This window comes from Helobdella robusta (assembly GCF_000326865.2).
Source record: "Helobdella robusta unplaced genomic scaffold HELROscaffold_41, whole genome shotgun sequence".
Taxonomy (NCBI): domain Eukaryota; kingdom Metazoa; phylum Annelida; class Clitellata; order Rhynchobdellida; family Glossiphoniidae; genus Helobdella; species Helobdella robusta.
This window is the reverse complement of record NW_008704941.1, coordinates 1194342-1266430: the sequence shown is the minus strand read 5'-3', so window position 1 is coordinate 1266430 and position 72089 is coordinate 1194342. Positions and strand designations below refer to the sequence as shown.

The window sequence follows — 72089 nt, the reverse complement described above, 5'->3', positions numbered from 1 at the left end:
AATATTTTACTGCAGGAAGTTCTAATGTCGACGTCTGCCACAATAACGTTAAATTATTTTGCTCTTCATCAATCTTTCTGACGCAATGACGTCATCCGTGACGCCAGAGATGACGATCGTCCAATCAAATTGTCATGTAGTAATGTGTAATATTGCGCTATTTTTGTCAGCAAAGGTATATTTTATGTCAGAGTTTTATTATTATCACCATCATTGTTGGTTCTATTGTTATTATTGTTATTATTGTTCATATTAATTTTATTGTTTTTTTTGATGTAGCTGGAATAGATTTCGTGTTCATTTCAGTCTGACTGGTTAATCATTGAGTATTATTATTTTCAACGTTTAAACTTTTTGCAATTTTGGAAATGAAGTATTTTAATCGTTTTTTTTGTTGTTTTTTTTGTTGTCTTGTGCTACCTGCTAGAAAAAATTGTTTTGTTTTGTTTTTGCAAAGAGATTCAGAACGATGACCATAAATTCACCACCTGACTCCCTGACACCAGTGTACCGCACGCATCTGGACAGAGCATACCCCATTCCTTCCACGCCAAGCAAAAATACCAAACTCAGACATTTTAAAATTATTGGACTCAAAAAATGCAGAACTATAAACACTTTAACCATCTTTGCTTTCATTTACTTAGTTTTTTAATGTAAAAAAATAATATTTTATATTATGATGTGATATTTTACTTTGTGGCTAGAATCTAGGCTTTAACGCATGTTATATTAACGTTGGTGGTGTTTAATTTTAAAATATCATATCAGGCATGTAATAGTAATATTACAGATAATAGTTTTGTGATGTTAAGTTTATGTCATGTTGATGTCACGTTGATGTCATGTTGATGTCATAAGTTTCAATGCGATTTGTTTTCTGTCTCTCAGACGCTGGTCTATATAAACGTGTTAGGATTGTTTGATGCGGAGAACTATAATGAATTGTTGGAGTTGAGACAATTTATAAAGAGGGGGAGCAGCACAGCACTTGCCTAGCAACCACAAAACGATCACATCCAATTTTTTTGTTTTGTTATTCACAACAAATTTGAAAAAAAATCTTTGTCATATAATATTTCTCTTTAATCGACCCATCCATCTTGCAACAGTGCCTTGCAAAACTGCTTACAAATATTAGAATGGGAAATAGTTTAGCATACACGCACATACAGGCACACACACATACATACATACATACATACATACATACATACATACATACATACATACATATACACATACATATAAACATACATGCACACAAGCAAACACGTTACACTGCGTTATGTATGTACTTTAGATTTACAACAGACCAAGTTGGAAACCCTAGGGACGCATACAAACAACATACGGAAATTATCCAACAAAATGAGACCATACTGATGCACACGTGCGTGCCTGTCTTGTCTGTGTGCGTGCGTGTGTGAGCGTGTGTATGTGTGCGTGCGTGTATGTGTTTGTGGGACAACTTCACACACCTGAGTATGTGTATGTGTGCATGTATGTTGTGTGCGTATGTGAAAGGGAGAAAAAAACAGAGAGAGAGAAAGAAGGAGAGAGAGAGAGAAGAGACGGAGAAAGAAAGAGTTAATGAGTGAACGCGAGAAAAAAGTAAGAAGCGTGAACTTATTAGATGTGCCACAAGCCACAAACCACATGGACTTGTTATTTCATAAAGTTCGCCGAATGTAAGATTGACTTCCTCGTCTGCGAATCTTTCCACCCAAACAGACGAATGTCATGCTTGCAAACTTGGTGTATATAAATCTCTTCATGCTCATATAAAAACATTTGTTGGAGAGTCACTCCGCTATTTTACCATTGTACATTAATATACAACATTAATTGAATGATGCATATCAACATGTGTCTTGTATTTTTCTGGTTCTTTTCTTTTTTTGCAATTCGGATACAGTTACATGTTTTGATACTCTCTGCTTTCATGTTGCTCCTTTCATCACCTAGTTTGGAGTAGTTTTATAACTGGGGTTATATAATTTTCAACTACCCTACCGCACACATTCAAATTTCTGTATTGGCGTACGTGTGTGATTTGTGTGGATGTGTGTATGGATCTGTGTGTGGATGTGTGTGTGGAAATGTGTGTGTATGGATCTGTGTGTGGAAGTGTGTGTGGAAGTGTGTGTGGATGTTTGTGTGGATGTTTGTGTGTGTGTATGCAGAGATTTATGAATGTACAGACGGGTGTTTTATATAAGATGGTCCAACCTTATTAGCATAGTTGCGTTGGATGCTTCGTAAGGGTCCCATGCTTTGGCTCCTTCGCTGAGTAATTGTATGATCGAATGAACGAACGAACGAACGAACAAACGAACGAACAAACGAACGAACGAACGAACAAATGAATGAATGAACAAGAGGATGAATAAATAACACATGTGTGAACGATAAACAAGCCAAAAAAATTTTAAGTCAGCAAGTTTATGAATGGAATTCTCGTCAGGTTTGATTTGCCAGCGAAAAATATTATTTATTATTTCAATGTTCTTTAAACAGAAAAAATTAATTACAAACTTAACCACACAAAAGATAAACTAATTGAATCATTTATTTTGTTATTAGCCTTCTTGCTTCTACCGTAATGCAATTCAATACCAAACTTATCTTCGTCATTCATCTCGGTCATGAGGACGTTTTATGAATACACACTAGGGTGGGTCAAAAAAAATTTTTTTTAGTAAATGAATTCTAATAGCGAAATTATGTTGTAATAAGACATCATATTGAACCATCTAAAATATTATTGAATTATTTTGAGTGGAAGAGCCCGCGCAAAGCCGATGAAGTTTTATGGAAAAAATGGAAAAATGAAAATACAGCCATTCAAAAAGCGTTTATATAAAAACAACGTGCCGTCACATTAAAAAAAAAACAACGCTTTGTTGCTATGGTATCTTGGTCGTTGCTTAGTATTCGTTCAAAAACAAGCAAATTTTGTCATTTAAATTATATCATTTATCCTAAAAACCAGTTTTTGGCGAGAAATGCATCTAGAAATTTTTTTTGAAAATTCCGTTAATTGTTGTTTTTTTCTAAAATATTTAATTAACGTTAAACAAAGCATGAAAATCGATGGTATTGATCACAATCGGACTAAAAATTTTTGAAAAAGTTAGCTCGGAAATACGCATCAACAATTAACCGCCAATTAACACAATTTAAAATGTTAGAAAAGTGTTAATTTCATCAATAAATGGTAATTCAGATACAAGTATTTCATCTGCCGGAAAGTTGCACAAAATCAAAAAAAAGCCCTTAACTTCTACCTCAAAAACTATGGAAAAAAAGAAGTGCATACAAAGTTTACCGTTGTTGTCGCAATTATGTGGCCGTTATGGGGTGTCTGATAGAAGCGGTGTTGCAATTGCTTCAGCAGTTTTACACAAACTTTCGTCGGTTGTCGTGACTGATAAATCGTGACTGCGAAGAGTGAGAAAGAGAACACGCCAAGTGAAATGCACCTGAATCTACCTGCTTTATATTTGATGAACAAAAAGATAAAACACTGAAAACAGTCGCAAACGGAATCAATAGGTACAGGCAAGTAGTTATTGAAGAATACGTATCTATCATTGAAGAACCGGATTCCATTTACTAAAAAAAACTTTAGAGGCCCTTGAAATGGATTATTTGCATGCTTCATTTGAATGAACTGCCTTTCAGGCATTAGTTTGATCACGTCGACGGTAAAACGTCTGGTCCCTCTTCATACAATGGTCCTATTGGTATGTTGCTGGATGAATGTGAAACGGAAGCTGTAACCAATACCATGTCAATTATTGACACTAAAAACTGATGACAGACCAAAAAGATTTATATGAAATTACATTACCAATAATTACTGGAAGATGCTCAGATGATTTGGCATAATAGTCATCACAAGCTCGTTGATTAACAAAAGCTAACCGTCTTTACATTTCTACACCCGCACCATCAAATAATTTATTCGATTTGGCTCAATACGTTGTAAAAGTAAATGCCCCCGTGTGGTTCCAAAAAAGGACACACCCATCATGTAAGGTCGGATCACAGCATGTTTGGAAATTAATTAAAAACTCGTGATATTTACCAAATGCCTTAAAAGCAGTTGAAGATTCTGTTATTCAGCGGAACGCGTTTTTTGCTCATCCTAAAAACTTGCTGTTGGCGATGTTAACAAATGAAGAAAAGCTAGAAGAAATTTAAAGGGTCTTGTTTACTTGTTACTGTAAAACAACCACCTGTTTTTCAAATACTTGAACTGAATTTTGATGTTAAATGTTACATTGAACTTATAAATTGGCTAGCTGTTGAAAGATGTGTTAAAATAGTTACAAAAGCTGTGATGCCAGCATGTGACAAAAAATCAAGGGATGGTATCATTCATGTGAAACTTGCTTCCAGAAAAATTATGCCAAAATTTGACAGCAAGCAGGATTTCTTGTATAAAAAAAACCAATTTATTTGATAACTTATGTTAATTTTGTTAAAGTTTTGACTTTTAATATTACTGAGTCCTTACAAAATCATTTGTCTTCTAAAAATGGCATTTTGTCGAGCTTTCAATAAATAGCTTATGACTATAACAAATAGGACTTTTTTGGAAAAGTTTGCCGCGCATGTGCGGGCTGAAGATATGCGTTTTTTTTATTTGATTTTTCACTAAAACTATTTGTTATGATGCACTACAATAAAAAAATGCTATTAGAATATGATTGGTCGACTTTTTTTCATACAAAAGTGACCCACCCTAATACACACACATTATAGTTCATTCATTTCGTATGTTATCTTTATTTCACATATCAATCAGTTCTTACATTATAAATACCATCTGACATGTTATAAGTACCCGTAAAAAAACGTATCATTCTACAAAGAGAACATTGGAAAATATGTAAACTACAAATTGTAAGCACGTGAAGAACAGATCAACAATAAAATGTAGAAACTGACGCAGAACAAGAAAAACTTAACTAAAGCAACACAACAATAACAATTCAACCACATCAACATGAAAAACAAGAATAACAAACAACAAACACAACAATAACATCTACATGGACAACAACATTAACATAGACAACAAAATTCAACAACAACAACAATTCAGCTACTACCAAGATGAACAACAGCATCTTCTCGCGTGGAAGGCAGTCCCGCGCTGTGGGAAGGCTCAGATGTGGAAATTTAAAAGAACTGAAAAATATAAGAACGTGAGATTAAAAATGGAAAAATGGAAAATTAAACTGAAAGAAAAAAAATAAATAAAAAGTTGTAAAAGAAAGTAATTAAAAAGGAAAAAGAAATACAGGATGAAGAACAAAAAGTGCAAAATAAAATGGCGTATTTTAAAGGATAGGAGAGAGTGAGCGAAGATGGCATTTTACTCATCCAGTTTGTGGTTGGTGCAAGCATGCAGGGTAGGTTGTAAATTAATATTTATATAAAAGAAGTGCCAGAATAAAATTTTAATTAAATGTTTATGTCATACAGTATCGTCGTCACCAGCAACGTTCCAACGATGTCCATATGAATGCGTTCGTATGAATGTAATTAGTGTGTGGACTTATATGTCTGCCTAAAACTGTGTAAATATTTATATGTATGGCTGTGAAGATTTGAAGTGTAGAAAGAAAAAGAGAAAAAAAGAGTAAATAGAAAGAGAGAGAGAGAGAAAGAGAGAAAAATACGTTTATCTTTAAGTGAATTGTTTTTATCTGGGTTCGTCCATTGCAAAGTGTTTGTGTTGATTAACTTTGAACTGGAGTAAATCTCGATTCGTTAATTTTTCAAGCGTTTACCACAATAAAATTAGGTTTGTGATGATTATTTGCTAGAGCAACTATGAGAAATTGAACATCTTTAGCTATGTAATATGCTTTGTTAACTTTTTGTTGGATTAATATGTGTTCATTTGCAGCATGTTTCTGTTTGGTTCAAAGATATTGAGCGTAGGTTATATAACAATTACATTATGTAGTTATTTATTTAAAAGCCTTTTTTGGAAGCCTTTTAAATTCGGAGGTCCATGCCAAACGACCCACTCCTTCCCACAGGGCTTGCAGTAGAAATAAAAATAGTGAAAATAAAATTTTGCTTGATATATAGCATGAAATTTTAAGTTTCAATCGGTTAATTCGAATGCTAAAAGATTGCACGCTATATGTGGGCCATGTGTGTAAGGGCAGCCATTATCGCAGGTGTTGGCACATGTGTTTTTCTGCACGTAGAAATGCAGGAAGATATGCAGCAGAGCTTTCGCCGTGATCATGTTAATGCCTTCCTTGAATAATTATAAAATTTATTTCAAATGTTTTCAATTTCATTCATGTCATGATACACGTTGAAAATATACTTGAGTCGACTTTTTAAAAAAATTGAAAAAAATTTGTATATATTTATAAAAACAGATGGTCACCCATTGCTAATATTATATTAGGAGCAACAAAGTCAAAACATAAGGAAAACAAGCTGATTTAAAATTTCGTTGTTCAAAATCTTTACAACTTACTTTTAACACCACACAAGAACAATTAAAACATGAAATAATAAACTTATCGGTGAATGGTGTGACGTTTAGACATTTTGTAGCGTATGTTGACATTTTCGGACTTTTAGTAGGCAGGGTGATCCGCCTGTGCTTACGTTGCATGGTGTTGCATTGCACGGTTTTGTCTATGAATATCTTACGTGGTTGGTCTACATGGTTGGTCTACTGTGGTTGGTCTACGTGATTGGTCTACCCTGGATGGTCTACCCTGGATGGTCATCGTAATTGGTTTACCGTGGTGGTCTACCGTGGTGGTCTACTGTATTTGGTCTACTGTGATTGGTCTAGCACACGCTAGATGTGACTCGCGAAAAAACGTTCAAAAAATTTGGTAAACCTTTTATAATTTGTTAATAACAGCCAAACAAATTGACAAAAACTGTTTTCAGAACAATTTAATTGCCCCAGTTCAGATTAAATTTTGTTTGACTCCATCAGATATGTACATTTGAAAACTATAATTTCAAAGTAAAACAAAACAAATTGTTCAATTAAACATTCATTTAAAGAAAAATATCAAAATATTTCATTTACAAAACGATAATGTTTCATATTTGTAATCCTTGCAAACAGTTTAATTTATTTTTAACAAAATAATTAATCTTCATAAATAAATTAAATAATTTGGCGCCATCATTCTACTTGCAAACAATTTAATAATCATTGGCTAATTCTGTGTAGAATTGTTAGTGACTTGTTCCATCAAAATTTGATAGATGGTATTTCAAGTCTCTCAACTCTTCATTCGATTTCGCTTGCGTATTTAAAATTCTTTGCAGTGTAAATCAGCTTTTTGATAAATGTTTCAAATAATTTCTCATTTAAATTAGAATATTTTTCTTATTTAAAATTTATTTCTGAGTATTTATTCCTAAAATTATCTTGATTAATCTGTCTTTCCATTTCATGTGTGTACACGAAGACATTTCATACAAATGATTTCTGCGATTATAAACATGTGAGCGTACATTAATTTCTTTGTATCTCTGCTGTAAATAAACATGCATTAGTTTTTAAAAAAATGATTCGTTATTTTTTTCAATTCATTGTTCGACATCGTGCAGTTTTATTCTGTTGTTGTTGCGTTGTAGTGTTGTTGTTGTTGTTGTGTTGTTGTTGCGTTGTTGTTGTGTTGTTGTTATTGTGTTGTTGTTCTGCTGTTTTTGTGTTGTGCTGTGTTGTTTTTGTGTTGTTGTTGTGTTTTTGTGTTCTTGTGCTGTTGTTGTTGTGTTGGGTTTGGTTGTTTTCCTTTGTTTTATTTTGCAGGAATTTTTTCTAATTTGTTCATAGAAGGGTATGCTTAAATAATTTCAGTGAAATCAAAATGTTTTCACTTCGTTTCGTGAGCTGTTACTGCATTTGCATTTATTCGCCATGAATTGAAATCCAACAACGTGTCCACAAAGTTTTATTCAGCCTCCAGTTATTATCACGTCCCTCTCACATGAGAATGATTAATCAAAATTTCATATGTTCCATCATCATATGGAGTTTAATTGACATCGATTGGATGAAACTCGTTGTTCTTCGGGACCATTGACACTAAAACTTAATATATTAATACCAGAAATTAATAAATTAATACCAGAAATTAATTAATTAGTACCAGAATCTAATTGAATAAGTAATTGAATGAATTGAACGAGCAACTGAATAAAGCAGCAAACATTCATCACGTTAATTAACGAATGAGCGGAACGCAAAGAACGTTTTTTTCTACCATCAGTGCACAACAATACAGCTGCCTTATTTTATTTACAACCGTGACGACGAAATCAAAACGAACAAAACGAGAACAAAACTCCGTCACACGGAAAAATAGGAAGAAAAGCTTTCCGTTCAGAGCAAAATTAGCGGTGTAAATTGATGCGCCCATGCACTAAATGCTAATTTAAGGACGTTCGTCCTTTGAAAGTACAGGCGAACTATAAACTAACAAGTGCATAAATAAATTAGGAAAAATGTAGTTTAGAGTTTAGTAGGAATTGTTGGAAAGTGTAAAGTGCGACATTTTTGAAAATGTGAATTTATATTGGAAATAATTTTCAGCCGCACCGAATGTTGCTTGATTGTTATTTATTAACATTCTCTAGAGTAATTTTTCGTAGATCAATTATGAATCAGGAAGAAAGGACTGAGCCAGCTAGTTGTACTGAAAATTTAAAATCTTTCTTTAAAAACTGAATGGCTAAAAATTTAATGAAAGTTGATGATGGTGCAAACTTGAAAAGTGGAAAGAGTCGTTTGGTTTTTGGTTCAATTTCAATATGTGTTTGTGTGTGCATGTGTGTATGTGGTGTGTGTGTTTGTGTGTGTGTATGTGTGTGTGTGTGTGTGTGTGTGTATGCGTGTGTGGTGTGTGTGGTGTGTGTGGGTGTATCCGTTTTATCTGTCCAGTCGTACTTTTCATTAATTTGCTTCCTTATGCATGAGTTTGTGTGCAAACATCGTTAATAAGATGTTTGTATGCAAATGTTTACTCAATAAAAAATTTTATGTATACGTAGATTGATGTATTAATGAACTTTTACCATTTTATTTTTATCTTCCGATGGAAAATGTGTTTTTCTTGCCGAGAAAAAAAATTATTTTTTGAAATGTTTCTAATTATTTCGTTATTTTTCATTTATAATGTTATATTGTCAGCGATGTAAACATTAGTTTGTGTGCAGTTTAACACCATTAGGACATTTATCTATCTATCTGTAAGATTGTTTTTCTTCACATGTGTGTGTGTGTGTGAGTATGTGTGTTTGTGTGTGTTTATGAAATTGTCTTGAGTTGTTAGTTCAGTTATGTGCTTCTTTATCTTCTGCTTCATATTTTAATGTAAATAAATTGATGATAGCTCATAAGTTCTCGTTTCAACGTACAAATACTTAAGTGACAGCTACAGACCGTGAAATAATTCAAAACAAATGCAGAAACACGAGACATGAGTGTAATATCTTCCATCAAAAACTCTATGCTACACACTTTTTTTCAAAACAACTCCTGGAAAATGTGCACGTTGACAAACACGTGTGAGGATGACATGGAAAACACGGATGCCAAAACGATGCCACCTAATTTAGCCACGCCTAAACAAAACACACACGCACACAAGTACAAACAAATGCTCAAAAATTTAGAACATGAAATTTTTTCCCCTTCAAATCCTTCAAAAAATCTCCAAAGAATTTGGAGAAAATAAAATAAGAATGGCTACATGCGTTTACGAATTGGAAACAATACTGCCTGGTTGCTTGCTTACGATGCTTAGGTATATGCTTGCTCCCCTACCTACATATGCATATGATGGATTTCATGTGCAAGTGTGCTTCATAAATCATCCACAATACAAAAAACTGCCCCATACAAATTTATGAAGTCTCATGAAATTATGGAATAAACGAGTATTAAAATTTAGTATACGCACAGTTATTCCTTTCTCTCTCTCTCTCTCTCTCTCTCTGTTTTATATTTTATCTCTCTTTTTTCTCTAATGTAGATATATTGTGTGTATCTGTATTTCATTGTGTGCGTGTACTTACGCTTGCGCGCGTGTTTATTATCACATTCAATTACTCGCATTATGTACAATGATTAAAACCTATAGAGTTTGTATAGGAATGTAATGTAAGTATAGTATTCACGTTATTTCCAAATTTGCATCATTTGAATTTGCCTTTACGTACAGAGGTTCAGAAATTTATTTTTAATTATTTCAAATGTTCATTTATGTCTAACTCTCTTTTAGTGTGTGAAGTATTTGGTATTTAATGTTTTTATTTACTAGGTAGATACCTAGATACCTAGATATCTGTCTGTGTAGTGTTTGTGTGGTGCTTGTGAGGTGTTAGGGTTAGGGTTAGAGTGTGATAGAGTGTGCGCTTGTAAAAAAAAACAATATGGTTATTTGTTTTATAAAAGATTGCTACATAACAACATAATACAAAAGTACTCACACACACACACACACACACACACATCACACACACACACAATTCTACCATCTTGATTTTTTTTAATCATTCATAATTTTTTCCTTCCATTTCCTTTACTCTCTCTCAATCACTTTTTTCTCTATTACTTGTTTTTTTTTCTTCTTTCATTCATACATTTTTTAAACTATCCATCAAAATATCAATTTATCCTCCTCCATCTCCACCCCTCCTTCGATTCGTTTAACTTCTCCGGCGCGCACTGACGGATTTGTGAAAGTCGGTGCACAACAACTGCCAATCAAAATTATTCAGCCACCAGGAAAATTAAAAAAAAATTTAAAAACCTTTATTTTCTTTGAAATATTATAATTTATTATAAATAATTATAAATGGTTTCGATGTTATTATTTTTAAAATGTCCATAATTGGTGATAACGTGATTTTGAAAATAAATTTCGAAACAAAGGGGCTAATTGTTTGGATGTAATAAGAAAATTACTTAATGCGTTTCTCGGTTTTATTGATTTTTATATTATAAACATTAAAAAATTGTGCACAAAGTTTTTTATACTAAAAAAGAATGATGTCTGTCTGAAAAATATGATGTTGGATTCGAAATAGTTGTTTTTGAAGGAAAAAATTTGCGAAAGTAAAAAAAAATGAATCAGATTTTGGTCGCTGTGAAGTCTTCACATTAGCTGGAGAGGAATGGAGTTCGTTTCGAAGAGAGCAAGGAAAAGATTGATTGGACCTTCTTACAAGTATTGCCTCAGTGCAATTTAAATGCATACGAATGAACACATCTATGCTCCTCTCTCTCTCTCTCTCTCTCTTTCTCTCTCTCTCTCTCTTTCTCTCTCTCTCTCTCTCTCTCTCTCTCTTTCTCTCTTCGGATCTCTACGACATTAAAATGTTCGTTCACTGTTTTTGTGTTCGTTCATTGTTTTCATGATGTTTGTTCATTGCTCTCGTGTTCGTTCATTGTTGTTATGTTAAGAAACAATAGACAACACAAACAAATGAATGCTCGGGCAAACTCTGTATTAGGCAATAAAGACCAAATTCAGAAGCATGAATGGTGTAATGAAAAAAATAAAATACACACACACACAAACGCACATACACGCACACATACAAACGTACATATGCACACCCACACACCCACACACACGTACATACACGCACGTACACACACATACGCACACGTACCAAGTAGCATAATCAAAGAGTATTCATAATATTTATGGAAAGGAAAGCTTTCCAGCATTTATAAAAGTGGATTCAATGAGAGAACCAATAATGTGAAACAATGGATCCCATCTCAACTAATTAGATGAGGCACCTTTTAAACGAACCTACACGAATGTAGAGGTACGTGTTTCTAGATGCATACACAAACAAACATACATAAATCCATACATACATGCATACATTCATACATACATACATACATGCATACATTCATACATACATACATACATGCATACATACATACATACATAATTATACATACATGCATACATGCATACATTCATACATACATACAAACATACATAAATACATACACACACACACACACAAACATACATACAAACATACAGACAAACAAACAAACGTTCATAACAAAACAAGGCATATATACACAAACACACACATTTATGCAACAACATTTTTGTTGTGTCACTCAACAATTTCAGACTTAGTGCGGTATATATTTATACATGGCTTGCTTAAAATTTTTACGAGTTTCAAAAATGAAGTAGCGTAATATTCAACATCCATTAATCAATAACGTTTCATGCGTTAAAACAATGAGAAAAATACATGCAAATGAGTAGAAAACTTTGAAGCTCAAGAGCGAGTACAAATGCGATGTTCTCATTAGAAATTCCAGTACAAGTACCACTGTTTACATTTCAATTAGGACGAAGTAGCTTAAATGCTGCACCAAAGTGCAAGTCAATCTTCGTCAGGAGACATAAAATCATACGTACATTGTAGATGGAAGGCAACAAACACATTTAAACACACACAGACACTTGAAATATAAATAAACTCTGACAGAGATTATATTATTTGTATGGTATATTAGGATAATATTTACATTTTGAACCATTGTTTCCAAACCATCCATGAGGCAAACCTCCAAACAATTTTTTTTTAAATATCCTTTCTCTATAAGAAATAATATAATAAAATTTTTGTTTGGTGTTCCAGTTATTCGATCAGGGATGTGCGATGAACCTAAATACCGATACATACGCAGATAGCAGCATACAAACAATCGCTCAAGCAAATACATTCAAATAAACAAAAAGCAAACAAACAAGAAGCAAATTCATACAAATTCATGCCTTCACTTGTTTGTTTGAGTGGAAGCAGAGTGAGGGGAAGTGAAGATGACGATCGATGACGTCAACAATGGAATCATTTCACATGTCGCCGTACTTCAACTATAGCATTATATGCTATATCAAGTTCATGTTCCATCATTCAAATGTGTACAATTTTAGTTATTTATATATAGACCGGATGAATAAATGATTAATATAAAATGATGGAGGAAAAATAGGGATGAAACATCGTCATAGGCGGAGAATAAAAGTATTCAAATGGAATGAATGGCTCGGTAATGTTGCAATTTGGTGGCGGTTCAATGCTTAATGTGAACAATGAGGACCCATTAACATTTCTAAACAAACTCCAGCAGAATGCATGTGACTTTGTTTTCAAAAAAATATTGTTATCGTCTGTTCCACCCTGATTGTGCACCGTTGTTTTAAACACTCAGACACGTGATTGTTATCAATATTGCTCGCTTACTTATCATTTTTTTTAAGTAGTAGCATACTTTTTAAAAAGAAACAACAACTCAGCATAACTGAATCTAAATATTTCGTATTCTTAATTGCACTATCTCAATTGTAAAATTTATTTCAATAATTTTTCATCCCATTCAACCAACAGACCTAACCAGGTGGAATTCAAACGAATCAATTAATTAACACGATCAACTGCTTGTAAACAAATTGGTTCAAGAACGATGCTAACTATGTTTCATGCGATCATAAACAACTAGTACCAACTTCAGCGATAACATCATCGTGAACAAGTTTTTACTGATTTTGTGCTGCATCACAACATTAACACGATTGTCACAAATCATACGTTCATATTTCAGCAGACTAACATCTCATCCAGTTCGTCAATCACTTGCTCGTCATTCTCACAGCGTATAATACCTCATTCTATAAATTTAATTGTATCATATCTTGTTCTCTTGCACATGTTACCTATAAAATATAGAATAATTTTTAAAATTTGCACATTTATGTAAAGGTCTCAACTAAATTATTTCCTAAGTACAAACTAATCGATCGACTGATTGATTGATTAATTGAATTTAGATTAAAATTTCATTAAATTAAATTTTAATTAAGTTCAGTCCCAATTTCATAGTTACAGCTAACTCCGATGTGTCTTATTACATGTTGAAGTGGAGCGAAACTTCGAGTTAAAAGGAGTGAAAAAACTTGCAAAATAACCAGCAACTCGAATCACAAGTTGAAGCATTTATTTACAATCAAATACTAAGAACAATAATTATTATTAATAATTAATTAATGATTAATTATAATTGAAAGCTCTAAAGTAACAAATTTGTCGAGAATTCCATTATACCTACTGGTAAAACCACTGGTGAATAAATTAGAAAAATAATTAGCACTGAAGAACAATTAAAACAACATTTCGTAATAATAACAACGATAATGATGTTGGTGAGTGAGAAGTGAGTAGATCATTTATTTCATCATGATGAAAAATGATGTCGGCAACTAATCTACTGGTTATTATTATAAAATTATGGATTGTGATTTCGGAGTGTTGACGCGTATTTTTGTTGTGATCTGTTGATAGTGCTGTTGTTGTTTGGAATATGTTGTTGTTGATGTTATTGTTATTAATGTTGTTGTTGACGTTGTTGTTGATAATGATGTTGTTGATGTTGTTGTTGTTGTTTTTGGTATTGATTTTGTTGTGTTTGGTGTTGATGTTGTTGGCGGTGATGTGGTTGTTGCTGTGGTCACGTGACGTTTTCATGAATATCGTGAAAAGAGGATTCGTTCGATGGTTCCTTCATTCAGCTGAGATTCTAAAAAATCGAGTGAGAGAGTGAATTAATGATTGTTAAGAAAAAAGAGACGGATCGACAAGAAACGAAAGAATGAATGATTGAGTGAATGAGTGAATGAACAGATGAACTTATCAATCAATTGACTAACCAACCAATTAACCAATCAACCAACCAACCATCCAACCAACCAACCAACCATCCAACCATCCAACCAACCAACCAACCAACCAACCAACCAACCAACCAACCAACCAACCAACCAACCAATGAAGTTATTTTTGCAGAGAGGGCATGTTTGTCGCATAAGGAGCCACCTGTCGACGCACTTGCTGTGGAACTCGTGACTGCATGGTAGCACCCTGATCAGCTGATTGTTTGATTGATTGGTTGGTTGATTGATTGATTTATTGATTGGTTGGCTGATTGATGAATGAACGATCAATCAATCAACCAATGGATTTCTAAATACATAAATCAATCAATCAATCAATCAATCAATCAATCAATCAATCAATCAATCAATCAATCAATCAATCAATCAATCAATCAATCAATCAATCAATCAATCAATCAATCAATCAATCAATCAATCAATCAATTAACCAACCAATCAATCAACCAACCAACCAATCAATCAATAAATCCACGAAACACTTCAACCAATTAGTCAACGACTTCAATCAAACTAGCCAACCAGTCAAAAAACACACCATCCTCATCATCTTCATCCATCCTCAAAATCACCTGTCTACGATAAAACACATCAAGACAGATGGCGCAAAATTCTTCTCCATTGTCAACACCACCACCACCACAACCGCAGCCTCTACAACTACTGCTACTACTGCAGCCACTACTACCAATACTACACCGAATAACTGGATCGTTGCAATGACTTCCGGTGAGGTAGGACGACTTTGTTGGATTTTTGTAGCGCTTAGTTTTTAGTAAGGACAACGCCATCTTGGTTATGGTGTTTACCATCTGAGGAGGGCGGGAAATAATAAAATGTGAAACGTGAGAGTGTTTATTTCTCAGATACGGCGAATTTGAAATGCAACTAAAATTAACCAAGTCAAATTAGATTAGCATCTTCCTCTTCATCATCATCATCGTCATCATCATCATCATCATCATCATCATCATCATCATCTGACTACCTCCACTCACACCATCACTACCATTACCGCCCTCATCAACACGATCACCTGATTATCATCATCAGCACCCATTGTCATCACGGTGTTGGTGGTAGTGGTGGTAGCTGCTGCATCGTTCCTGTAGCTCGTCTTCAGCATCAGCAGCAGCATGACGACCGCAAGCGACCAGTAGAAGTAGCTCCAGAACTGACCTGGATCGGCCTGTCATTATGACGACGATGATGATGACGACGATGATGATGATGTGGTGATTGAAATGACGATGATGATGGTGTGGTGACGATTATGATGATGATGATGACGATAATTCCGTTAATCATGAAGTAAAAGAATGATGATTATGGTGACGGTGCATCTACAAGCGGGCGAAGATAATGGTGATGATGATGACGATGATGATGATGATGGTGGTGATGATAATGGTGATGACGATGATGAGCAAAACCAATTTCACTGAATAAAAGAAATGAACCATGCAACCTTGCTGAGCTTGTTGTCTGATTTGCAGACCACACCACTACCTTTCGATGAAAACATTTCAATGATGGAAAAATAAAAATAAATAAAAGTATGGAAAAATAAAAACCAACACACAGAATGAGAGAAAGAAAGGGAGAGAGAGAGAAAGAAAGAAGGATAAAGAGAGAAAAAGAGAGATGCTTAACATACACAGCATACAGCTTTCAAAATATGAGTAAAATGTAAATTTCAATCATCACATGCAGTGAAAATGTAAAAATGAATTTAAAAGTTGAGCAATAAAAAACTATGGCAGTATCTAGTATCACTAATGAATAAATGAATAAATTATGCAAAAAACCTGGCCTGGACCGCCAACAGACTGACCACGTTGTGAAAGTCTGCACGAATATTGAAAGTAAATCATCATTATCGATATCACATTGAAAAGCATCACCATTATCATTACCATTGTTATCATCATCATAATCAATATCATTATTATTATTATTATTGCTACCAACCTGCATATCGTATAAAGTGTTAGAACCATGCGACAGTCGCATTCTCAATCTCAACTTGCTGAAAAATATTTATATTATTATTATTATTATCATTATTATTACTATTATTATTATTAGAAAATTTATATAGCGCCCTTTGATGCAACTCAAAGACGCTGCTTTCGTCTGGTGAAATCACCAGAAAAAAAGATACTTCTTCAAATCTATATATATATATATATATATATATATTACAATTATAAAAATTATAAAATGAAATAATACAACACGGCACATAAACAGACATCTTACCTTCTCAGTGCATTCAAAAGTACAGTTATATTATCAGCATCTTCAACTAAGACCATTGGCCTGCTCAAAATCTGTGCTACGTCTAACTACATTTTTATTGAAAAATAAAATTTTTTAAATTTTTATTAAATTACTAAAAATGTTTTTTGAGGTATAATATGATAAGGTGATAAACTAAAATTACTGTTACGTTAACTAATGAATAACATTGGTGACATGACAAACAAGTGATAATAAAAACTTTATTGAACTCTACCAAATAAAAACTAAACCGTCGAAGTTTAGTTTAGTTGTATGGAATAATTAATAATGTTGTAGAGTCTGGTGAAATAAGAAGAGAAGCATGCAAGTGAGTATAAAGTGTGTAAAGTAATGAATTAACATGGGTGGTTACAGACAAAAAATTTATTGCAAGTAAAAATTGATAACCTCTTGTAGTATTTTAGGATTGAGAGATAGTAAGATAACAGCTGATGCACCGAGAAGCATTATGTTCTTCAACTGGGAGGTAATTAAATTAAATTAAATCATTTAAATCATACATAATCAATTAATTAATTAATTAATGGATCAATTAATTAAGTGATCAATTAATCAAGCAAACTCAAAAACAATTACATAAACCAATCCTCATTCAAATCATTTTTTCAGTTAGGATGTTATTCAATCACCTATTTAACCAATCAACAATCATCATCAATATTTTATCTGTCAATCAATTGCTTAACTATCAAAAGCTGAATAATCAATAAATAAAAATGAAGTTGAGTTGAGTAGCTAGCTCGCTGTAAAATAAAATTAAGTAAAAATTTCAGAATATAATAAATTTAACTGACTCTGTCAAGGAAGCTGAAACATTCTGTGTTATTATTTGAAGATGACGACGACGACGACGACGATGATGGGAGTAATGATGGTGATTCCAGGTGAATGACTGCAATCCAACCAGCTGAATGATGTTGCTTGATGAGACCTTCATCTCTGTTGCCACAATTTTCATTTCCTGGTAACTAATTTTTTTTTGATAAGGTAGAATTGAACGAAATTCATGTTATTTTTTAAATTTATTTTTAATGAAAAAGATAATTAGAAAAAACTAAAAAAGCTTTTCACAAAAAACTTTTTTATTTTTTACTACCAACTTAAAACGCATAATTATAAGGAAAAAACCTGTCTGCATAATTTGAAAAAAAAGGTTTTTCAAATAAATAATCAAACGAAACTCACCTCAATGAGCTGCCCATCAGCTTGCTTTTGCATATTGCCACCACGACCACCCCGGCCACTGAAGTAACGTCCATTCAGCAGAAGGGCCACAACTTCTTTATCTGCGCCATCAACGCTGTTTTGCTGTCTAACTTCTAAAATAGCAGAGTTCGTTTTAAATTCTTCATTACTCCTAACTTGCTCCGTATTAGCACTGACCGCAGATGATTCGTGCAAGACGACGATGAGAATTATTAAGAAGATGCAAGTCAAGCAGCTTTGCCTTTGATGGGCTTTCTTTGAAATCATCAAACAAGGTAATAATAACTTATTAAGTCTGAAAAGCATGTTTAAACTCATGGAATTAATTAAACAAATAATAAATAAATATTTATTGAATTTTTTGATGCACTGCCTCCATAATTAAAATTAAGCCACGTAAAAAAACAGATTCACTCCAATAACCGACACTCTCCCACCAATATCAGCTGTTGTTTTTACAGCTTGCAAACATCGAGTAAGATTAAATAGTAATTTAAGTTTTGAAGTTAACGTACGAGTTAATATATCAATTGAATACTGTCCTGAAGCCTCTTCATTCCGAAAATATAATTTGGCAATCAATTTAACATAACGCGTTGATAAGCTTCACATTTTTAACTTTGTGCGGTTTAAGCTCACTGAGTCACAAATATAAAGCTAGGTTATGAAATCTTAATACAGGAATTGAAGCCATAGCTTTTGAACCTAAAGTTGGGCTGAAAAAGTTTAAGTCATTTTACATGCAACCACAAACTCACGTAATACTAAATTCTCTTCATAGGATATATTAAACGTGTCACATTCAATTTAGCTTATGATGATCAGAACAGAATAGAACGATTGCAGTTAAAAATTTTTGTAGAAATGCACCACAACCTCATCCTTTCAGTAAAAAAATTGAAAGCAACAGGCTAGCGTAAAAACGCAACAACGAAACAGGCGCAAGACTTAAATCATAATTCGTTTCTTTTATTTATAAAAGAAAAGACTGAAGCATTCATGTACATTTTTCAACATATTTAATTACATAAATAACAATTCTTTATTATCATCAAATAATCTCCTAATATTTTCCGATTAGGCAGCTTGTTTGATCAATTCAGTGTACGTTTTAATCTTGGTGGACATTGACATGTCAATGTACTTGTCTCCAATGTTGACAACCATGCCTCCAATGATGCTAGGATCGACCTACACACAATTTAGAGTTAAAAAAAATAGTAAATAAAGAAATGAAGAAATAAAGAAAAGAATTAAAAAATGAAATAATATAACAATTTTGGCATTTGAGATAAGCATGATACTCTAAATTATGACTAAGAATATGAGAAAACAAACGAATCTCTAAACCATTCATTAACATATCTCAAAAAAAAAACATAAAAAATAATAACAACGATAAAGTAATAAATAAGAAACATCAACATATTATAAAAAAATCTTTCAATCAGATGATCACTAAGCATCTCAATCTAGCAACCTTAGTTTCCAGCTGAATGACCTGACCCTTCTCGACAAATGAATCGAGTGCTGTCTTCAAATCTTTCAAGTGAGCTGCCTCTAATGCCTAGGTTGTTGTACATTTATAAAAGATTAACGGTGAAGGATGTTGAAGAAAAAACTGAGATGCTGTCATATACAGTTGACAAATTTGTTAATACGATTTATAAATTTAATTTAATTATGCTTTCAAAATTAAATAACAATATACAATAAACTAAATAAAAGTACACATTAGATGAAAACTGGATCATATTGCATTATAAAATGAATGCAATAAATGATGAACTGAACAAGTTTAAGAAAGCAATCTGCAGCTGAAAAACAACACAACAACGGGAATGACAATTTTATAGTAGACATCATCACACATCAAAAGATATCATGAAATCAAAAAGTAAGTATAATGATCATTGAATATAAACTAGATACAAAAAAACTAAAAAGCTTCTGAAGCACAATTCACAACTGAAAATACATACAATACAAACAAAAAACTAGACCACAAACATAAACGACAAACAAAAAAACACGAAGAACCATCTTAAAACACCTTTGCAGTAGTAACAGTGCAGACGACCTCACCACGATGGGCACTCATGATCTTGGCGTAGGTGGCAAACAGAGCGGGGAGAATCTTAAAGCGACCATTGTCTGCCAGTGCAACTGAAAATTTTGAATAGAGGCCAATGTGGATTATGCAACTCAATCATTTCATTTAAGATTGCAACAAGCTCATATTAAATTATGCTCTTGGTTAGTAAATATCAACAGGGACTATGAATCCTTGTTAAGACATGTTTGTAGCCAAAATGTTTCAAGTTATGAAAGTGTTTAAACATTCTAAGTTGATTAAATTAATTTTTATAATTTAAAAAAATAACAAGTTGATCAAATTAATTTTTATAATTTAAAAAAATAATAATAATAATAATATATATATGTAAGAATAACTCCATTAAAAGGCTGCTAACATGTAAAAACAGAGCCAATCTTTGTCATAATAATTAAAAGAAAGAAAAATTTTTAAACATAAACCGAAGAGATTTGTGGTAAGAGGTGAGTAATTCTTCTTCTTCATGACATTCACCAAGACATCTGCGTGTGGTTGGCCAGTATGAGAGTAATAAAATCATCATCAACTACATATTTTCGAAATTTTTAATATAACCTCTTGTAAATTATACAAACCTTATGTTTATTATTTAACGTACTAACTGACATAAAAATAATATTTAACATTCAAAAGCAAAGTTCAACAACCTTTCTTATCAAATTTCCTTACAGTTGGGTTAAGCACAAATTCATTCAATTTAACATCAGTTTTCAAAAGAGCCTGTTTGTTTGTAATATAAATTAAATTAATTAATCAATTAATTAATTAACTAACTAATTAATTAATTAATTGAAATTAAAAACCGATTGCAAAATCTGATATTCAAAAATTCAGTACAGCTGTGCAATAAAGAAATGATTAACCAAATAAAAAAAAATAAATGATCAAAAAGCAAACAAGGTTTTATAATAATTATCCTTTTAATATTTTATTATATATTTTGTATTAATTATTATCATTAAATAATATAATCTGATGATGATTATGGGTTGATTTACAATTACAAGTTGTCATTTTAACAAAGATTTAATGAATGAGTGATCTAATAAAAAAAAAACACTAAAAGTTAAACAAAAATGTTAGCGAAATTAAAAAGTATTACATAAAATTTTTGAAAAAAAAATGACAACCTGAAAATCCTTCAACTCCTTCTCAACAGCATCCAGTTTGTTTTGCTTGGTGGCAGCAGAGTACAGTGCATGCGCATATCTCCCTTCTATGCCGTAAACACCAATGGGACTCTTGGTAAATAGTTATTGCAATTGCATACATTAATGTTAATGTTTGTAGTAGCAGTAGTAGCACAAATCAATGTTACTGTAATATAATGTTACCGAAATGAAATAACGTGTTACCATAATGTAATAACTTGTTACAGTAATGAAATAATGTGTTATTGTAATGTATTAACATGTTACTGTAATTGTAATAAAAAACTAACAATTTTGAATGATTGGATATTTAAATAATATTGATCATTAAGCATTATTAGCCTAATTCTCAATCTGTTTTTTATTAACTAATTTAATAATAATTATAAATGGTTTAATGAATTTATTTAATTAAACACTGACATTGAATATGAATAGTTAATAATACACTTTATTTACTTTACAGTTTTACACACAGTTTTATATTTATTTATAATTTTATAGTTGAAGAAACACAAAGTACATAAAAAAGCAATGAAGATACATATTTGCTAGCTTCTACTAAAATTTAAGTCTTTGAAAAATTAGAAAAAATTCTACTTTTTCCCAATTAGAATAAAAATTCAAAATTGGAAAAAAACTAACAGCCACTAGTTTGCTTTTGAGGGTAACTGAAGTGCTGAAAGATCTGGCCTGATGATTAAAAAATGATCTAATAAATTAATATAATATACAACTAATAATCATAAATATAAATACTAGATAAATGTTTATTTATTATAAAATAGTAAAATGAATGGATTACTTAAAATTAAATTTAGTTAAAAATAAAACAGTGAAATTTTTTTAAAAATCTATGGTTCATGAGAATCAAACTTGAAAACCACTAAACAAAAATCAAAATTTAATCAACTAAATTATTAAATAGGCACGGTGGTGCTTTCAATAATTAAATTAACCAAAACAATAAAAAAATCATACAAGCAAACTCAGCCTGTTGGACGCCATGTTTCAAGGTTACACCATAGATGGCGAAATTAAACCACAGATTCGAAACATTTTTTTAAAAGTGAACTTAGCTTCTAAACTTTGTAAAATAGGAGTCAAGAATGGATATATATAGAAAATGGACTTATGGAAGAATTTTGAATTTATGGAAAAATTTTAATTATTTGGAGTTTCAAACCAATACATAAATTAGTTGTTATAAACTCATCAAATTTTGTCTGAAATGACAGATGATTTTTATATAGGAATGAAATTAAAACTTTCTAATATAATAAATACCATTATTAGTCCATCAGAATTTTTTGATGAAACTATTCATAAGAATGAATATTCATTGAATTTAAAATTATTTTTGTTTTCTCAAGAATCAAGTTAAAAAAAACTACATTTTTATCAATTCAATGAAACAGAAATTCACGATAAGAAAAATAAATTCCAGTTAATATCACATTGCACGATCCTAGCACAAACAAATGCCGTTTAAGATCTGAAAATTGAAATGAAATTTAATCCAGTAGGTAGGGCCCATCAGTATTCAGGTGCAGTTGCTGAAATCATCGTGTCAAGTCAACTAACGGCTATGTGGATAGACATTAAAAAAGATTTAAACCTGCATACATTCACTGAATGATGGTTCTTTTACTATGTGATGATGTCTGTAATGATCTGTGTGTGGTGTGGTGATGTGCGTGGTGATGTGTATGGTGATGGGTGTGGTGTGGTGTGGTGTGGTGATGTGTGTGATGATGTGATCAAGGTCGGATTTTAAGCAGGACAGGCCTTTATGAAAGAAGGGACCTCCACAAGAATGTTAAAGCTAACTTAAGCATATTTTTCCTTAGAATATTTATTAACAACAATGTTTCAGACAAAACTGAAAAAAATTGTGAAAAAAGCAAACAATAAAAGTCACAAACATTTGTTGAAATGATGATAGATATTTGTTAATGATGCTTGGTGTTATCATTATCTACTCATTTCAGCCGTTACAATCATTATTTAAATTAATAATCGTCAACTTCATATGTAATTCTCATCGTCATCCTCATCGTCATCATCACCTTCATCATCATCATCATCATCGTTATCGTCCTCATCATGTTGTCATCATCGTCCGAATCAGGCTGAACTTGTGCAGTAGGCTGCATGGAAGACCACGTCACAGTTGAAGCATTGTCCACAATATCGGTCAACAACATTATTGGGGTATGTTATTGATCATGGTCAGTTTGTCTGTGTGTGTGTGTGTTCGTGTGTGTGTGTGTGTCTTCTTTGAGTGTGTGTGTCTGCGTAACCGTGTGCGTGTGTGTGTGTTTGTGTGTGTGTTTGTGTGTGTGTGGTGTGTGTGTGTGACTGCGTTTTTTACTTGCGTGTATGTGTACCTTTATTTGTAGATGTATGTGTGAGCATTTTATTTTTAGCCATTTGCAGATCTGATATTTTTCTACTTTTGAATTGTTAATAATAATTATAATCATAATAACTATAATTATAATTTTTATAATTATAATATTAATATCATTTTATAAAATGATATTAATATTGAAATCAATGTTATCAGGGTGGGTGAATATTTATTCTACGAGTGTCCCTGGGTTCTTCTGAGTTTGTGTCTTTACGAGGTCTTTAAGATTCATTATGACGGTAATGGTGATTGTGTGTGACGACGATGATGTTATGATGGTAAATATCCTGATGAATGATGTCATTATGACGTCACGATGAGGTTATGGTAACAGATGAGATGATGGTTAATGTCATTATGCTGTTATGGCAATGTTATGCCAACAAATGAGATGATGAATGACGTCATTATGATGTCATTGTTGATGTTGTTGGTGTGATGATGACATTGGTTGTTTGAGGCAAGTGTAGTGTTTCGTCTTTTTCGCTGAGGCAGACAAAAACGGAATAGCTTACACTAATTATTGCTAATTACTAGCAATTATTTCAAATTGCATTGTATGACTAATGCTTTTTTATCCTCCACAAATGCGTTTCATCGCGAGGTTTATCTAAATAAATGGCATTTGCTTCTTTTAAAACCGGTAACACAATTAAAATTTGCCTTTTACATATTAAAGCACTATAAAAATTTTGGCTTTTAGTTTTGGTAACATTTTTGCATAGTTTTGGGCCTTTTTTCCGGCAGAGCATGATCTTTCTGAAACATCTAACGTGTTTTTTATGCATGGTTCACATGGAGGGATTTAAATCCCCTTCGTGATATGTATGTGTGTGTTGTGCGCGTGCGTTCGTGTAGCTATGTGTGTGTATGTGTGTGTGTGTGTGAGTGTGCATGTGTGTGTGTGAATTTGTGTGTGTAGTTGTGTGTGTGTGTATGTGTGCGCGCGCGTGAGAGTGTATATGTGTATGTGTGTGTGTATGTGTGAGTGTGTGGTTATTTATTTTTGTCCATGCTATTCCTATTGCCCATTCCTGTTGTTAGGATGTTACGTGTTTGTTCACGCACGTTCATATGGAGCGCGTGTGAAGTACGTTTGTGTTTCATATTTTGAATTTTTAAACGTATGAACATTCATGTGTTAGTGGATGCTTCGGTACGTTCGCGGAATATTTACTGAATAAACTTGATTAAAATATATTCATTAACATATTGACGAATATTGAAATATTTTAAATCATCAGTTAGTATAGTTAAAATTTTTTTTAATTATTTTCCTTGCTTATTCAGATTATCCTAATATGTTATTATACGGTAATATGTTATGCATTATATTTTCGGTATATGTTTTATTCGTTTATTCTGATTATTTAGTTCATTTGTTTTGCGCACAACAATATTTATACAACGTCTTTACGAATGTTTCATGTACTGTTGTACTGTACATGTATTGAGTGTTGTTATCGTGTTTTTGGAGGTAGTTTTGTTTGCATTCGTTTGTCGAAAGTAGCACGCACTGTTGCCTGTCAGCAGATCGTAAAAAAATCAAACGCCACCATCTTCATAATTACAAAGTCATTCATGTAGACGGTGAACAAAATCATTCAATTAATTAATTGATTTGATTAATTGTTAATTAATTGATTGGCCTATTGATGAGGAAAAAGACTATTAATTAATTAATTGACTAATTAATTTATTAGCCAATTAACTACTTAGTTTCATTTAAGTTTGTTAAATAATTTTATTGATTGAGAAATGAAAAAATAAATAAATAGCGTAATATAAACAAATCATAACTTAATAAAAAAATATTTACAAAAGTATATAATGCAGCAAAATCAATTAGAACTGCGTTGTGTTTAAAATTTCTCACACACGAATTAAGTTCGAATGCCTTCGAATTCTAAACTTTTACGATTAACTTGAAATAATAAAGAACGTCAATCAATACATGAAGCTGTAAAGTAACTCTCCGACGCATGTATCCATCCACCTCTGAACATTCGCCTCTGCACATTTGTCAACAGACAAAGACAGACAGGCAAACGCAGACAGACAGGCAAGTACACACAAGCCTACACTGTACGTACACGCGAATCTATGTTATGTATTAATATGAATTTTCCAACAATGGCAATGCACACGCCACATGCACGGTGTATAACATGCAAAATATTTCATACTTTCTACATACAAATATACACAACTCTGTTTACATCCTACATACAAACATGCATACATGCTAGTAACGAACAAGCACAACATACACAACTCTGAATGAATACATCCATCATACACAACTTTGTATAAATCCAACATATACAAACATACATAACATTGTATAAATCCAACATACAAACATACATAACATTGTATAAATCCAACACATACAAACATACATAACATTGTATAAATCCAACATACAAACATACATAACATTGTATAAATCCAACACATACAAACATACATAACATTGTATACATCCAACATACAAACGTACATAACATTGTATACATCCAACATACAACCGTGCATTAGAGAAAAGACACGACTGCATGATTTCAGTTTCAGTATGGGAATAAATATAGAAGGGGCGAATTTTCTGGACAGTTTATATGGTTTGGATATTAAAGAGCGAAGCAATGAATAACATGCTGGCCCTGCTGGATGGACAACAACATTAGCATCAGCATCATAATTGCCTGCAAACTAATAAACATCCTCCTATGTTTGTGTGTCTTATGCCGGATGTGAATTACAAAACTGCAAAACAATTCATCTAAACCGGAAGTGAATTACATATTTTTTTAATCTGTTCACTGCCTATTGCGATGCTATATCATATGCAAAAATATGAGTATTTTTGTATATTAGATGATTCTGAATAATGATACTGAATGACGATACTCAATGATCATTCTGAATGATGATACTGAATGATGATACTGAATGATAAATACGTATATAAATACATGAAGCCATTTTAAGAACGTTTCATTTTCTTCGCGAAGAATATCTAAGAGTAATAATAAATCATCCGAATATGACGCATACGATGAAATATTTTTTTCTGAAATTAATCAAACAATCGTTTGTTTGTAGCTAATCAGAAAAACTTGTAATAAAAATAATTTAGTTTGGAGTAAATTTTTGTGATACTTGCAACGATATTTTAATTGCCAAATGTGAAATAAAATTTGCACACGAAAGAGCCAGCATGTAATTTTGCAGATCGTATTGTAAGGTCTCTTAATCAACGATTGCCATATCATTTTTACTGTCTGGTTTCTCGAAATTCATTTGTGAAGCTGAATGTTGTTGTTGTTGGAAGGAACTAGTATATGTCTGGCTGTTTAAATACCCACATTTACAACAACAACTATGGAAATTGAATTGAACATTATTTAGTAGAGAAATTACAACAATAACAATAACATTCTCCATTACAATAACAACAACAATAACAACAAGGATAGCATTAACAGATGTGATAGTTGCAGATACAAAAGTTTTAACAATAAGAGACCGAGCGTTAAACAAAGTCTGTATTAATGGCAAATAAAATCATAAACATTATGAAAATTGACTTTGAATATTTTCAAAACATCAATGAAAAGAACGTTTAATACAAAACAACTCAGAAAACCGCACTGCTATAAAAAAAATTCAATTCACTAGCAACAATAACAAACTTTGCAATTGTTATTCATGATTACAAGAATACAAAACCAACAGGAAATGGAAAAAATATAGAATCTTTTTTTTTCAAATCAAATTTCTCTTTTCTATGCAGCGCCGGCTTACGACCGTCCTTGAATGAATTATTGAATTGAAGTCCTGATATTTCAAACCTATTATAAATACGCGACACAAAAAGCACAACACCTCTCAGCTGACCTCTTCAAATTTTCTTCTCGCCCAAAATCACACCCTATTACTCCCCAGTCCGCGGGTCTTCAGACGATTTTTATGGGTCTCTATTTGCAAAACTTGCTTGCTACTTGTTATTTACTACATGGCGTTAATTATTGTTTTCGCTGTATTGATTCCAGAAGTCGTTGAAATTGCATCTCTTTCGAACCAGTGTGTGGATGATGCTGTTGTGGTGGAAGGCGATAGGGACTATAAGGAAACAAATGCCGACCTGTATGTGTTTGTATACTGTTACATTGAAGTGACGATGTTGACAGTGATGGAGATGCCGATGGTGATAATAATAGCAAAGTTATGATGATAGTGAGATGATGATGGTGGTGGTGGTGGTAACGATGATGATGACAACAACAGTGGTGATGCTGATGACGATGACGACGATGAAGTTGGAAGTGAATTCACAGGCGACAGGGCACATACGTGCCACGTTTGAATTGGTGGGTCTTCCAAACTGAATGAGGAACTTCAAAATGGTGACACCGATAGTTTATCTGGATTAATATATTTTTATAAAAATGAATTTTTCTCAATGGCTTAATGACGTTACGCGATGATGACATCATGTTGTGTGATGTTATAAGGCTTGATGTGATGTTACAGAATGTTCTATGGCAAGATTGGACATCATTTATAAGCATGGGGCATGTCGAGGTGTTTAAATTTATTTATAATTTTGGTTACGCATTCGTTCACACACTCATATGTTCTTTTCCTAAACCTCTACATACATTTTTGTAATCACTTTACATGCTTTTATATGTTACAATTACATTCGTTACCACTTTGCTTTAATTTTATGCAAAATGTTTTTTGTGTTAATTTAAGAACTTGTCATAGAATTTCATTCGAAGAATTGAACTATGATACATAAATTTTAATTTTGGCTTGTTATTTGTTTCATTATATAAATATAATACTCTCCTGACATATTTTTTTATCAAATAAAATTTGGATAAAAAAATACTTAAGAGTGATTAATGTTCACTTTTTATTTGGATGTTTCCAGTGCAAAATGTGATGAACGTCACATTGTCCTTGCATTCAGCAGGGTGATGTTGTAAGAAGCAACGGAGAAATTTGTTTCTGTCTGATATTTTATGGTGACTATTTATGTAACAATGACAATTTTATATAACAATGAACAATCTAATAAAAATTTACTACATTATTTATGTTAATGTTGTTTCTTCAAATAAACTTCTTCATAACATATCAGTGAAACTTGCAAAGACTCGCAGAAAATTATCGTCAGTATTTTCAATTGTTATCAATGAATATATTTCAGTTCATGTAGAATTAAAAATTTTGAAAAAGCACTGAAATGACATACTTGTTCAGCAAAGTTTGCGTTAAATTCGAGCCACAAAATATGAAACAATTTATTAAAAGGATTGATATTGATAGTTTCTATTTATTGTATGATGATTTTGATTTAAAATAAGTCGGTCTCTTGCTGATATTGAATGTATACATATTTTTGTTACATCAGTTGTAATGTGTGTTGGACCACATTGAAATATTGAAAGAGAGTGAAATAGACATTACATATTAAACGTTATTAAAATTTACGTGAACAGATGAATAACGTTGAAGCCTTACACAATGATGAACGAAATGACCTTATTTAAAATTTTTAGCACTTTTTCCGTATGGATTCACAACAGACTTGAAAAGAAATATTTTGACCGAATTTAAAAATATAATTAAATTATTTTTTTTCATTTTTTTCGAAAATGGTTCATTAAAGCTGAATACCTTGATACCAAAATATTTTTGATTTATTCCATTTTTAAATAAAAACCTTCCCACCAAATTCTTTATTTCAAAACGGGTTTCAAAAAAAATATATGCCAACCTTCCAACTTCGAACGCAACACAATCACGTTTCATTCACATGATTCAACGTTTGTAACTCTACCGGCAGCAGGTAGACTCCGTGAATATTTCATCCACATTACCTCCAAACTCTTCGCCACAATTTCTCATTAATTTTTCACGCTCAGTTTGTTGCGTAACTGCTTGCTGGTTGAGTTTAAATGTTGTTTATATCCATTGGCAGTTTTATGGGTCTGTAGCGAAAATAAAATAGCAATGTTGTTTGTGATCGCTGATCTTTCGTTTTATCAGCACATGACTATATGGTTGAAAAATAGCTTATTTATTCAATTATAAATGATCGTTATCTTTTATCTAAATGTATTTTATTCATCTATTTTAAAATTAAACTGTGTTTCTTAGCAATATGTTACTTTTCAAGTTAAATAGCAATGCTAGCTACTTCGTAAGAGGTGCTTACAATTTCACAGTTTTTTGATTTCATCAATTCAGGATCAAAATATTGAAAATGTTTAGTAATGTTTGGTTCGAGGTAGAAGCTAAAGCTATTCGAAAATAAACAACCCCATTGCCTGTCATGCTTTCGTTGAATTAAAAACGTTCGGACAAACGTGAAATTGAAAGAAACAAAAAAAATACAAAAGTACGTCTTCTGACTCAACCGGAGGTTTCATCTTAAATTACAAATGGTCGGTTTTGTGTAATTTATTTTCTCGAAATTTTAAAACATCCCTATTCGCGTGGGTGGAGAGCAGTTGTTTCTTTATTTTAAACATTTCTACAAAATTTGATTGTAAATTGGCTTCGAAATTTTTGCTTAAACAATCAGTAAAGATAAGAATTTTTTTGATTTTTGTTTCAAGAAATATTTTCTAAAATCCAGACATTTTATGTTTTTTTAATACCAAATTTAATATCCTATGGTCAGAGTTAATCAACTAACGACGCTAACTTTTAATGACGTCTGCTCTGCCCAAATTACAATGGTGCCAATTAATAGACGAAGTCTTGCTGAAACAGTACGAACGAAAAAAATGATATTAAGTTATTGCCAGTATTTTAGTTTTTTCCTTTCAAATTAGTGGCCCTGTTAGAGAGAGTTATTGGTGAACTAACAAACTGATGATGTCATATTGGTGTTACCGGAATAACTTTTAAAAAGCCAAAATGCCAAAATTACTCATAAGTATTGCTCATTACACTACGGTGAAACTTTGATCTGGATTTTAATGAACAGCTTTGATTATTATGGACATAATCATAATAACTGAAAAATTAATAAAAACTAAATCTCAACTTTTCATTGCTACGTTGGTTGTTCTGTTATCAAAACGCAAAATATATTACACAAATTACATTTCAGAATGTTACATTTTTTCAACATAAACAACATTGAAGTCAATAATAGTCAAAATAACAAATGCAAAATACTATACTGCGAAATTATTTTCATTTTTTTATGTGTATATATATATATATATATACATTGATATATAAAGAGAGAAAGGAAGAGGGAGAGAGAAAGAGAGAGAAGGGAAAAAAGAGAATGTACAAACAGTTATAAATTATTTATAAACAAATAATTATTTGCGGCAAATAATGACATACCGACGGATACAAGCGTTCACTGCGGATGGAATATTTTTACAGACCCTTACACATTCCACACAAGTATTTGTAGGCAAACATTAGCATGGAAAATGTTACACACACACACACCAACACTCTCACACACACACACACACACATCTACAATCAACTCTGCTGCAAATATATTTACAGTACAACTTATTATAAACATATATTATTGACATATATTTTGTGTATAACACACAAACACAAATACACAAACAAACAAGCTATCACAAACAAGTAGCATAAAATTTTTATGAAGATTTGCATGAAAAAAAGCATAAAATAAAAGGCAAAGCAAATACTATAAAACTATTTGTATACCATTGCATAAATGCATGCATACAAACATACAAAACAATCAAACAAACAAACGCTTGCATATAATGCCGCAAACAAATTTCATACAAAACAACCGCCTGAACATTTACATGCAATCAATTGCACACACGGATGCAACCAAGGTGTCGCATGCAATATATCGTTTGGTATACTGCTGGTATAGGGATATACAATGCACACAAACGATTGCATACAACATAAATACGACAATGCATTCACACAACTGCATACAAACATTCACAACAATGCATACAAGCAACTGCATGCAAATATACACAATACTGAATACAAACTACTGCATATAAACATATTTAACAATGCATACAATTAGCTGCATACAAAGATACACAGTACTGCATACGAATAGGGCAATGTACAGTGCACACACACACAACTGCATACAAGCGCGTATAATTCGTCCATCGAGAATATATATTTTGCGTCAGGCAACCGACTAAGCAGAATTTGCGACGCTGGTGACGATGATGATGACGATGGCGATGGCGATGATGATGATGATGATGATGATGGCGATGATGATGATGATGATGATGATGATGATGATGATGGCGATGATGATGATGATGATGATGGCGATGATGATGATGATGATGATGGCGATGATGATGATGATGATGACGATGATGATCATCGTCATTGATATTGTTTTTGATAGCGTTGGCTTAAATGAAACAACCCATAATGATGACGTTGACTCCTCCTCCTTCTCGATGACGTCATCTATTTATTTCAGTGCTGGTACATTTGTATGTTGAAGGTATCCATCTGTTTGTGTGTTTGTCGGAAGTGCATTTGTATGTTGGAGATCTGCTTCAAAGTCGCAGTCAAATATTTTTACCAGGAGTAGGAGACGAAATTTTGTGAGGGACTCGAGTCGGAGTCGGATATTTTTCATCCGACTCCTAAGCCCTAGTGCCTCATAGATAATGTTAACGGAGAAGTTTGTGATGTTCCATATTTCATTTCACATGCTTCTGTTGGTAGTTGTACAGTAGAAAACATCATGACAGTTTTGTTCTTGTGACGCTGTGATTTTCCATGTAACTGAGCATGATCTGTAAGTTCTGTAAACTTTTGTTTCATGTCTTTAGAGTTTTTAGGAAATTATTTTTTTGAATATGGAAGAATTTTTGTGTTTTATTATTTGTAGAGTTAACTTGCTATAAAATCTAGTTTTTTATCTCCCCTATTATTTTAGGTTATATATTTCGTTGTTCGCTGTTACATGTATGCACTTGTGTGTTGTTTTCGTTTGATTGAATTTTAGCACAATGCATTTTGAAGTAAACTCGTTGTTTATGTCGTCTGTGTAAAATTTCTAATGTATTTCATGTTTCTGATGTAAGTTTTGTATCGGGCTCACTAGATGGGTGTTGTTGTTAATGTTTGTTGCTGGTTGCTAGATGTTGTTGTTAGTGTCTGTTGCTGGTTGTTGTTGCCCGCCCGCAGGTGTTTGTTTCAGGTTGCTGCTGCTGCTGATGCGATCCAGATGCTGATGAGTGGAGGCCGTGTAGAAATTGTATATTGTTTGCAGGTGATGAATGTAAATTGAAGAGAGGCAGATATTTTACCGATGACTTTTTGATGTCGTTTGTGCGTTGTTTATTTTCTCTATCCATCAGTTAAATGGTTGTACTGTATATACGTGTGTGCATGTGTGCATGTATGTGTGTGTGTGTGCATGTGTGTGTGTGTGTGTGTATCATTGTTATGTGCTTGTAAATGTAGCGTTTAATATATATAAAGTTTGATGTGTGTATAGATATATGCGTGTGTTTTATATACATCTGTGTGTGTATATATGGATGTGCATGTGTTTTTGCGCGCGCGCGTGTGTGTACATGATTTGTATACGCGAAGTTGTGTACGTGCAAAGTTGATAATAGAGGTTTTTTTTCATCTGGACAACCAGTTGCGTATGTGTAAGGCTTACAATTCAATGCAGATTTATATTTCGATGGTGTTGCCTTCTAGTCCTTCTTCGTTATCGTTGGTGTTACTTGCTACATTGTTGCTTGTGCATGGTTTTCTACGCATGTGAAAAGCGTGCAATTGTGTTTAGGATATATCTAGAGTGTGTTTGGTTTATTATCGTAGTCATCGTCGTGTTTCAACATGGAGAATAAATAGCATGGTGTGTGGCACTGCTGTATGTTTATGCAGGTGGGGTCTGTCCTGAATTATTTGCTGCAATTGTATATGTCGTGTGCTGCCAGTGTACACCATAAATTGTGCGTACGTTTTTACGTTTTGTGTCGCTCTATTGTTGTATGCCTTGTATTAATTTTATATTTTCGGAATAGCATGTACAATGTGCACGACTGTCTTTATTACATGCGTGCCTCATAGCGAGGTAGTGCCGTGTCTACAAAATTTCTTTTTTTTGCGCAATTACAAGCATTTTTCTAGATCAAACGATTCACAACGTTGATAAGTAGCAGGTCCTTCAAGGCTGGGTTCATCCAGATCTGGATTGGAAGGTCATCTTGTCAAATCCAGTCCAACGGTGGTCAATCTGTGGAATTTTCTAGAGCTTGGTGGCAGTCTCCTGAAAAATAAACACAAGCCATACAGCCAGACAAAGTGAAGTGACTCCAAACAAAAAATTAACCTATTCCATCTTTTTGTGTTTGCGTAAATAATAATAATAATAATATATTATAGTTATAGATTGCATGTGGGTAATGTTGAAAGACATCAGAATTTTATATAGTTTGAAGTAATGTAGCATGAAAATGTCTTGGAGGGTATGTTGTTGTAGTAGTAGTTGTTGTTGTTGTTAGTGGTGGTAGTGGTGATGGTGGTGGATGCAAGTGCTGCGTGCCACATGTATTCATCCGACTGAGGTGTTAATGCGCAGAAGATTATCCGCATTATCAATTTAATTAGACATTTTTTAACATCTTTCACTACTGCGTTTTTATTAGGAGCACCATTTATACCATCATCGTCATCATCATCATCATACCTCTCTATCATCGTCACCATCATCATCACACTATTGTTATCAACAGCAGAATCAATGTTACTATCTTTATCAACTGTTTGTCTTCTCAGTTAATCATCAAACACACACACACACACACACTCTCTCTCATACACTCACCAAAAACATCAATGACATCAAGAAATGCAAACAACGGAGGAAAGAACAACCTCCTCTAATAACCACCAGCCAGCAAGCAGGTGTTGCTTGTTGAATGTCTCCATGTGACACAAGAATGCAATTAGGCTAGCGGGAATGCCTTTAACATTTATTTAATTCACCCAATTAAAACAATTTATCTAATTTTTTTCATTTTTAATGTTTTTTCTGCATTTTTTTTAATCGATTGTGCAATGTTCACAACAAGTTTAATTATTTTCTGAAAGATATTCTAATCTTTTACCTTTAACAATTTCTGTCTTATATAATTTACGTTGAATAACTAATAGTTTCCCTTTTTATTTTTACCCATCATTTACATACGAACATGTCCGTTGCAAAAGAAAAAAATGTTGAATCCATCGCTATCTCGCAATTTTTAATATTTTTCTTCACATATTTGCTATTTCCATAAAATATTCAGAGACATTCAAGTGTCTATAAATAAGCTCTGGCTTCATTTTCCTTCGCCGCACATACATGATTTACCCCTTAGGGAACATTTGTTATGGTTGCTGGCTGACAGTAAAGAAGCAAGTCGAAATAATTGTGCAACCATTCGCATTTTCTGTCTAACATTCTGTTTTTGTTTAAGTTAATTTAAATAAATCATAATTTTTTTCACAGAAATCTTGATACTGTTGACAATTCTTAAGAAGTTAAATGTTTAATTGTTTAAAAAAAAATAATAAAAAACTTGAACAGTGTGTCAAATGAACTTTATTAAATTTTTCTTTATATTTTTATTAGTCTGAAACACATGACGTTTTTGTCTTTGATTTGTTGATTAAGAGCCAAGTTTTGTAGGCCAAGCCGGGCAAAAAATAAAATTAAATGAAGAAAGTGTCGAAATTTATTAGAAAATTTTTAATTCGTCAAAAAATGCTGGCTGTTGTGAGGTATAGTTACGGGTATTAGGCTCATCAGAGATGGTTATTCACTTTTATTTGTTGTCCAGAAAAATAATTTTGCTCGTTGAACATTCTTCCACTTATTTGAAGTAAATGCCATTACATGAATGTATTTGACAAAATAATTAAAAGTATTAAAAACAAACATCGATCTAGAGAAAAATAGCATCGACATACAGAAAGTAATAATTATTTAACTTATTTGGCACTCTATAAAATTTTTTAGAGGTACCATTTAAATTTATGTTAACATGAAGGTAGATGCAGCAAATTGTATGCCTAACTGTAGTGTCCTAAGAACCTGGGTAGAAGTTGAACTAGGTCTTCCTATAGAATTCATATCATTTGTCTCATCTACAAAAATATACAATACATACACATCTAGCGTTACACGGCAACTAACGAACGCCATACAAACATTCGAATGTTGGTGCATACAAACAAGGCTCTTTCTCTACACATGTATGTCTTTGGATGTATATTGTATATGTGTTGTAGGTTTGCTTATATACGTGCATAGAGAAACAATAATGAATGTACATTTGAGAAGGAAGGAGCAACAACTACTGAAAGAGGGTCTCCGTCTGATGCATCGTCGTTGTTAAAACGCTTCTGTCATTGCAGTTGTCGTTTTGGTAGTTGTCGCGTGTCGTCGCCGTTGCTGTCACTGTTGTTGTTGTTGTTGACCGCTGCTCTTCGTTGCTGGCCTCATCGTCGTTGAATTGATCTGATTTCAAGTTGTTGGCTCTAGAAAAAATTAGTACCAAACTCTGTTAGTTTTTTTTTAATATTTCTCTTCGAAAATTTAATGTTCTTCATTCAACAAAAAAAATTCATTTCTCTAATATTGATTTTAAACTTTTAAAAATTCAATCTTTTTTTTATAAGGAATTTTTTAAGAGTCAATCATTTAAAGTATTTATGTCATCATTTATGTCAACATTGCTATGCAAGTAATAATTATTAGCTTAAAAATATCAATTATTAATTAAATAATTGAAATTTTTAATCAATTTTTATCATCGATAATAATAAAAACATTATTATCAACGATGTTAATCGAATTTTTATAAAACATATTAAATGAATTTTGTGACTTTAAAATTTTTGTAAAACTAAACTTCTTTATTTCGGTAACATTCTTCAATTTATGTACATTTGAAATTTTAAACCTAGTTGTACATATATTTATTTTATATTATTTACATATATATATATTTAATAACAAAAAATGGCACGCAAGTATATCTAAATACACACACACATATAAACACAACACCACACACATTTTTGTACACACACACACACAAAGATACTCACTCACACATATGTATACTTATACTATATATATATATATATATAATTTAACTTTCATCACAGCCACCAGCGTCAAGTTGTTATCTTGTCTAAGATCTGTTGCTTGTCTAAGATCTGTTGCACGTAGCATCGTCTAGTTGGTAGACATAGCGTAGAGGTGGGTTATTGTATTTTTATTGTCTACACGTCTTTCATCGTGTTTCTATAACGTTTTAACTTTACGTGTATGCGTCCCTCTGTCTGTCTGCCAGTACATCATCTCATTTTATGTTTTAGTATGTTTTATTTAAGCACAGGCTTGTAGTACATTAAAATTTTTCCATAAAAGCGCTCTTGGACGTTTTATTCATTTAATTAAATTATTGTCACTTTCATGTTTGTAGAACTCGTTAGCGGACGTGCATCAAATTATGCTGCAAGCTGCTTCCTTTTTCAAGTCATGACGCCTTTGTTAGCACACCACCCGAGTAGACGAATTCCACGCGGGCAGTTTTCAACACAACTACACAGGTAGGCATACAGCATACACACGCACGCACGCACGTGTTTGCACATCCACAAACATGCATACACACTCCCATACACTAATATATTCACATCAAAATTTCGCAAATGTTCGACCACTAAGTAGCAACATCAGACGACAATAGAGGAAAACGTTTGGCGCCTTAATTATAAATGCCTCAACTTCTGGTCACGCTGACGCTCGTCACCATGGGAACAAACTTTTTTTCTTCAAAATTGAACAAAGCTGCACGGTGGGGTGCTTTTGAAAGACACAACAACGAACAGAAAATTATTTCGTGTTTTGTGTGAGCAGGCATAAAAATTGATGAATGGTATGCAGCGTTTGTAAGGAATTATAGCAGACAGCTTTGCGCAGAGGCAGTACCATAGCCAGTGAGGTTCATCCGAGGTGTGGTTATTGCTAGTTGAAAACTAAACCCAATATCCCGCGATGACTCCGTGCAATACCAGGGTCAATCGCAATTTCTGTTCAATTGCTCAAAAATAAAAGTTAAAAATCAGCCAGTCAGCTGAAATGTTAAAGATATATGAGCATGGTAATTGAAAAATATCGTTAGCATAGTGGAAGAAGTTTTGTAAACTTCATTAAGTCTGCTTTCTCATTTCTTCCATGCATGCAAATGAGCTTGCCAACAATTTTCTTGCCAGAGAAAATTGTAAAATTTTTGCAACTAGAAAAAAAAACAAAAATTATTTTGAAGGACTGGAGAAGAAAAATGCCACAAAAACTTATGACAGCCCCATTTTGTCTTTAAGCATCCCACCTCGACATACGAACAAGCAGGTTGCTGCAAACCATCTCTATGCTGCCTGCAAAAAAGGAATAAAATGACAATAATGAAATTTATTTCCGATAAAAAAATCAAACGTATAAAAAATGTGTACGACCTACTTTTCATAGAACGAGCACACGTGCACGTGTAGAAGTAGCCACACGCCGAACGATAAAATAAATTATTTGGATTGCAGCTAGGCAATGTCCCTCGCAGCACGATAACAATAAATTCTCATTCCATTCCAATCGATATCAAAAAACATCGGCGCTAACAAAGTCTGGATTAAAAAAAAACAAACAAAAAAGTGCAAGGGAAAAAATATCGACATGGAACATCAATGCCCGCTAATTAAAACCTTCTTCCTGCAAATGTTCATTCCATCGTCACACCACACGTGCATCTGCATGCATGCGTCCTTCATTCATTAATGCATGGAAACTAGAAGATTCAATATCATCACACATACAAACAAACACACACACACATGCTTAAGAATCTTATCAGATCAAACTTATTACAGCGAAAAAAATTTATCGCAGCCAATTCTTCACAAATGCACAAAACAAAATTTATTCGTTTCATGCATACATTCTGACGCCAGTCTCTATACACAAAGACACAAGAATCTAAACACATTTTGCGCGCGCGCACACATACACACACACATACATACCCACATACTCTCACACACATACACACACACACATACGCCACACACATACACATTCAATCACGTAATGGCATCACATCACACAATTAAAGTGCATTCATTTTTCAATGTTTTAATTTTTTTCTTCGTGTGTTGAAAATTAAATTGCTAAAAATGCACTCAAAACATGCTTTAAAAATTTTTTTTGCTAAGAAAATGAAAACTATTTCATGTTTCTATTCTCTAAAATACATCATCAAATGCTTTATTTTTATATTTTGCTTCAACGTGTTATAATGAACCAAACGAATTTGAACTATAACATCCCAAACAAACGAAAAAACATTAATTAAGCGTACCCAAAATTTAAATTATTAAAGTTTTTATTTAAACCATGCACCTCCGGAAAAATTTAAATTGTCAGAAAAACAAATTCAGTTTTGTAAAAAACATTAAATTGTTTAATTTGGCGTTAGAAATAAAATGAAATGAGGTAATAAAAGTTTTGTTCACTGCATCGAACTAACAAAATTAAACCAAACTGTCAAGTCGGAAAAGTTTCACAAGTTGAAATGCATTTGTTGAGTTGCGGACACTATCTGTTCTCGAGAAAATTTTTCTCTCGTTTTAAGTTTCAAAAGTTTGAATTTTTTTTTTTATTATGACATTATAATATAAAGATTCGATTGTATCTTCAGACGTATTAACGTGAAAATTTTGAAAACTATATAACAAGAGAAGTATCAATAGTTTTAAAAGATTTTACACGAATATGAATTATCAAAATTTTTAAAAATGTGAAAAATTTACTTGTCATTGAGCTAACAGGCATGCACGTAAACATACTCTGACATGAAAATACTCACACACACACACACACACACACACATCACATGCACACGTACATTTCTACAAATAAACACAAAAACTGGCAACAAATCAAGAAATGCTGCCAAGAAAAACAGCAGAATTGAAAAAAAATATCAGAGAAATAAGAACTCGCCTTCCGAGAACGTGACTTCTGACCTTTCAAACAGTAAATAACTCGCAAAAATGAAGGGGTCGTTTTAAAAGACTATGAAATAATGTATGCAAGTCTGCTACACTTATGTAAAAAAGACACTTTATTTCTCCGAAGTTTGATCGTGATCATAGATACAATTATAGCGTCGCATTATCGTGTTAATAATTTTTTAAAAATTAAATAAAATAATCAAAAGTCAAAGTTATTGGAACATTTAATGATGATTAAAATCTTCAGCGATAACATTGAAACTGTTGCCAGACCTTTGCCAGACCGTTGCCAGACCGTTGCCAGACCGTTGCCAGACTGTTGCCAGTTCGGGCGATATTTTTAGTTGATTGTTTTTGCATCATCATTTCATGTCCAAGCATTCCAGCACATGTCTTTGTTTACTTTTCTGGTTTAGTCTAAATCCTAATTTATATTTTAATTCAACTTTTTTGATTCAATTTTTTGGCTTCTTTGTTACTATATCGTCAATAGTTTCACGTTTTAATAAAAAAAAATTTTTTTCATCATTCATAGGAAGAAGAATGTTTCTAAATTTTTAGGATATTTCATGTTTCTGGAGTTGTTTTGTGAACCATTAAACACGCTGAGGCCTGGTGGGAGCAACCCTGTCTGCCTACCTGCCTAATTTATCAATTATATTTTCAATCTACTAATTAAACGCTCATTTCAACGCTGAGTAATTGCCATGAAAATTATTTTTCATCTAAATGTATTTAATTATTATAAGCTGTACGTTCTTCTATCAGTTTCTACGGAATATCAATGTATTATCATCATATAACATGGAAATATTGAAAATTTACAGATCTGTTAATATTAATTCTACGTGGAATGTTTTTAAAATTCTTTTCAACGATACACGGCGTAGAATTAGGAATGTACTTTTTTTTTTTACAGTGACGATGGCATGGCAATGACATAATTACACGGGCAGCCTTATATTGATGAAGAAAATAAAATTGATAGAATTATTTTCGATGTTGATGGAAAATGATGATAAAAATTATGGTGATAACAACCATGAAGATGATGATAATAAAAGAGATTACGATTCCGTCTATTATGGTAATGATGATATAATGATTATGTTAGGGCTACAAAATGATGATTATGATATATAAATATATATACCATCTATGATATATGTATCTATATTTGATGAGGATGATGATTGAATTGATGTTATATGATGATGATGTGATGTATATATTGATGATGATGGTGATGACGACAACGACGATGACGACAAACAACCAAGATTACTACAGCCTAAGATCGTACTAGGATCGATTTAATCTTGGTCTTATTTATAATCTTTTGTCCTGGCTAAATGCCGGAAGTAGCTGTAAAGAAGGAAGATTTGGACATGAAAGCTTTTATTATCATTATAATTTTTTATTTTTGTTAAAAATTTTATGTGTTTGTTGTTATAAATAACTTTGGTGACATGGTTTTTCTGCAATGCAACTACTGCTATCATTACTTCTACTATTACAACTACATCTACTACTACTACTATTACTACTACTACTATTACTACTACTACAGATGCTGCTGCTACTACTACTACTGTAATTACTACTACTACTGCTGTTACTGCTACTTCTAAAGCTATTACTTTTATGTGTTTGTTATTATAAATAATATTGGTAAAACGATTTTTCAGCATTGCAATCACTGCAAATATTACATCTTCTACTATAACTACTAATACCACTACTACTGATACTACTAATACTAAGGCTGCTACAAAACATTTACTACAGCAACAAAATACAGGATTGCTGGAATAATAAACGATCGTTGTTGCAGTCGAACAAGGTCACAGTAAGATGCTAGTTGAGACAGAAAGACTAGCGTACGAGCAAACATCGTTAATCTGTAATAACATTGGATGTTTATCAGTTGTAATGTTGCAGTAGGGATGATGTTGTTAATATCGGGTTCTTCGGTTGTGGCCTTTCTTGGGTTCTACATGCATCTATATAATATTTTTATTTCATGTTGTCGTTATTGCGTCTTAATTTTGTTAACTTTCAAAATAAGCCCGCAACAGTCGGTGATCTCTGCGATTGAATCCTCTTTCTGCAACATCAGTGCCAGGCACCTTAACCATTACGCCATGTTTGTTGCTGGGCTTTGACGGGCTTGTTGGCATTGTTTTATAGTTTAGCGTGTGCTCGCTGTTGATTAATGCTGAGTCTGGTTGGGTGTCAATGGAATGCAATCCATCATATTTTGGCATTGCTTAATGGAAAGAGTATTTCTTGACTGTTCCAATCATATTTTTGGTTTTGTTGTTGTTGGTTTTTGTTGTTTTATTGAAATGTTGATGTTTGGAAGTGGATAAATTATTATTATTGTTGAGATCTTAAAGCTAATTGTGGTTTGAAAATTGATTTTGCGAAATTAATCTGCCTAATTAAGTTCTTGTTGTTATTGTTGTTGTTGCTGCTGTTGTTGTTGTTGTTGCTGTTGTTGTTGTTCATCTAATGTTGTTGAACTAAACCTTACCTTTTCTTCTATAGTAACGGTGTTGTTGACTTTTCACGCGATTAATTCGTAAAATGTTATTTTTTGGATATGATATTTTCATGAAATTTATAACTAGTGATATGGGCCACATATCTATTTCCACCAACATATCACTTGGCCAACCTTTCATTCATCATTATCGATCACATTAACATTGATCAGCTTGAATTATTTATCCTGATTTATAAATTATATATAGTAATTTATATAATATAATTTTATATAATATAATTTATAATTAATATAAAATAATTTATATAGAGTAGTTTTTTTATAATAAAATTTAAATAATATTATACATAATTTAGAAACATCACAACAACTATTTCATATTTGGTTTGATGATTTCCAGTTGTCATCTCATCTATCTTATTACTGACCGATCTATCGCAGCTTTATGAACACCATTTTCAATTTTTAGAGCTTTTATCTCGATGCTCACTGTTCTCTTTCATTTCTTTCAGAAGTTAATCCGGACTAATTTTGAATGGATACGTCATTCACAACATCATCATCCTTCTTATCATCATTATTATCATCATCATTCGGTGGTATCATTTTGCTTTCTTTTCATCAATTCTGGCATATTTCTTGTTATTATCATTATCACCACTTTTACCCATGTTTTCTTATCATCATCATCAACATCTTTATCGTTTTCATCGTTATCACAGCCATTCTTTGTAGCAATGGCATCAGATTTCTCATGAGATTTAGCGCCGAATTTGTAAACTTCCGGGCAGTTTAAATTAATTTTTTATATTCAAATTTATAAAAAAAATAAAAGTTTGAGTTGATTAATTGTGTCCATTGCTTGGTCGGTCGGTCGGTTGGTTAGAATTGGTTTTTTGACTGGTTGGTCGGTCGGTTGGTCGGTTGGTTGGTTGGCTGGCTGGTTGGTTGGTTGGTTGGTTGGGTGGTTGGTTGGTTGGTTGGTTAATTGGTTGGTTGGTTGGTTGGTTGGTTTGTTGGTTGGTTGGTTGGTCGGTCGGTCGGTTGGTCGGTCGGTCGGTCGGTCGGTCGGTCGGTCGGTCGGTCGGTCGGTCGGTCGGTTGGTTGGTTGGTTGGTTGGTTGGTTGGTTGGTTGAGTCAACAATCTAGTTTGTGCTCTAGTTGTTTTTTTAATTTTGATTGGTTCATTAATTTACCAAGAAGCCTATATATTTTTCAACATTTAGTTTATTTTTTTCATTTTTCAAAAATTTGTAATCGTTAGTAATAATAATTAAAATTAGAAAATTAGATTATAAAATGTACTAGTTTTAATGCTTCGTATCACGTTTCAACATCGTCGATAACAACTTACATCATTTTAATCATCCCAACTGACCATCATCGTCTTTGTCATAATTTTCAGCCTAAAAATTTTAACTTTTCAAAGCCAAAAACATAATTGTCCTTACAATATTTTTAAATATTTTTGGCTAAAAGTTGAAAATTTTCAAGCGTTAAAATGAAGAAAATGTTGAAATCGTGAATAGCTAGCTATAAGGATTGATTGATGAGATGTAGTGACGTTGTGTTTTACGATGCAGATAACAACCAGCATCACCGCATTCATCCCATCTTTGTCATCATTTTTATCATCTTGCTAATCAATATCGCTATCTGCATCGTCATTATTTTGTATTCATCGTTGTTATCATCGTCCTTATCATGACCATCATCATCATCATCATCGTTTCTACATTACCATTACTTTCATCTTCATCACTATTCTTACTGTTATCATCATCATCATCATCATCACCACCACCTTCGTCGTCATCCTCATCATCGATACCATCGTTATCATAACCATCATCATCATTATCACCATCATTTCCGGTCATTGTAATCATGTCGGCGGTCCATTCGATCTATTTTTATTTAATAACAGCCCAGCCTTTGATTATAAAGCATGTGTGTGTGTGTATGTGTGTGGGAATTTGTGTGTGTGGGAATTTGTGTGTGTGGGAATTTGTGTGTGTGGGAATTTGTGTGTGTGGGAATCTGTGTGTGGGAGTGTGTGCGTGTGTGTGTGTGGAGGAGTGTGTATACCTTTTGTATGTTTTAATTGATTCTGCCTCTGAATTTATATTAAAGCTTTATTGGATGCAAGTGAAATCCTACGCTTGTTCTTTCAAACACGGTTTTGATTGAATGAATATTTGTTTCGTCGGGTTGTTATCCATGTATGCATGTGTTTGCATTCTGATTAAAAAGCTTGTGCATATGAGAGTATGTGTGTGTGTTGTATGTGTGTGTGTGTACATCTGTTGTGTGTGTGTGTGTGTGTGTGTATCATGTGCACGTTTTTTTCTGGATATTTAATTTTAATGAGATTTAATTTTTTATTGGCTTACGTGTTTGTCTGAGTTTTTGTTTTGATTTTTGAAACTGATGTAAAACACCAAAATTAGACATCATTGTCATGCTCGTGGTGATTGAATCACTTGTTGAATTAAATGTTTTGGGGCCCGATCAAGTGAAGAAAAGCTACATAATACAAGAGAACGCATGCAGTTATGAGCAGTTAAGTTTTGGCTGTCCATCATAAAGCTCATTAAGATTACGCTTCTGTTTTTACTGAACAGTTTTACAAGAAACAATGTTTGAAAACCGTTTTATATGAAAAAAATGTTGGTGATCGATTAGGAATTATATATGGAAATTTTTTTATGGTTGGAAAAAATAGAAGAATATTTTAAAATAATTATATAAATGATGGGTTTTCATTCAAATGAGTTGTTGGCCAACATGTTTTGTTCGTATTCATTTGAGGAGATAACGCACTTGTGAATGATAGGTTAATTCTAGTGTATTTTGGTTAATAAGTTAAGACGAGTTCATTTTAAGACGGCACTTCAGAATTCTTGCTAAAGCTAGAATCAACTTGAGAATCATACCTATCAGAAAATGTCTTAAAAGCAACTAATTATTTATGAGTATTTTATATGGAATGCAAATAATATATAGACGATAAATTTAAATCTAACGAAATTTATAACAAAAAATTTTTTAAATATTTTTTTTTTATTATTCTTTAAAAATCAGGATCTGACAGACGCAGAAACTGTAACAACATGCAAGGCAGTAAAACAAAATACAAAATTCTTCGTACTTCTTCATCATAAGATGTTTTTTAGCAAAACGAACTCGTGAGTAATGTTATATTGCTCGCTCTTCTCCATTCTACGACGGTTACCGAATGAACAACTTAGTTGGTTCTTGGGGAAATTCTTTCTTTTTCTGCAAACTCGCTCGCTCAACGTTAAATAACTCAAAATTGTTCATGAACATAAAATAATGATAGATGATTTTAATTGGCGACTCATGTGTGTTGAGTATTAGTTAGTGTTTAAAATGTTATAAAGTTTAATAATCGAAATCGAACGAGAAACGACTCACCCATTATTGTTAATATTATTTTATTGTTTAATATTATAACAAAATCTAAATTGTAAAATTGAATAACGCTAATAAAAATAATGTAAAGATTATCTAAGAATGTTCCAATGTGCTCTAGTGTGTTAAGCCTTAAAAAATGTTTGAGAGATAACTAAGATAACTCTTAACTTACTCCCTTTAACCCATGTGCTCGCCTGTTATACATATACTAGGAGACCTTGCTCACTAGAGCTTAACTAATTGTCTAACTCCTTCTAACTAGTCAGTCCCTATTGTATGTCACCCAGTTTTTATTATATAAAGTATTATGTTTTCTGAATAACTATACGTTATATTATCTTATATTAATCTGCCTTATGTCTGTAAATTTGCTGTCTCGTCGTGAACAAACACACTCAATCACACACACACACATATATACGTATATACACATTTATACATACATACATACATACAAACAAACAAACAAACATATATACATACATACATACATACGTACACACAAACATACATACAAACAAACATACATACAAACATACATACATACACGTACATACACATAACAATAAATATGGTGTTGTTGCTGTCGTTGTACACATGACATGCTTGTACTTGCAGCTGCCACAATCAAATTTGCACCGACGCTCCAAGATTGAATACCTCTGCGGCGACTTCTAAACAATTCGCACCGGCAGATTACTAGCAGAGCCATAAATCAACCACAACTACATTTTTTTCTTCCTCTGAGAAAATTTTTAATTTATTTGTTTAAAAACATCCATCTTACTGCAGAAGTTACTCACAAATAATTTATAAATAGAGTTAGTAGCTGGTGAAATAAAAATTAGAAAAAGTTAAAAAAAAACTTGTTAAGAATAATTTTATTTTTAAAGTGTTAAAACGAACCAAATGTTGGTTTTACGATCAATTTTGCTTCTGGAGAAAATCTTCTGCCAAATAGCTTGAGTCCGAATTGATGTTTGCAGTCAAAATGTTTTTATTCTCGCGATTCATCGTCGGTCAGCTTTTAGTATTTTCAAGCATAGTAATGCAAAGTAGTATTAAAGCTTAGTAATTAAAATGTAGTATTGAGCAACAATTTTGAAATAATTTGATTTTGTTATTTTTAAAATTATTATAATGTTAGCATTAGCCACATTATGTAGTATTAGTGGTAGTGGCTGCTGTAGTATTGGTAGTTGTGGCTGTAGATTACTTTGTATCATTTGTTTTAACGGTCTCTGCAATTTTATTTTTTAATCCGTTGCAAATTTTATGTATGAATTTTTGCATCATTGAGAAGCAATTGATAGGAAGAACGTAAAAAAATATGTCTGTACAAAAAGAAGGAGAAAACTTTACTTGGCTATTAAAAATGCGATAATATTTGTGGTAGCAACTGTAAAATATATGAAAGAAAAATCAAAATAAAAAATTCATGATGAAAACTTGAAAATATTGGCGAAAGCATACAGATAAACAGACATTTGCACATGGGAGCTGTATTATTTGAAGTGGCAGATGCAATAAAAGTCAATTATTTTTTGCTGCAATATGAGGAGGAGAATTGTTCAAAGTGGCGTCGGACAGTTATGATTGAGTTACATCACGTTGCTCTGTATGTATAGGATGACAGGTTTGGAAATAGCTCTTGTAGTATTAGTGGTAGTGGCTGCTGTAGTATTGGTAGTTGCGGCTGTAGAATTAGCGGTAGTAGTCGTAGTATCGGTTGAAGCGGTTGTATTATTACACTTGAACAAGTTAAGATTATTTAAATTGTTGTTGATAGCGGCAATAAATTAGTATTAAACTAGTATTATCGTGGTGTAGTAGCGATTGTAATATAATAGTTGGAGTAGCAGTAGCAGCAGCATGAGCAGGTGTTGTAGTAGGAAAAGCAGCAGCAGCAGTATTATTAGTATTACTAAACCACCAGAAAATTATAAGCATTAAAATTGATGGTTGTAATTAGTAGCAGCAGTTGTGTCAGCGTACGGACATTTCACAATTGCGCCTCATTCACGTGAGTATAGATTTTGGCAACATCAATAGTTATAATAATAATAATAACAATAATAATATTATTAATAAACAATAATATTATTATAAATAAATAATTATATGAATAACGATAACAGCATACAATCTCGTTTGTTACAATTGCTGGTTTAGACTCGTATTAAATCCTACGCACCATAACTTTAGAGACCGTTGTAATAATGATGATGATAATAATAATAAAAATACAAAAATAATAAACAATAATAATGGTAATAATAATATAAAAAAAACAACAAAAGTCCGATTTAAAATTTTAATGAGCAGTTTTAATGTTGTTTTCGCGGCGGTGCAGTTGTTTGGCGGTGCCATTCAAGTCATCTTATAACAACGGACGGATGCTCTGGCATGTACATTCGTGTACAGACACGTACAAACACGTACATTCGCGCATGTGATTGTGTCGAATGGATACAGTACACCTACTTACTTGAACGCATGTAGAATCAAACTAAAAAACTATAAAGAAAACTATACAAACGTAACGGGTGTACACAAACTTGAACCTGTTTACACACAAACTTTGATCAGCAACTTGAAAACCTTGACTGCCGTAACTCATACTTAATGTTAATCATAAGAATATGGATGTTTACAAGAACAGCAACTAGCACGACAAACGACCCAACAACAACAACAACAGAACAAAAATACACGTCCATTTCCTTTCATATCGACCGCTTCTACTGACAAAACGTTTGGACATTCAGCCTCAGCTGTGCGCGTTTTTGTGACGTCATGAATAGGGATGGGCGAATAAAGTGCATTTGTGTTGTGTTTCCGGTCCTTAGCTATGTAATTTACGTTTTTGTGAAAGAGCTTGATGAGTTTTTGTTTGAGAACATTTTTCAATCGGTATTATTTCTTTTCTATCTGTGTTGATGTGTTTTTGTTGTGTGTTTGTGTGTGTGTTTGTGTGTGTTAAGTTCACACAAAGTGAGTTTGTGTGCGTATATACGCCTTTTTATTACAGCCATGTAAAATGTTTACTTCATTTCTCTATCAGTTTTGTTCTTCGTTTTTATTCATTCACATTTTTATTCCGAAGACAAAAAGAGCAAAATATTTAACTTGCTTTTTACGAGTTTGCACTCCATCAGACGTCTCAACGATTGCGTTTAACGATGCCCGCCCAGCCCACTCAATCGATTTGTTGGTGAGTAGAAGCCTGGTTGGTGCTTGTGATGGTTTGAAACGTCAATCAACTACTTCGTACTTTAATAATTATTGTGAATTGTGACTGATTTTTAATTCATGAAAGATGTCAACTTTTCGATCCTTGTGCTATAGAATGATGTACATTTTTAATGTCTCTCTTGGTCATTTGGCAGATTTTCGAATAACTTAGAAAAAATAAATAAGCAGATTTTAATTTGATAACAAGTTTACACACAAATTATGGAAATAATAGAAATTATCTATGTTAAATGATAAAAAGATCAAATATTTTAACGTAGACCCACTCAAACTACATCAACACTTTCATGACAATTGGAAAGAAATTAAAACGAATTCCAACGAAGAAAAATTACAAACACGACACCAAGTTATGCAAATGTAGGCATATCATTCGGTTAAGGATGTTGGGATGTTGTCAGTGAGGAAGATAGATAGTGTGACGATGACGTTGATGGTATGTTGTTGTAATGGTCAAAGTGATGAAGATGACGGTGACATTTTGTGATAAAGATGTTGATGATATCTGCAGAGATGATGATGATGAAAATGACGATGATATTATTGATGATGATGTAAAATATTATGGTGATAATGATGACTACAACATTGGTGATGGTGGTATTCATTGATGTGAGGACGAATGATTATTGTTGAAGACATTAAAGACACGTTTTTTTATACTAGAGATATTTGCGTCGTAGTAATTGCTGGAATTAATTGTCAATTTTTATTATAACACTTTTTATTTACGTTTTCAACGTTCCTTGTTTTTCACAACTTTCCATAATGAGTTTTAAATTCAACGTTTTAGACTAAATCGAATTATGAAAAATGTTGTAATAAAAAATTTCAGGAATAACACTCGGGGAAAAATTCTCATCAGATCTCCAATAAAAGCTACGAAATTAAATCTCTGCTTGCCAGAAGCAAAACATAACCGTCAATAAAAAAACCAAAAACCTCATTAAAAAATTTTCTCCAGCAAATTTTGCTGAACAATGGACTTTTTCAACCAGGGGGTGAACAGGATGAAGAACATGGCAATGGAGTTAAAAGCCAAGATAACGTACGTAGTAATATTAATTGCCATCTCTCACGTCCTCATCTTTCATCACATCATCTTATTTATAGTCATTGAACAGCATTCAACATTTCCTCCATCCTTTCCTTCATTTCAAAGAAAACAATTCTTGCTGACACTAGAGCAATATATATTTGCATGATATTTTTAGTCATCACTATTCAAAGTGTCACGTTTCATACGACTAATCGTCACAGTTTTTATCATCATCTGTGTTATAACCAAACAGCGGTGAGGAGTTCATATCGTTCGAGCAGGCAGTGACGATACTGAAGAGTGAGCTGCACTACCCAGAAGACAGGGCTCTCCACTTTGTCAAAAAGTTTGATCACAACCACGATGGCAGGCTCTCAGCCGCGGAGTTTGTGCACTTCAAGAACAAAATTGAAGAAACGTGAGTGATCGGTCGGTCGGTCGGTCAGCTGTTTGGCGGTTGGCATCCATAAAACGTTGTTGCCACTATTGGAGCAAATTTATTATGCTGCCGCATCTAAAATTTATGTGGAAATTAAACCATGAAACAGTTTGATTTGTTGATAGATGGATGTATTCAGTTTTTTAATTTGTATTTACTTGGTTTAACAAATTTAGTCAAGAGTCTTTTTTGACAATTTTTGAGTATGGTTTGATGGAATGAATAATTCAATGCTTATTGAACAAATTTAATCTATTTAATCAACCAACCGAAATTAATTTAATTATATAGAAAGGTCAAACTGGTTCCAAAGTTTAAAGAGTATGACCGGGACAACAACGGCTATATAACCCTGGAAGAGGCATCCTACATCCTTCAGAACCCACCTTTCAATTTCCCATCTGGAAAAGTTGTCATGTTGCTGAAAAAATTTGACAAAGATGGTAATGGAAAATTGGATATTGAAGAATTTTCTGATTTTTATGCAGAGGCCAAAGCTACGTAAGTAATTTTTTTGTTGCGATTTTGAATTATTGTGCAATTAACTAATAATTAACAATTAACTAAAAAACTGCTAAATCAGTAAAAAAAAAGTAAAAGTACTGAGTAAAAGCACTGCATCACTGAGTAAATTTATAATAAAAATTTTAAAATTAGCAATGTTATAATTTTCAATAAATTTTTATTCATGTTGACAAAGACGTAATTGAAGAATATTCTCCGTAACTTCAAAATGACAAATACTATAAGCTTTGTTAAAACGTTAACGTACACCGTCATCAGATACGTGTAATAGTATTAATATTTCAGGTACTAAACTTAAAATCAGAAAATATTTTTAAGTTGACCAGTTCTTTCATCATGGAGAGTTCAGTGCACAGCCGTCGTAAAGCATTCGCTTCACGTGAAGCAAATCGAGAACATTGCACGTCCGATTGACTAGATTTTTTTCTGTTTTTGTCGAGAGTTATATGTATGTAGCGACAACGAAAGGAAAAATGTTTACCGAACCCCTACAACTATAAAAAAAAACATTCGGGTAAGAACAACATGAATATTATTCAATCCAATCTACATCGTGACTGGTGTCTCGCATTGAACAGCGTTTTTCATTTTTTCAGCATTCGTTGTTTGTCACTAATTGAATTGCATTCTAATATTTTTATTGAATACTATCAAATAGCATAGCCATATTTAATTACCTGATCTTTAAAGTTTCTCTTTTTCGTTTTCAAATTTCTTCAAAGCCCCAAAACCGCCAACGTAACAAGTCAGTTGTAAATGTTCTTCTTCCATAGAACTTTAAACACTCATTTTCTGAATGTTCCTCGATCACTAGAGAATTACAGGAAAAATCTTTAGACCCACAATTTTTTGAAGAGCTCTGTTGGATAGATATATAACTTAAGGCTTTTACTTAACGGTTGGTCAAATATATTTTAAAAACAACCGCCAAAATATTAAAACAGAAACGAAGAGATTACCAATCGGTTCCTGGAACTCGACAAGGATGGCAACGGAGTGTTGAGTCCAGATGAGGTCATATCCGTCATCAAGGAGCTGATGGGCTACAATGATCAGATGGCCGTCTCGCTAATGCAGGTTCATCATGATTTGTTCGTTCGCTTGTTCGTTTGTTACTAATGCTGGTTCATCGTGATTTGTTTGTTCGTGCGTTCATCATGAATGCAAGTTCGTTTATTTGTTATTGTTTGTAAGTGTGAAACATTAGTTAATACGACCACTAGTAAACAATCATTTAACGTTTTAACCAGTGACTTATTTGAGGTTTTTTTCATAACAAAATTGTAGTTTAGATCTTTGTAATAAATTCAGTAACTTGAAACCAACAAAATTTTACAAAATCTAACCTGAACATTTTCGTTGTCTCAGAACTTCAAATCAATTCAATCTAACCATTCAAAAACGATGCGGTTCAAAAAATAGTTTCCATATTTTGAGAAGCTCAAGGCAACTTTTGTGCAAATAAAGTCCATAAAGATTTTTACAGGGAAAAAATTCAACAGACAATTTTTGCCAGCAGCAGATGTTTGCTTGAATGAATGGTTGACGTGTGCAAAGAATACAATGCTTAAAATAAAAGTGTTGAATGAAGTGAAAAAAGTAGCAAACAAACCAACAAACAAACAAACAAACCAACAAACCAACAAACAAACCAACAAACAAATAAACAAACAAACAAACAAACGTAGTTAACACGAACGTTGACAAGCAGTTAACGTGGCACCTTATAAATCATCTCGTGTGCCGTCTTCTTGTTTAAAATCAAAACTTAACATTTTTCACTGTAAAACTTTATAGTTAAATATTTAATAAGGTTTTTAATTTGGTAACTTTATGTGGCGTCATCATCACGTCCACATTATCACCTGTATTGTCATCGTCTTCATCATTCTCATCATCACCTCTGGTTCAATAATTGGCAGGGTTATGCATTAATTTAATAACAGCTTAGAGCAAAAATGCGGCATAAAACTTGCTTTGTTCGTGAAATTTTCAACTACATCACATCTTTTTTTATTCCAATCCGACACCAGCATGTTGCATGCGACGTATCGATATGCGCTGTGTTTGAACCTGCTAGCATGTAAATTTACGTATAACATGTTGACATGTGTTAGGTGAACCTATAATTTGTGAGCATGTGACTTGTGAACATGTAACGTATTGTCTTGTAAAGAATTTTTAACTTATCGCAACGCTTCCAACCAACAATAGGATCGACTTCTACATGTCACTCCTAAACAATACCTCTTTTTTCGAGCAAGCTACTTATTTTATGTTTTCTCTCATTTTTATTTGAAAAACATCTAAAAAGTGCAGTAGTCTTTTAACATAGTTCTTCAAACTTAAAAAATCATTTTTACAATCGTAAAATTTCATGATTTTATAGCAAAAAAATACCTATTAAGACTGTTTACAAGCTGTTACATAAAAAAACCATTATACGCAATCATTTTTTTTAAGACTTTAGTGAATATTAATAAATAATGAACGTTAATAAAGCAATCATTTTTGGAACGTTTTAGGCATAGAGAGGAAGAATATTTAAAAAAAACTGCACAAAAATATAAATCACACAAAAGATAATATTTTTAAAATCACAAAACTAAACCGAAAACATCTGACAGGTATTCGATAAAAATCAAGATGGCAGCTTGGACAAAACAGAGTTCATGCAACTTTGGTCGAACATGTTTGGACCTCGTTAACTGGACAAAGAATGAAATGCCCGTCACATTTATGATGCGCTGCACTATGATGATGTGGACGTATTTTTTGGTCATTGTTCTTAAATTAATTAATTGATTAATTAATTAATAAAACTTATTGAAAAATTTTTATTTATAATTCGATGATTTCCATATTTGAAACTGTATTTTATTAATACTAACTAAGAATATTTTAACGTTTCGCTGCGTTTCTCAATGTTGTTGCTCACATGTAAATGGGACTTTAGACAATTTTTAAAATATCTCACAAGTAAATTTTTTGTATTTCATAAGTAAAAAGAAACTTCTGAACCATATTCAACGTTTATTTAACAACCATTTTAATAATAGTTAATTTGAGATTGTTATACATTTAAATTATTTATGCTCACCTTATTATTATTACTATTTTTCAAGTTTATAACCAATAAATAATTGAATTATGAACCCAACAAAAGAGATTTTTTCAACTTAACTCAAAATAGTAATTTTTTCCAATAAATTCCGTGATCAGTGAATAAACTTTTTCATAAAGTAATACTTTTTTACGTAATACTGAAATCATAAACATTCCTGAATCAGTTTTTTCTCATTATCTATGCCATCTCCTTTTGCCAGTTTATTTTCAATCTTCCAAACTCTTAAATGATATTTCTATAATATAAAAATTTCGAATACCTATACTTATATATCTTCATATTTATTTGTTTGTATGAAAATTTTAAAATACTTTAAATTGCATTTACAAAGTTGTATACACGTTTTAAGAACTATATTGTCTCTTGATTATCGTGAACTTTCGTAGCCCGCTAGGGATAAATAAATAGTTTGAATTTCTACTTATCTTCAGAAAATTTTCATCTGCTCAATTGACAAATTGTGACTAGCGCAATATCTCGCAAATTAAATGTTAGTCTTTTTTTAATTTCATTTCTTCTCTCTTCAAGTAATTTTTATGGAGACTATCTTTCAATCATTTATTTATTCATTTATTTTTTCATTCCTTCTTCCAAACGTCCGAGTGTTCACATTCACAGATATGTTTGTTTTTTCGTTCGGTCATTCCATTCTATTTTCATTTGTTTATTCACTCATTCATTCACTTATTCATTCATTCATCCAGTCATCCATTCATTAATTCTCTCATTCATTCATTTATTTGTTTGTTTAATTGTGAGTGCGTTAATATAATTATAAATCAGTATTGTAAGAACTTGTCGCTCATTCATTCAAGCTGGCCAACATTTAAACGTATCAAAATTGAGGGTGTTTGGCGGACAGTATAAATTTTGATTTATGAATTTTTGTTATTTACAAGGTTGATATATTTTTTCCAATCACAATCAATTCAAAAATCAGAATAGGATTTAATTCACTTATTTAATAGAGACAAAAAATAAGTTGATGAAAATTCAAGTAATCCTCTAAACCTCAAGTAAATCTCTATCATGTTGTTCATTTACGATGAGATTGGTTGTCTTGAAGGTAATGATATATAAAAGAATTTTTCACATCATTAACCTTCAATAAATATTTTTTTTTATTTTGCAATTTACGGAAGTTTGTTCAGTCACATTTTATTTTGTTTTTGTTGAGATCAACTACGTATATTAATTAAAAGCTGCAGTCGAAACTGTCTTTATTTATTTGTTTTAATTAAAGGATGGATAATTATTGTAGTTAAAGTTGATCATCGTTATCTTGATAGCATGAACAATTTCTCTTCATTATTTCTATTGCGAGATTTTTCTACTTTCGAATTTTTTACTGGATTTTTTTTTCAAATTTGCACATACATACGCGCGAATGCTGTCATAGAAATATATATATATTTCTATGATATATATATATATATATATATATATATATATATATATATATATATCAGCTGTTTTCAAATGTCATTTGAAAAATTTAATATTATTGCAAAGTAAATCGCAACAAAAAGTTATCAAATCAATAATGGCTAACTGAGGCGTTCCAGCTAAGTTTCGTTGGCGGATTTTAATTCAAAAATGAAAATTTCATTAATTAAATTTGAAGAAAAAAGTTCAGACTTTTAAATTTTTTTCCAATTCATTTAATAAACAAAGTTTATTCCCGATTGTAACAGTGTTTAATGAGATTTCATCATTTCTTAAACTTTATTTCATGGTCGTCATTGGCTGAGAATTTTGTTGACTAGAAAGCACACATACATACGCACGAATATATCCTGCCTAAAAGTAGGGAAGGACGTGTATATATACGTACATAGGTGTGTTTTTTATCAAATTTTTTTCTTAAACTTTTTAGAATTTATAAATTTTTTCTTTATAACATTTTTATAATATAGAGCCGTAAAATCACATCGCCTAATTTTTCAAAAATAAAAACAACCTAACAATCCTAGATACAAAGAATCTTTCATCGAAAAATAGCGGCTGTTTAAATTCTTCAAAATATTTCATTACTAATATTTTTTGTATCTAGGAACGCTTTTCATAAATTACTTAAGATAATGAAATAGTCGATTTAGTTAAATGATGAAGTTTAATTAAGTCTTGCGTGCACACTACATAGCTGGGTTTAATGTGTCAAATTTATTTCACACTTAATGGATTGAAGTTTTTATATGAATAACATTTGAATCAAAAAATTATAATAAACGTCAAATTTTTTGTAAGATTATCTGCATATTGTAGGTACTGTAAACCATTTTTGAACAAAAAAAAATCTCTGGATAATGGACAATGTTGTCATGATAAAATTGTTGTGATTTGTATGAATGTATTTTGAGATATGTCGATAATAAAATTAACAATGGCTTTTCATGTGTTTAAATAATTAGTCAATTGGATATCAAATTCTAGCAGAGAGTACTGAATTAGTTAGCATGTTATTTCGTAAACTTTTCTAACTTCTGACTCATCTTCCGAAAAAAAAAACTTTAACTTTCAAATTTTAACGATTCATATAACACCCATTTATTGTCGTTGTTGTTGTTTCGTACTTGTATGTGTACGAAGTTTGTGAATCTGAATTTATAATAAAACATTTTTGTGTTTATTCGTTCGGAGTTTAAATTTGAAATTTACCAATTTTATTATTAATTAAAATAATTTGAATAATATATAAAAACTCAATTTTTTTAACTATTATACAAGCATGAACATTGGTCTACAACAATATACCTAGACACGTACAAATACAAAAACAAATTGTAGTTTAATAATTAGATTCAATGGACATTTCACATGAGAAACAACTGAAATTTCTTCATCTCACAACACATGAATATGTCAGAGCAAAATTAGGATAAAATTTTATGTAGTTTTCATAATATAAACCTAAAACTCAACCTATTTATGCGTGCATGCATGTTTTTGGACTCATCGCATCTGCGATATATATGGATGTCATGTTTTTTCCCAAGCAAGACAACTTCATTTGTTTATGCCGTCTGGAGGAATTTATTTAGTGTAAACTTGTTAGGTCGAATGAATTTGTATGTTTAAATTTAAGAGGTTAATAATTGTTGCATTTAACTATAAATACAATTCCGAAAAATGAAAATAATCATTGTAAAATTAATTTTTATGGAAAAGTTTCACCACTTTGAAACTGCTGCTCTGTTGTATAGAGTTATTAAATTTAATTAACATTCAAGGACCCTGGCTAGTAGGCAAGTGTAGGTACAACTGGAAGAGCTCTTGGAAAGACTTTCCCACAATGATACAAGAAAACAACTCCACTTTATTTTTCCTCAAAACATTGTAACACTAACATTAATTTTGTAAACTTTGGTTTAAACTTTTTTGAGTGGTGAACCAGGAGGTAAAATAAACAGCTCAGCATAAAATCGTAAAACTAAAGTTAAAAAAGTTAATTTAAAATTAAATTAAAACATTTATTTACCACATGAATTTATCTCATTAGGACGAGAAACTTTGCTTTGCTTTTACTTTGCTTTTCTTTCTATTTGAGGTCTGTTAGCAGATTCGCATGTTCTGAAGATATTTTGAATTCATTCACCAGAGCAAACGATGGATCCAAAATTTTCTTGCAAGCAGCATGAACCAAATGTTTTGTGGAAACAAGGTGAGAACCAATACAGTATTGAAATGTGCGTGGATTTACCATTTATAGAGACTAGAATATTTAAATTTGAAAAGTTTATGCATTGAGAAAGTTTTAACAAATGGCACTCTAAATTAAGGGTTTGCATTTATAGAAATTGCAGTGCCAGCCCCAACCAGCAATGATTGAAGTAACTGTAACTTACTTTTTACGACGAACATAAAATTTCGCAAACAAATTTTATTTAAGATGGATGCAACGGGATACGTTTCCCTATCAAAGGAAAAACAAAAACTTGTTAGGAAATTTTTCTTTTAACGTCGTCGTAACGTTAAATGGAAATTAAAACGTTCATTTTCAAAAAATGTAGAATAACCGAAAAATCATCTGATAAAATAACCACTCTACCACCTTAAAATTCTAGACCAACCACCCTTGCCCCCCCCCCCATGTTAGCACCTACAATCAACACCGACTGCCCCTACAATCCACAACAACTGCTTATAGTATGCACAAGGAGAAAGCTTCATTCTTGCTCCACCATCAACCAGACACCTCTCTTCAATGCTAGATGTTATCACGATATTTATTCATTTGTTTGTTTATTTATTTGTAGGTACATCCCCTTGACATACTTTCTAACATTTCAACGTTGTTATTTAAAATATGGAAATAAACATTTCAAAATATGGCATTCAGTAACAGAGCCAAGATAACATTCTCAAACATCGTAATTTATATACATTATAAATTATACCGGTGTTAACCGCGTTTCTCTTTTTGTTATGTTTAACAGAATGTAATTTGCACGAGCGTGAATACGAATGCCTCATTTTATTATTTCACAACAAACATAAACACTCTAGCTCTGCTTCTAGTAACTTTTTAATTTTTAAATCTTTTGTTTATTAAGAAAAAAATGTTAAACATAAATAAATAAATTTATCATTTTATTAAACTCATTACTTTATATCATTTAATTTCTTATTATATTTCCATGATACCTATGATTCGTAAAAAATGCAAGTCTTGCAATGTTATTAATCAAAGCAGTGGACAAATATTTGCAGAGTATTAAACTTTATAATTGAATTCAATTGCTCGGTTAAATAAATGCCTTACACACACACACACACACACACACACACACACACACACACACACACACACACACACACACAACACACACACCACACAACACACACACACAGCTCTACATTATTATATTATGAATGTCAAGGTTGCGTGCATCTTGCAGTAAGCATAAAAGCAATGTACGCGCCGATAAGTAACACATACACGCATGCTATAATTGTATACACAAAACATATACACTACGCATACAAACATGCTAAACGTATATACAAAACATATACACATATACAGTACACATACACGTTTACATTGCTTCACGTACACATACATAGACACATATATAGGTACGTAGATATAAACATACATAAAAATATACACACACTTACTTAAATAAATATTAATTTATTTAATTGTATGTATGTATGTGTGTGTGTGTATGTATGTATGTATGTATGTATGTATGTATGTATGTATGTATGTATGTATGTATGTATGTATGTATGTATGTATGTATGTATGTATGTGTGTGTGTGTGCGTGTTTGTATGTATGTGTGTATGTACAAGTATGTATGTAGTGTTACACATAGTCCTGGAAATATGAATACAAAGAAAATATAGCGTTCAACACTTGAAATCAACACTTGAAATGTTTTTCAAGTGTTAGTTTGGCTGGTTGAGCTAGGTTAGTTTGGTTTGGTTATATAGTATAGTAACATACAAAAAATATATCATTTTAATCTTCACTAGTATTGTATATGACATGGATACGTTCAAATTTCAATCTGTGTATGATATTATGATACAGCAAATGCAAAAGCAAAAACTTATTATATATTGTAAAAAAAAATAATTATATATATATATAAATAAATAAATATATATATATATATATATATAATATATATATATATAATATATATATATATATATATATATACACAAATATGTGTATACTAATACCTAGTGAAATAAAATGCTTATAAAAATTAAAGTAATAATTAATATGACTAATAAATGCTTAAAAAGCTTTTAAATTATAAAGCAAAGACGAATGTTATTGCTCTATGCATACACATGTCATTTATAGTACACATATGCATGCACTTAGACATGCTATAGATAGGTATCTACAAAGATATATATGTACATATAAATACATATGTGTATATAAAGGTATCTACAAAGATATATATGTACATATAAATATAAATGTTTATATGTATAATTGTATATGATGTATATATTCAAATCGCATCTGTACACTTTGTTTAGGTATTCAAAAGTGCAATCCGAAGCGTTCATTTCTCACCAAATCAGCAGAAACACAGCATATCAATTGGAGTAAAGAAGATATTTGGATAGCTATCTACCTGTAGCGAATAGTGTTTATAAAGTACTATTAACATTATTCTGCCTAATTATCATTCACTTTTAAATGTTTCTGTAAAAAAAAGGCTTAATCGAATTAGAAAAAATAAAGGTGAATTTTTTTAGAGATTTATCGTCAGAAAGATATTGGCATATTGGCTAATTGATTGAAAGGTTCGATTTAGTATTTTTTTTTATTTATTATCATTTCGTGTTGGTTAGAAATTATCTTGTATATTGATGATGTAATAGTGTGTTTTGGTGTGTGATGGTTTTATATTGTTTGTGATTAACATAATTAATTAGTCAATTAGTCGTATTGTTTGAATGGTTGGATAAAAAATATTAATGGTTGTGTGTTGATGATTTGTTATCTTGAATTATTATTATTTCTCATATTTGGTCTCATTGTAATTTGATCTGGACGATCGTATTGCCATTATAAATGATTTTACGGTTGGTGGTGTTTTTTATGTAATGTTTTGTGGTGAGAATAATGATGATGGTGATATGGATGACAATGATGATGATGTGAGTGAATGACAGTGATGATGATGATGAAGTTGATGACAATGATGATGATGAAGTTGATGACAATGATGATGATGAAGTTGATGACAATGATGATGATGTGAGTAGTGACGGTGATGTTTAATATTAAGAACAATAATAATAATACATGCGATAATAATGATTATAACAACAATAACGGTGATGATGACATTACATGATGTTGTTGACATTATACAATGATGACAATGATAATGTTTATGACAAACATTGCCGTGTCAGGACCAATTGCCTGAAACAGTCTAAGAGGAACTTAAAAACATATTTATTTTGACATAGAAATACTTTATCGATTTGTACTTTATTGACCTTCACTGATTTCATTTATTATGGAGAGCGCTTTCGAGAAATTTCAATTTTATAATGCGCTTAATAAATTGTTGATAATAAATAAACAATAATACATATATTCAATCGATAACATACTCATTGTGACTGTCAAACAAATGAATAATTCAAATGTACCTACTACATATATGCACGCTATAAGCTGCTTACATTTCGTTGATATTTTTGTGTGTATTTATTACTCTATTTGATAAAAATTGGCTTGAACGGGTGATTTATAAAATACAATACAATTTCACAATAAAACCATCAATTTAATTACATTTGCAAACACATAACATAGCCTAACCCAAACCTTATACAGATTGTCACTACCATAGAGAGTAAGAGAGAATATTCCTGTTGTCACACCACGTAGAAGTATTCCACCACTAGTATTTTTACTACTGCTGATGAAAGTTGGTAAAAAATTTTTTTGCGTAAGAAAAAGTGAAATAAAATCTTTTTAAATTACGCTTTTATAAAAATGTTTCGTCAATTTGACATTTGAAATATTTATGTTCGTTGTAAAAAATCCAAACTCTTGTTGAAAATTGTAGTGAGAGGGTTCGATCTAGAAGATATCCTATCCCGCCTATCACATGTGTCGCGTGTGATGCACTATTTCACGTGAACTGTATGTCTGTTGTTCACATCTTTGGAAAATGTTAAAGAAGATTGAGGTAGTGGCCAACGTTGCATGCAAAGTTTTTATTTCCATTGACACACCTGCTTCTTCGGGGCTCCTATGAATTCCTGCGTCAATTTTGGCAGTCCTTGCTTGAATACAATTTGGCAGTTTAAAATTTATCTGGCCCATTAATATTATTATAATGCACGCTATGTTATTTTTCACAATTATGCTGGTCACCGGTGCATTCTGAACTAAAAAAAATTCAAATGAATAATTTCTATATAAATAGAGATCTCCATTTAAGAAAAAAAACTAAAATTGTCTTATTTTTTGCCTGGATCTTTTTTAGGAACCTTAAGTTATTCAGATGATTTCGTTTGAGCTTATTGTCGATCAATCAGCTATCAGATTTCATAGCAACAAACCTTCATTGTATGTGTCTGTCTGGTACCATGTTCCTATTATTTTGCTGGTGCTAGCGCCTATTCATCCTATTTCTATTAATTTTTACTACATCACTGTAATAAAATAAGTTATATCTATCGCCAGAAATATTGATCTGTATGTATGTCTTTCTGTCTGTGTGTGTATATGTAAATGTTTTGTGTGTGAGATACGATAAGAGAGATGAAAATTTTAAAAGCGTGAAAATTTTTCAAGAAAGTTGAATTAATTGTTTTAAGGTACTGTTCGTGTAGGTACGTGAAAAAAAAATCGACCGCTTTCAAGTTTGAACAATGTAGTTCTTAAGAGATCTGTAATTCCATAAAAAAAGAACTGGAAAAATAATTTATATGTCAAGTGCTGATGCATGGCATGCAAGAAGTGTAATAGATCTTTTTGAGGCTTCTTGAAATTGTCTTACTTTATGGCGCTGTTAAATAAAAATAGAAAAAAAGAAAAAATTTTTCCAATGAAATCTCATCTTTCATTAAAAATCGAGAAAAATAATATTTAATAAATTGATTTGTTTATAAATTTTCTTATTGCACTATTATTTTGTCCCAATAAACCTTGACCATATTTGCAAGATTATCAAATATCCCTTATCCATTTCTTTCGAATATTTAAGCCGCTGATGATAATTTATTTCTGAAACACTTTAAATTGGGGTCGAGTGTTCAACAAGTCAAACATTTATTCAATTCAACACATGCAACAAATTTTATTTTATAAATGAAAAACATAAACGTTAATTATTTTGTTATTTAAAATTGTTTTATTTGAATTCTTTATTATTCAATATAAGGACGCCTCCAGTGATATTCAACAACTCAGGTAACATCAACTGAACAATGTCTAAGCTACTCGCGAGATTGTTAGTTGTGATTCATTAGTTTAACACTTATTTTTATTTTATGTTTTAATATATTTTCAATTAAGAATATTTATTTTATAAATTATTCTTTACTTAACTGGACCAATTTTACTGAATGGGCTTGCTCATTAGTGCCTCATACGATTAAAAATGTTTTATATTTGAAATATTCACATGCTATAAAACAAAAATTCTCGAAAATTAACATTTACAGTAGAATTTTAACAGTATATTAACGCAAGACTGCACTGCTATTGGCAGAGGCGGATTGATAGAGGCCTATTTAGAGCTGTGTTTTTACACACCAAAGCGCCGTTTTATGTTGAAAATTGACAAAAACGTGGGTGTTAAGCAAAAAAACAACTTAATTTGGGCCACGCCAGCAAATATTTGAAAGTTTATGCCCTCCCGTCAAATTTCAAATTTTGGGGTCCTATATCCTATCCATGGGTTTGACGTTATTATTTAATTGTAATATTTATAATAATTATCTTTCACTAATCTTTTTGAACCCTTTGTTTATAAAAATGTTTTACTGAATATTAACAACTTACAGGAGATTCTGGCTTAAGGGTGGCAGTTTCGACGTGACCGAGCTGACCCGTGAAATAAGCGAAACGGCCAACCTACACGACCTCGAGTCTTTGAAAAAAGAACAGGATATCTCGAAGTTTCTTACGGAATTATTTGGGACGGAACTTAGCACAGTCAACTTCAATCAGTACTGGACAGTTAGGAATAAACTGAAGTTAGTCTATATGAGCTGGTCCAGCTAACTTTCTGGTCCAGCTAACTTTTTAAGAATGGTTTCATTGATGAACTTTGTGGTTTTTTAACTTTTTAAATTTTTCCTTCATTCCCATTCACAATTTTGATTTTTTTCTTCCATTCAAATTCAATTATTTTAAACGTTCTATGCTTATACTTAACTGCCATTCACAGTTTAATAGTTGTTTGGTTGATTTCATAGAATTTTACAAATCCATTTTATTCATTCGCCAGAGAAATGATACAGAACAAGAAATAGTAGCGGACCATGCATATTCATTCCAAACATGAGGGAGCAGAGAATCATGCTTGTTTCGTCACACATCCATGCCAACTATATGATCTAATAAATATGCATTATAAAAACACATTTCTTTGATAATTAAATTGAAAATATATATATTTTTATTTTCTATTAAATATTATAAACATAACTTTTTGATACCTTATTGCTTATATTTTTGTCAAAGTGGGTAGGTGAGTATTAGCTAGATTTTTGTTAATCATTCATTTAAACGTTTGCTTTTTTGATCGATGTTTAATTTAAATTAATGTTATACGTGTGTGTGTTTATGTGTGTGGCGTGTGTGTATGTGTGTGTGTTTATTCAACAATATCCATGTATCTATATATATTTATGTTATATATATATATATATATAGATAAAAAGATAAAGATATATATATATATATATATATATATATATATATCTATAAAAACAATATAAATCTTTAATATATATGTTATAATTAAGAAACAATGATTTTACTTTATATTTTTGGATTGGAAACAGTTTCTAGTTAACCGCTTCATCATAGTTGAAAGTATTTTTTACACGAGACCACAAGTTTTAGAGAGCTAATTAATTAAGCTAATCGTGTTTCTATAGATTTCTCTATAATTTATATCATTTCAATTATTCTTAATATTTTCATGGAATTTTTTGCCTCGTTGGTTACATCAATTCATTTTATTCATCTTTTCTATAATATTATACCAAACTATATCTTGATCAGCATTTTTTAAGCGTCCAGGTTTAACTTGGTTACTTATAGTTAGTCTGTTTATTATAGAAATTAATAAAAATTGAAAACATTTTTTGAAACATAAATAAAATTATTAAAAATATATTAAATTTATTAATATCAAATTGAGCAACTTCAAATATAGTACTTAATAAAAGAGAATGATTTCATTGTTAGCAAATTGAAAGAAATTACTTGACACACAATAGGCTGAATGAAATTGGAATTATAACATAGTATTAACTTCGTTTACCATATCATGTTTTCTTTGTAGTTCATGATCGTCAGTTTAAGTTAGAATAAAATAGAACCTAGTAAAAATAGATTTATTTATGTTTGTTCAACATAAATTAAACTCACTTGTTCGCAAGCGTCAAAAGTTATATCGGCGAGCCATGTTGGTTTTTGGAGCTTCAATCTAGGCAAAATATATTTTTACTTGGTTTAAATTTAAATTTTTAAAAATTCTTAAATTCTTTTATGAAATGGCGAATTATTACAAAGATTGTTGGTTTTAAAAATGAAATAATTAATAAAATCTAAATAAACAAGAAAATATTTTTTTATTAACTATTTAGCAGTAATTAAATAAGCCCTCTTATAGTACATTTCTGACTATGCCATTGATTTAAACATAGGTTTATCAAGTTTCATGCTTCAACGTAATACTTACCAAATAAGAATACAAGAGCACACATTTCGAGTTCAAAATTTGAAATAACTAGAAGTAGTTAGTAAGTGTCCTACTGTCAAAGTTTTCCAGCGCCTAGCGTTAGTTGCTGCTGAGTTTACAAGTTTGAACAGCCAGGGAACTGAATTTTTTAGCTCAAGTTGGTTTTTGGAGCTTCAATCCTTACTCCGCCGTACGCAATAAATATTTCTGCTTGGTTTAAATTTTTAATTCTTTTATGAAATGGTGAATTTTTACAAAATTTGTTTGTTTAAAAAATCTAAATGAACAAGAAAATATTTTGTTATTAACTATTTAGCAATAGTTAACTAAGCCCTTTTATAGAACATCACTGAGTTTAACGTAGGTTCTTCAAGTTTCATGTTGGAACGTAATACTTACCAAACAAGAAAACAAAACAACAGCACACAGCACAGGATGAAGGGATTAGCTGTTTGATGAATGAGACAAAAAATAATTCTACGATAAGAGAAGCTTCAACTTTATTTCACTCTATTGGTTTATATTGATTTATGAAAAAACGTGACGCCTATAATGAAAAAATGATCATTAAGGTTATAAAACTTTATTTAGGTTTACGATGTTTAAAATGAGTCAACAATAGAATAACAAATAAACAAGGCTTGCAGAAAAATTTACAAGGTGGAGTTCGCATCATCACTGGGATAGAATTACTATATATATACCTGAAGGTTGAAGAAACTTTCAACAATTTCCATTTGTTGGCATTACTTGTATCAGCAATTCAAAAATTTGGAGAAAGTTAATAGCAACAAAGAAGTTACACTAACTTATCAAAAGCGAATCAAACGTGAAGCCATGTTGGAAATTGAAGAAGCCGAAAGTGGGCGACGGTTTCAACGACAAGTCAGAATGACATTAAGGCTATGGAGGAGGGCAATTAATGCTGTAGCCCATCTAAATAAGAAAACTACACCTAGACCTAGGCAGAGGTCGAAATCGACCAGCTGGTAGTCATGTCAGACCACCAGCTTGCAAGGTTGTTCTGTTGTTACGGTAAAAAGAGCATTCTCAACTCCAAAATGTGGAGTTCTTATATTTTAGGCGCTTGGATGACACCGAAATTTTACTACTACTCTTTGTTCACTAAATGTAGCATTGTAACTATATACATTATGTTTGCATTTTTGGTTCGAATTTGTTATAACTTGTTGTAACGTTCATTCGCAAACAGTTTTATTTTAGAAAATAAATGAGAGATAAAATGTAAAGAAATTAATTACTTGAACAACAAAATAATGAAATAGTCTAGGCTTTATCTTTGATACTAGCATGTCTCTTTCTTCTAAAATAGAAAATTGTTAGAATAAAATGCGCAACAGGCTGAACCTTTAGATATATATATACGGTTATCACAAAATACAATATAAATCTTTAATATATATGCTAAGAAATAGCGATTTTACTTTTTTTTTTTGGATTGGAAACAGTTTCTAGTTAACGCTTCATCATAGTTAAAAGTATTTTTTACACGAGACCACAAAGTCTAGAGAGCTAATTAATTAAGCTAATCGGGTTTCTATATATTTCTCTATGATTTATATCATTTCAATTATTCTTAATGTTTTCATGTAATTTTTGCCTCGTTGGTTAAATCAATTCATATTATTCATCTTTTCAATAATAGTATACCAAACTATATTTTGATCAGCATTTTTTGAGCGTCCACGTTTAACTTGTTTACTTATATTTAATCTGTTTATTATTAATAAAATTAATTTAAATTAATTTAAATAAAAATTAATAAAAATTGAAAACATTTTTTGAAACATAATTAATGTTATTAAAAATATATGAAATTTATAATTATCAAACTGAGCAACGTCAAATATAGTACTTAATAAAAGAGAATGATTTCATTGTTAGCAAGTTGAAAGCACTTATATGATATACAATAGGCTGAATGAAATTGAAACTAGTATTAACTTCGTTTACCAAATTAGGTTTTCATTGTTGTTCATGATCGTCAGTTGAAGTTAGAATAAAATAGAACCTAGTAAAAAGAGATTTATGTTTGTTCAACATAAATTAAACTCACTTGTTCGCAAGCGTCAAAAGTTATCATATCGGCGAGCCATGTTGGTTTTTGAAGCTTCAATCTTTACTCCGCCCTATGCAATAACTATATCTGCTTGGTTTAAATTTTTAAAAAATTTTCAATTCTTTTATGAAATGGTGAATTTTTACAAAATTTGTTAGTTTAAAAAGAAAATAAATAAAATCTAAATGAACAAGAAAATATTTTATTATTAACTTTTTAGCAATAGTTAACTAAGCCCTCTTATAGTACATCACTGAGTTTAACGTAGGTTCTTCAAGTTTCATGTTGGAACGTAATACTTACCAAATAAGGAAACAAAACAACAGAACACATTTTTGAGCCGAAGAGTTCCAAATTTGAAATAATTAGAAGTTGTGAGTGTCCTACTGTGAAAATTCTGAAGGTTCTCAGTAGTTACTTTTCCAGCAGATAGCATTAACTGCTGCTGAGTTTACAAGTTTGAACAGCCAGGGAACTGAATTTTTTAACTAGAGGCTTTTGAAAACAGTGTTTTATGAAGATACTTTCAATTAAATAACGCATCCTATGAGTATGGATTAAATGAAACGCGTGGAAATTTTAATTAAGATTTTAATGCAAAATGTTTGTGCTCTAATTAAAATAGCCTTGGACTGGGTAAATTAAAAGAATCAAGTCGAATCTATTTTTGCGGGCGATAGAATGAAAACCAAATCTAAAGGAGGCTAACATTCAACCTGAAAACAGTTGAATATTCCAATTTTTGCTTAAGCTAAAAATATTAATTTATTACGTTAAAAAATTTCTAATCGTATTAGCCAACGTAGTAATTAATAAATTAATTAACATATTTTTACAGTTTTAAATTAATTTACAATAAGTTTTTAATTAATTATTAATTCACCAAGTGTTTACAATTTACAACTTTCAACACAATCATAAAACGTTCAGAATTGCACAGGATGACGGGATTAGCTGTTTGATGAGACAAAAATTAATTTATACAATAAGAAAAGCTTCAACTTTATTCCACTCTATTAGTTTAAAATGATTTATGAACAAACGTGACGCCTATAATGAATAAATGGTCATTAAAGTAATAAAACTTTATTTAGGTTTACGATGTTTAAAATGAGTCAACAGTAGAACAACAAATAAACAAGGCTTGCAGAGAAATTTACAAGGTGGAGTTCGCATCATCACTGAGATAGAATTACTATATATATACCTGAAGGTTTAAGAAACTTTCAACGATTTCGATTTTTTGGCATTACTTATATCAGCAATTCAAAAATTTGGAGAAAGTTAATAGCAACAAAGAAGTTACACTAACTTATCAAAAGCGAATCAAACGTGAAGCCATGTTGGAAATTGAAGAAGCCGAAAGTGGGCGACGGTTTCAACGACAAGTCAGAATGACATTAAGGCTATGGAGGAGGGCAATTAATGCTGTAGCCCATCTAAATAAGAAAACTACACCTAGACCTAGGCAGAGGTCGAAATCGACCAGCTGGTAGTCTTGTCAGGCCACCGGCTCGCAAGGCTGTTCTGTTGTTACGGTAAAAAGAGCATTCAAACTCCAAAATGTGGAACTCTTATGTTTTAGGCGCTTGAATGACACCGTAGTTTCACTACTACTATTTGTTTACTAAATGTAGCATTGTAACATACACATTATGTTTGCATTTTTGTTCGAGTTTTTTATAACTTGTTGTAACGTTATTAAATTCAGTTCGCAAACGAGAAATAAAATATAAAAATGTATAAATCTCAATCTAAATTATTTCCTAAGTGCTAATCAGATATATTAATTGAATCTAAACGCGCCGCTTTAAGATAGTCTTCATGTTATCATTTCTTAACTCGTGTTAAACACTTATGCTAAATCTGCATTTGCTTTTCTGATTACTTCTCCATAACTTACGAGGTTCAGAGCGGATCTCAAGACCCACCTGTTTGCAAAATTGATTGGGGAGCGCTGTATAGCGTTTTATATACAATTTGATTGATTGAAACTATTTATTTGTATATAAATAAATAATAATAAACTTTCATATAGACCAATTTTTATACACACGTATATATATATACTTTTATTAACGATACCAATATATGTATATATCATATATCTATATTCATAGTCATACATACAAGTATATAACAGTTAAATTACTAAAAATACTAAGGACTATATAGCAAATGTTATAAATAGTGTGAACTAAAGATGCAAGCTCGTGTTTGTTAGGATTGCGGTTGTAGAATTGTGTTGTTGTGTTTGAACTGTGCATGTATACGTGTTGTATATAACATAACACAACAGTTTATAAAAGTCTCATTGTTTGTTAACATTTGTTCCCTGTTGTTTATTTGGCATTAAACATAATATTAAAAGTAATAATAATAATATAATATATATATAATTATAATATATATATATATATATATATATATATATATGTATATATATATAATTATATTATTTTAGTGAGAGCTGTGATGTGTGTGTTTTGTAAAGTAGTGCAATGATCAAATCGTAATTAATTTTGATATACTATCTAGTCAATAAAAATAAATGAAGTAATAATTATTTTTTATTATACTGTCCTATAATAGTGTTTATGGAATGTGTATAATAATGTTTAGTATATTATAAAATTATTGTGAAAAATATATGTGGATCACCATCAAGTCATTTTATATTATATTTATTTTAAAATTTAATTACAAATAAATATGAATAAAAACTTCTAGATAAAACATTTCTGGTATGATTATAATATAATATTATTATTATCTGATAAAATGTTGAGTGTTACGTTATCAATAGCTGAAATTGTCGTTTTTACCTTTGTATAATTAAATTTAAATGAACTTGAACGATAGTAAAGCACTAGTCTTAGTTTAGTACCTAGTGATATCAAGTTTGGTGATAATTGGTGCATTTTATTGTAATTATATCAATTTATTGTGAAAATTTAAATTAATTAATTAAAGAGTAAATTAATATATAATATTAATCGTGGGGTTAATAATACTCGTAAGTTTTAATCATAGTATTTCGTTAGCTTTATTATACTAATAAGATTTGCGGACGTAATTTTATTTTGATAAGAATTTTTGTTTTAAACTTTAAAACTCCAGTTTTACCGTTTAACTGTTAAAACACGGCCTAACTAACCTCGTGTGTTTATGTGAAAGAATAATTATGAAGAACTACCCAAAAGAAGTAACAGTTACAATCGAATTAAGATGATGTCATGTATCTTTGTTGTAAAAAACAAAGGATTCTTTCATATTCGACTACATTCAAGTATTGTAGTTGCAGTTGCCAGTAGTAGAAACATCAGCTGTTAGTTTTATTTTGTTTCCATGATATGATGTTTATCATTATTTTCTTTATCCTATTAATAATTTGTTATCATCATATGTGTTGTTAAAATTATCTATCAAGTGTTTTTTAGTATATATATATATATATATATATATATATATATATTTGTTGTTACGATGGGTTGTTGTGTGGTGTATTTTTTTGTCCTTGTTTTTGTCATAATTAATTTGCCAGTTCTTTGATTTAGCATCTGCTGTTTTGTTTTCTTTCAAATGTATGTAAAACACACACCAAAACACACACTAAATACACACACACACCAAACACACACTCATATTCCATTTATTATTATTGCACCAAATCACTCGCGTTCATCTTCTGCTTGTTTACTCACGGAGGTTCAGTTACATTAAGTTAGTTCGGGGTAAAACGCTGCTTAAATCTCTTAGAATTGATTGTTGGCTCAATATTATTTGCCTCATCATCTTCATCGTTGTGATCATTAGTCACATGATGAGGTGATTTGTAATGACGTAATTTTTGGCGTTTTCAACATCGTTAAAGTTGTCGTCATCTTCATTGTTTGGACTAGTCATTTTCTGCGTTAACGTCATGATCATTTTCATCTTTATAATCAGATTTAGTTTTCAATATCATTTCAATCAATATTCCCAGCATAATCGGCGTTGTTTTCACTCTCGCTTTAGAGTAATATAGCAGAGCAAAGAGCCAACTTGTTGTTTGTGGAAGTAGCGTTGTAATTAAGTTAGTAGTACAAGCTGACTCATCAAGATTTGTTCTGTCTGTTTGAATGAGTCTGCCTCTCTCTCTCTCTCTCTCTCTCTCTCTCTCTCTCTGTGGT

The 72089-nt window shown here is 31.5% G+C and overlaps 4 protein-coding genes across 4 annotated transcripts; 2 read left to right on the top strand and 2 right to left on the bottom strand.

The window, feature by feature from the left end:
- Window positions 1–14039: 14039 nt before the first annotated feature.
- On the bottom strand, window positions 14040–18605 carry HELRODRAFT_193049 (hypothetical protein; the record flags this gene model as incomplete). The annotated part of the gene is made up of 11 exons (XM_009025409.1): window positions 14040–14635; window positions 14882–14984; window positions 15362–15601; window positions 15826–15978; window positions 16258–16298; window positions 16598–16637; window positions 16761–16818; window positions 17052–17137; window positions 17481–17552; window positions 17888–18061; window positions 18279–18605. The coding sequence occupies 11 exons, from the start codon at window positions 18603–18605 to the stop codon at window positions 14580–14582; spliced, it is 1350 nt and encodes a 449-aa protein (XP_009023657.1). The 3' UTR covers window positions 14040–14579.
- Window positions 18606–19249: 644 nt separating this feature from the next.
- Window positions 19250–22613, bottom strand: HELRODRAFT_185866 (hypothetical protein). Its single transcript, XM_009025408.1, has 8 exons — window positions 22548–22613; window positions 22212–22259; window positions 21546–21656; window positions 21063–21135; window positions 20838–20897; window positions 20353–20465; window positions 19780–19866; window positions 19250–19490 (listed from the first exon to the last, which is right to left on the bottom strand). Exons 1-8 carry the CDS (start codon window positions 22572–22574, stop codon window positions 19377–19379), a joined length of 633 nt encoding a protein of 210 aa, XP_009023656.1. The 5' UTR covers window positions 22575–22613; the 3' UTR covers window positions 19250–19376.
- Window positions 22614–37558: 14945 nt separating this feature from the next.
- Window positions 37559–40733, top strand: HELRODRAFT_177205 (hypothetical protein; the record flags this gene model as incomplete). Its single annotated transcript, XM_009025407.1, has 4 exons — window positions 37559–37629; window positions 38296–38431; window positions 40293–40411; window positions 40622–40733. The coding sequence occupies 4 exons, from the start codon at window positions 37559–37561 to the stop codon at window positions 40731–40733; spliced, it is 438 nt and encodes a 145-aa protein (XP_009023655.1).
- Window positions 40734–50268: 9535 nt separating this feature from the next.
- On the top strand, window positions 50269–54456 carry HELRODRAFT_193047 (hypothetical protein; the record flags this gene model as incomplete). Its single annotated transcript, XM_009025406.1, has 5 exons — window positions 50269–50336; window positions 50581–50745; window positions 51058–51267; window positions 52236–52368; window positions 53919–54456. The coding sequence occupies 5 exons, from the start codon at window positions 50269–50271 to the stop codon at window positions 53997–53999; spliced, it is 657 nt and encodes a 218-aa protein (XP_009023654.1). The 3' UTR covers window positions 54000–54456.
- Between the last annotated feature and the right edge of the window lie 17633 nt (window positions 54457–72089).

Bases quoted from the DNA above. Each gene is read 5' to 3' on its own strand.
- HELRODRAFT_185866 (XM_009025408.1), bottom strand. From the start codon at position 22,574: ATGGCGTCCAACAGGCTGAGTTTGCTT. The intron at 20,466-20,837 runs GTTTATGTTTAA...CAAAATTTTCAG, and splicing joins TCTTACCACAAATCTCTTCG to TTGCACTGGCAGACAATGGT. The intron at 19,867-20,352 runs GTGTTTTAAGAT...ACAACAACCTAG, and splicing joins GCACTGTTACTACTGCAAAG to GCATTAGAGGCAGCTCACTT.